A 72,089-nucleotide genomic window follows, 5' to 3' on the forward strand; every position below is an offset into this window, starting at 1 on the left:
GTATTTTGTTCAGATAACTGATTGTTTGGATAACGGATAACATTTTTATGGGACTTTGAGATCTTGGTTGGATAATCCGAAGTTCGGATAATCGATGTTTAGCTCATCGAAGTTGTTCTCTTTATTGCATCAGTTGTATGACACTGTGATCCTTTGCTATAAATGTTGTGACTTATGATCCTGCTGCACTAGCTACCTGACAGAAAAGCAATGCTCCGAAGGCTAGTACTTCCAAATAAACCTGTTGGAGTACAACCTGGTTTTGTGGGATTTTTAACTTTGACCACCCCAGTCCAACACCAGCACCTCCACATCATTATTTTCTGCTGGTTTTTCAGGCCAATGTTTCACCTCAGGATGTTTCTGAGATCTTGTGGGTTCAGTTGGATCAGTTGGTTTTTGGAATTTGTTGATTCTCTGATCTGCTGGTAGTGGCTGTTGCCGCTGGATCACCCTGGTTTGGAACAGGCCTGTGTCTAGTAGTTCTTGCTCAGAAGACCTCGGATTGTTCTTAGAATTACAATACTTCGGGTGAGATTGCAGCCTGCAATTATACTGATTGTGTACCTGTTATCTTTGTGCCAAACCTGTACTTCCCATTGTGTTTCTGGTACGCCTTCCGAAGTCAATTAGTTTCCCAATTGTTAAGAAAATGTGTGAATGGATTTTGATTGAAGTTGAATGTCTGATGTCTCTCAAGATTAGAGTGGTGCCGGAAAAGCACAACAGGTCAGGCAGCATCCGAGGAGCAGAGAAATCGATGTTTCCGACAAAAGGATTCCTGATGAAGGGCTTTTGCCCGAAATGTTGATTCTCCTGCTTCTCAGATGCTGCCTGACCTGCTGTGCTTTTCCAATACCACTCTAATCTTGACTCTAATCTCCAGCATCTGCAGTACCCACTTATGTCTGTCTGATATCTCTGTCGCCCCTGTATTGTCTGTGCTGGGTAACCCAAGATGTAAAAGCTGTCACGGGCAACAGACTGTTAGATTTGGTTGGTTGTTCTTTTAGAGAGGAGATGTAAATTGGAATTCCAGGCTGAACAATCGTCAGAGACATAAAGCCCCATTCTGCCAGCTCTGTTATGTATTTGCTGCAGCTTTTGTCCAGAGTTTTTGCCCAGAGTTTTAGATTTTTGGGAAAGTCCATGGTCTTATCCAGTATTTAGATGATGGGGATTTTTGCGCAATCCTACAGCACGTACCATTGATGGGTGTGTTTGACTCCGCAGAGCCAGTATCAAAACCAGCAAAGATATTCACAAAGCTATTATATCTGGATCATTGCTGAGGATGATTGGTTTCTGAATGTTATCCACAAAGTGATTTTGGGAGCTTCGAGTTATACATTGTTCCTGTGCTAGCGTTTTCCAATTAAACCCATTCTCCTGCTCTTTCCCTTCAATTATTTGTTCATGGGATATATGTGTTGCTGGCTACAATCAAAAGTGCACATCCATAATTACTCAAGAGTTAAGGATCGACCACATTTCTGCAGCTCTGGAGTCACTTGTAGGCTAGACCAGGTAAAAGTGGTAGATTTTCTTTCCCTAAAGAGCATTAGTGAACCAGATGGGGTTTTTGCAACAATTAACATGGATGCCTACAGCGCTACCTTTTGAGTCTGAATTTTACATAGAACATACAACATTACAGCGCAGTACAGGCCTTTCGGCCCTCAATGTTGTGCCGCCCTGTCATACTAATCTGAATCCTTCCTGATGAAGGGCTCTGGCCCGAAACGTTGAATTTCCTGTTCCTTGGATGCTGCCTGACCTGCTGTGCTTTAACCAGCAACACATTTTCAGCTCTGATCTCCAGCATCTGCAGACCTCACTTTTTACACATACTAATCTGAAGCCCATCCTACCTACACTATTCCATGTACGTCCATATGCCTGTCCAATGACAACTTAAATGTACTTAAACTTGGTGAATCTACTACCGATGCAGGCAAAGCATTCCATACCCTTACTACTCTCTGGGCAAAGAAACTACCTCTGACATCTGTCTTATACCTATCTCCCCTCACTTTAAAGTTGTGCCCCCTCGTGTTTGCTGTCCCCATACTTGGAAAAAGGCTCTCCTGTCTACCCTATCTACCCTCTGATTATCTGATTACCTCTCATATAAGGTCACCTCTCAACCTTCTTCTCTCTAACAAGAACAGCCTTAAGGCCCTCAGTCCTTCCTCATAAGACAGTCCTTCCATACCAGGCAACATCCTAGTAAATCTCCTCTGCACCCTTTCCAAAGCTTCCACATCCTTCTTATAATGCGGTGACCAGAACTGTACACAATACTCCAAGTGTGGCCGTACCAGAGCTTTGTACAGATGCAGCATAACTTCCTGGTTTCGGAACTCAATCCCTCTATTAATAAAGGCCAAAACACTGTATGCCTTCTTAACAACCCTGTCAATCTGGGTGGCAACTTTCAGGGATCTGTGTACATGGACACCAAGATCTCTGTGCTCATCTGCACTTCCAAGTATCCTACCATTAGCCCAGTACTTTGCATTCCGATTACTCCGGCCAAAGTGTATCACCTCACAGTTGTCCACATTAAACTCCATTTGCCACCTCTCAGCCCAGCTCTGCATTCTATCTATGTCTCTCTGCAAACTACTACATCCTTCGTCACTATCCACAACTCCACCGACCTTAGTGTCCTCCGCAAATTTTCCAGGTCATTTATAAAAATGCTGAAAATGTGTTGCTGGAAAAGCGCAGCAGGTCAGGCAGCATCCAAGGAACAGGAAATTCGACATTTCGGGCATAAGCCCTTCATCAGGAATGAAGGGCTTTATAAAAATGGCAAACAGCAGTGGACCCAACACCGAACCTTGTGATACGCCGCTAGTAACTGGACACCAAGATGAACATGTTGCATCAACCTCTGTTTTCTTTCAGCAAGCTAATTACTGATCCAAACTGCTATGTCTCCCACAATCCCATTCCTCCACATTTTGTATATTAGCCTACTGTGCGAACCTTATCGAATGCCTTGCTGAAATCCATATACACGACATCAACTGGGTTTACTCTCATCTACCTGTTTGGTCACTTTGTCAAAAAACTCAATAAGATTCGTTGGCACAACCTATCCTTCACAAAACTGTGCTGACTGTCCCTGATCAGATTATTAGACCATAAGACCATAAGACCATAAGACATAGGAGTGGAAGTAAGGCCATTCGGCCCATCGAGTCCACTCCGCCATTCAATCATGGCTGATGGGCATTTCAACTCCACTTACCAGCGTTCTCCCCGTAGCCCTTATAACCATCTTTTCTAGATGGTTATAAATCCTATCTCTTATAACCTTTTCCAACACTTTACCAACAACTGACGTGAGGCTCACTAGTCTGTAATTACCAGGGTTGTCTCTACTACCCTTTTTGAACAAGGGAACCACATTTACTATCCTCCAGTCCTCAGGCACTATTCCTGTAGACAATGATGATTTGAAAATCAATGCCAAAGGCTCAGCAATCTCTTCCCTTGCTTCCCAGAGGATTCTAAGATAGATCCCATCCGGCCCAGGGGACTTGTCTATTTTCACACTCTGCAGTATTTCTAATACCTCTTCCTTGTGAACCTCAATCTCTTCTAGTCTAGATGCAAGTATCTCTGTATCTTCCTCGCCAACATTTTCATTTTCTATAGTGAACACTGTAGAAAAATATTTATTTAGTGCTTTCCCTATCTCCTCTGACTCCACACAACTTACCACTATTTATTGAATTTAATGTTGCATTTGTCAGAGTGGCTTTTGAAGCCAGACCTCCATGATATTAGTTTGGATCTTTCAATTGTGAGCTTGGTGACATTGCCACTAAACCACCACCCTTTTGCTGTTTATTCAGTTGTCTTTTGAATCTGCTGTCACCAGCCTTTCAGATGGTGCATTTTAGAACATTCATAGAATCATTGGATCCCAAAATTGTGGAAGCAAGCCATTCAGCCCATCGAATCTATACCGACTGCCTGAAGAGCATTGCGCCAAGATCCACCTCCTTACCCTACCCACATAACCCCACATTTCCCATGGCTATCTCACCTAACCTGCACATCCCTGGACACCGTGGGCAATTTAGCACCTGGTGTCGTGTGCCCTGAAGCTCTTCAACCATGTCCTGAAACAAACTCGCTACCACAGCCACATTTGCTTCCTCAGTGCCTGCCTCCGTAACCAACTCATCCCACACGGACTCCGAACCACCTTTAAACCAGCAGAGTTCGGACCCAAACAGGACAAACAGTACAGACTACAGATTCAAAAACACCAGCAACAGTTCTCTTTCAGGATCCTCCGCTCCACGCTTGCAGCAATGCGCCGGCACCTAACCTCTCTACAGTCAGCCCTGCCTCAGCTGAGGGCCACACTCTCTCAGAATTGCAAAGGACCCATTCTGTACTACATCCTCAGGAGAATTCATACTCTCAACAAACAGTACTTCAACTCCATCTCAAACATCAAAAACTGTAAGTACAACAAACTTTTATCCACCCACCTCCATAACCAGCCCTCCTCAAACATTCCAGAAGATTCCCCCGGCCTCAGAAATGCCATTAGCCATGCGGCTGATGCAGCTTCCACCCCCACGCTGATTGATGATGTCACTTCCGCCTCCATCATGGCCACTCCCAAAGCCACTTCCGGCCCTCACATCATCGCTGATGCCACACGCTCAGTGGCTTCCGCCACCCCTACTGTCGTGTCTGCCACCACTTCTGCCCCCACCAGCACTACTCACCTGCAGTCTGCTGACACGCCCCCCACAGACCCCACTGTCACTATCCCCACCACCCAGAACCCTGAGGGGCACATTGCCCCTGCTCATGACTCCACCCCCATTCCCCCCACCATCACACCCACTCCAGTTACCCGCTCTGCCCCACTCCCAGCTCCACACCCACACCGGATCCCAGCTCCCAGCCCTGCCGGGTTTTCACCATCCCCCCAGACCTCCCCCTCACTAAGGACGAACGATCAGTCCTCAGCAAAGGACTCACCTTCATCCTCCTCCGCCCACGCATCAATGAATTTAATACACGCCGTGACGTCGAACAATTCTTCCGTCGCCTCTGCCTCCGAGCTTACTTTCACAATCAGGATTCCCGTCCACCTTCCGAGGACCCCTTCGCCCACCTCCAACACGCTGAATCCACCTGGACACCCTGCGCAGGCCTATTACCTGCCCTCGACCTCTTCATTTCCAACTGCCGCCGGGACATTAACCGCCTCAACCTGTCTACCCCCCCCACCCCCCCCACTCTAACCTCTCACCCTCAACATGCAGCCCTCCAATCCCTCTGCTCCAATCCCAACCTCACCATTAAGCCAGCAGATAAAGGGGGTGCAGTGGTAGTCTGGCGCACTGACCTCTACACCACTGAAGCTAAACGCCAACTCGAGGACACCTCTTCCTACTGGCTCCTAGACCATGACCCAACCCCCCATCACCAAACCATCATCTCCCAGACCATACAGAACCTCATCACCTCAGGAGATCTCCCACCCACAGCTTCCAACCTCATAGTCCGGGAACCCCGCACTGCCCGGTTCTACCTCCTTCCCAAGATCCACAAGCCTGACCACCCTGGTCGACCCATTGTCTCAGCATGCTCCTGCCCCACTGAACGCATCTCTACCTACCTCAACACTGTCCTATCCCCCCTAGTCCAGGAACTCCCAACATACGTTCGAGACACCACCCACGCCCCCCACTTCCTCCAAGACTTCCGTTTCCCCGGCCCACAATGACTCATCTTCACCATGGATATCCAATCCCTCTACACCTCCATCCGCCATGACCAGGGCCTCCAAGCCCTCCGTTTTTTCCTCTCCAGACGTCCCCAACAGTACCCTTCCACCGACACTCTCAATCGTTTGGCCGAACTTGTCCTCACCCTTAACAATTTCTCCTTCGAATCCTCCCACTTCCTCCAGACCAAAGGGGTAGCCATGGGCACACGTATGGGCCCCAGCTATGCCTGTCTCTTTGTTGGCTACGTAGAACAGTTGATCTTCCGTAATTACACCGGCACCACTCCCCACCTCTACCTCCGCTACATTGATGACTGCATTGGCACCACCTCGTGCTCCCGCGAAGAGGTTGAGCAATTCATCAACTTCACCAACACATTCCACCCTGACCTTAAATTTACCTGGACTATCTCTGACACCTCCCTCCCCTTCCTGGACCTCTCCATCTCCATTAATGATGACCGACTTGACACTGACATTTTTTACAAACCCACCGACTCCCACAGCTACCTGGATTACACCTCTTCCCACCCTATCTCTTGCAAAAATGCCATCCCGTATTCCCAATTCCTCCGCCTCCGCCGTATCTGCTCCCAGGAGGACCAGTTCCACCATAGAACACACCAGATGGCCTCCTTCTTTAGAGACCGCAATTTCCCTTCCCATGTGGTTAAAGATGCCCTCCAATGCATCTCGTCCACATCCCACACCTCCGCCCTCAGACCACACCCCTCCAACTGTAACAAGGACAGAACGCCCCTGGTACTCACCTTCCACCCTACCAACCTTCGCATAAACCAAATCATCCGCCGACATTTCCGCCACCTCCAAAAAGACCCCACCACCAGGGATATATTTCCCTCCCCACCCCTTTCCGCCTTCCGCAAAGACCGTTCCCTCCATGACTACCTGGTCAGGTCCTTCCCCCCCTACGACCCACCCTCCCATCCTGGCACTTTCCCCTGCCACCGCAGGAAGTGTAAAACCTGTGCCCACACCTCCTCCCTCACCTCTATCCAAGGCCCTAAAGGAGCCTTCCACATCCATCAAAGTTTTACTTGCACATCCACTAATATCATTTATTATATCCGTTGCTCCCGTTGTGGTCTCCTCTACATTGGGGAGACTTGGCGCCTCCTAGCAGAGCGCTTTAGGGAACATCTCCGAGACACCCGCACCAATCAACCACACCGCCCCGTGGCCTAACATTTCAACTCCCCCTCCCACTCTGCCGAGGACATGGAGGTCCTGGGCCTCCTTCACCGCCGTTCCCTCACCACCAGATGCCTGGAGGAAGAACGCCTCATCTTCCGCCTCGGAACACTTCAACCCCAGGGCATCAATGTGGACTTCAACAGCTTCCTCATTTCCCCTTCCCCCACCTCATCCTAGTTTCAAACTTCCAGCTCAGCACTGTCCCCATGACTTGTCCAGACTTGTCCAACCGGCTTATCTTCTTTTCCACCTATCCACTCCACCCTCTCCTCCCTGACCTATCACCTTCATCTCCTCCCCCACTCACCCATTGTACTCTATGCTACTCTCTCCCCCCCTCTAGCTTATCTCTCCATGCTTCCAGCTCACTGCCTTTATTCCTGATGAAGGGCTTTTGCCCGAAATGTCAATTTCGCTGCTCATTGGATGCTGCCTGAACTGCTGTGCTCTTCCAGCACCACTGATCCAGAATCTGGTTTCCAGCATCTGCAGTCATTGTTTTTACCTACCTGACTTTTAACTTTGTTCACCCCAGTCCAACAATGGCACCTCCAAGTCATCTTTAGACTGTGGGAGGAAACCTGAGCACCCGGAGGAAACCTACGCAGACACAGGGAGAATGTGCAAACACCACACAGTCAGTCACCTGAGGGTGGAATCGAAACTAGGTCCCTGCACTGTGCGGCAGCAGTGCTAATCACTGAGCCACTGTGCCATGTATTAAAAAAAGCTTCCTCATGTCACCTGTGGCTCTTTTTTCAATCACTGAAAATCAACGTTCTCTTGTCATTAATCTTCCTACTGCTGTAAACAGCTTCTCTTCTTTTTACTTACTTTACCAAAACTATAAAATATAAGCCACAGGCATGGAACTCTGGAATGTTACAGGTTTTGATTCATTAATGGTAGGGTCCTGGGGTGTGTTGTCGAACAGACAGACCTAGAGATTCAGGTCTTTGAAAGTTGTGTCATAGGTTGACGGGGTGGTTAAGAAGGCATTTAGCATGTTTGCTTTCATTGCTCAGATCACTGAGTATAGGAGTTGGGACGTCAGGTTGAGGTTATACAGGACGTTGGAGGACAGTGTACAGATCTGGTCGTCCTGCTATAGGAGGGATATTATTAAATTGGAGAATGTTCAGAAAAGATTTACCAGCACGTTGCTAAGACTGGAGGATTTGAGTTACAAGGAGAGGCTGGATAAGCTGTGACTTTTTTCATTGAAGCATAGGAGGTTAAGGGCTGGTCTTATAGAGATTTATAAAATCATAAGGGGCACAGATAAGGTGAATAGCAAAAGTCTTTTCCCAGGGTAGGGGAGTTCAAAATTAGAGGGCATAATTTTAAGGTGAGAGGAGAAAGATTCAAAGGAATCCGAAGGGTAACTTTTTCGCTCAGAGAGTGGCTCATATGTGGAATGAAATGCCAGAGGATGTGGTAGATGCAGGTACAGTTACACCATTTAAAAGACATTCGGTCAGGTATATGAATAGGAAAGGTTTAGAATACTTACAGTGTGGAAACAGGCCCTTCGGCCCAACAAGTCCACACCGACCCGCAACCCACCCATACCCCTTACCTAACACTACGGGCAATTTAGCAGGGCCAATTCACCTGATCCGCACATCTTTGGACTGTGGGAGGAAACCGGAGCACCCGGAGAAAACCCGCACAGACACGGGGAGAACATGCAAACTCCACACAGTCAGTCGCCTGAGTCAGGATTTGAACCCGGGTCTCAGGCGCTGTGAGGCAGCAGTGCTAACCACTGTGCCACCGTGCCGCTCACAGTAGAGGAATATAGGCCAAGTGTAGGTAGATGGGACTAATTTAGTTTGGAAAGCTTTGTTGACATGAACAAGTTGAACCAAAGTATTTGTCTCCATGCTGTATGACTCTATAAGACGAACCTTATAAGCTGGCTCAGCAATCCAGCCAGCACATACATCATCAAACTCATTCCCAGCTTCCCACAATCATTCAGAAGAAGATTTTAAAGCACCACTTTTCCAGTAAGGCAATTCATTCAGTACCAGGTCTATGTTTCTATTGAAAACTACTGCTAACTTACTGCAGAGAGATAAAGCAATGTGTCTTTTCTATCAAATCATGTTGTAGTGTTCTTATTTTGTAACAACATATAGCCATGTGACATTATTCTAGACTAGTTATCTAACCTGACGATACTTAACAGGAACTTTTCTAAGCAATAGTAGTATAATATATTCCTCACTGCAATTAGCTTGGTAATGTAGTATATAATAGTTTAGATTGCATTGTATCAGAGCATCTAACAGCATCTGCATTTCGTTTGAATTGCGATTGTAAATTGAAGTTTTTGGGGTTGAAATGTGGCAAGTTATTTAAATTGTGAACTGAATGGATGAAATAGAATGAAGATTTACAATCTTTTAGCGAATCAGATTGAAGGATAGAGAAATAAATAATGAGGAACAATTCCAAAAAAACAAGATAAAGAAAGGGGACGAAAGAATGGATGACACAGCTTAGAAAACAGAGACAGGAGTAAACCAAACTCAAAAATTATTTTGGTTTGGCCTTTCTGACATTTCAATTAAAACTTGAAATGAGACGTTGCACTTTCAGTTAGCTTTTCATTGAGGTTGGCTGTTGGCAGTCATTAGTTATCAGGTTGTTAAAAGGACTCTTGTGTTTGTAATGACAAGACTTAACTTTCTCTGGCAGGTCTGGTTTAAAAAATGCACAGATACATCAACTTCATGCCATTCAGTGTATTATAATAGTGATCCAACTACAAAATGTCATTTTCTTTTGCAAATTGCCACAATTAGGAAAGCAGCATTTCGGTTATTGGCATTTATGCAGATAATTTCTCCTACCTAAAACTTTTGTGCAGTTTACTCTTAAGTAATCGTGAGAACCATTAGCAACTCTGTTATTTTTCACAGCAAAATCTAGATCAATATCATTTGAAGTTTATGTCAATGCATTAACGTTCTTTCTGTTAGTATATTACAAAAATTATTCTTTTGACAAAATACTCTCATCAAATCAAGCTTTAGCTGATTATTTTTAGTAGTTAATGTTTCCATTTTGTTGTGCTACATCTCACATCAGTATGCCTTTAAAAGACATGTTCACAATATCATCACTATTTTAGATCATGTGACCTGAGGAGCAACGATTTCAAATTCAATCTGACCTCAGACTCTGCTTGAATGTCATAGTTTATTGTCAGCCCAGATGTTGGAGGAAATGCAATATTTGTGCATAATAGTTAGCAGTAATAAATATCTGATGAAATTTTTAATATCATGATATCCATGCCCAGCCTCTTAGGTTATTGAAGATAACACAAGCCTGGCCACATCATGTGAAAGATCCTGGTAAATACCACATATCCAAAGTTACATGTCAGTCACAAGCTGTGACTAAGTACTATGTTCAATAGTTTTCCAATTTACTCTATTCCCTGGCTTCTATTAATAACAGATTGATCATTTTCCTTCATGGTTGCTGGGTTAAAATGATGAAACTCCCTGCAAAACAGAACAGTGGGAATTCCTACACCACGTGGACTGCAAAAAAAGTCAGTAAAACAACTCATCATCATCTTCTCAAGGGCAGTTAGAGGTGGACGATAAATTCTGGTGATGTCCTCTGAATGGATTAAAACTAAACCATAAGGCTTTAGAATAGACTTCTGAGACAACGCAGTAGTTTGCACCATCTCACTGCACCTGCTCATCCAAATGATTTTCAGGACCGACTATTCTACCTCTTGAAGGGATTTTATGTTGACAATTTCTTTTCCTTTCTTGTGTTACACCTCACTGGGGTGGTATTGCTGGAAATCAAGCCTCACCATCCCCACTGGGCATCCTAATCTAAAGTAAAGGAGTAAGCCATTTAAGACTGAGATGAGGAGAAATTTCATGACTCAGAGAATAGTGAACCTGTGGAATTCTCAGTCTCAGAAGGTGATTGAGTCAAAACACTGAATATTTTCAAGAAGGAATTAGGTATAGTTGTTCAGGATAAAGGGTTGGGAGGGGTGGGGGGTGCACTGAATTGCTTGAAATGAAACAGCAGAGTCAGTGCTCTGCCTGGCAGATAGCTGTGTAGGTTCACTGCTTTCTTTTTCACTTCCCGTGTGATACCTACTCTCCCCTTTTTTAAAAGTACCTGTTGCTTTGATCTTCTTTTTCCAAAGTTCCAAAATGATGCAACAGGTTATAAAACAGGAATTATAGAGCCATAGTGATGTTCAGCACGGAAGCAGACAATCTGGGCTAACTCACCCATGCAGATATGATATCCTAACCTAATCTAGTCCCATTTGCTAGCACTTGGCCCATATCCCTCCAAATCCTTCCCATTCATATCCCCATCCAGATGCCTTTTAAATGTTCGAACTGTACCAGCCTCCATTACTTCCTCTGGCAGCTCATTCTATATATGCTCCACCCTTTGTGTGAAAACATTTCCCTTAAGGCCCTTTTATATCTTTCCCCTCTCACCCTAAACCTTTGCCCTCTAGTTCTGGACACCCCACCCTAGGGAAAATACCTTATCTATTTACTCTATCAATTTCCCTCATGATTTTATAAACCTCTTTAAGATCACCCTCAACCTCCAACACACTAGGGTAAACAGCCGCAGCTTATTCACCCTCTCCCAAAAGCTCAAGTCCTCCAACCGTGGCAACATCTTTGTAAATTAGTGAGTTTTGAGAAGATTTGTAGCTCAGTTTGAGGTTCTGGATGTAGGTTTGCTCGCTGAGCTGGAAGGTTCATTTCCACATGTTGCATCACCCTACTAGGTAACATCTTCAGTGAGCCTCAGGTGAAGCACTGTTCCTGTTTTCTATTTATATGTTAGGGTTTGTTTGGGTTGGTGATGTCATTTCCTGAGGTGATGTCATTTCCTGTTCTTTTTCTCAGGGGGTGGTAGATGGAGTCTAACTCTATCAACAAACACATCGGTTAGACCCCATCTACCACCCCCTCAGGAAAAAGAACCGGAAATGACATCACCACAGGAAATGACATCACCAACCCAAAGAAACCCAAACATAAAAATAGAAAGCAGGAACAGTGCTTCGCCTGGAGACCCACTGAAGATGTTACCTAGTAGGGTGACAAAACGTCTGGAAATGAACCTTCCAGCTCAGTGAAAAAACCTGCATCCAGAATCTTTGTAAATCTTCCCTCTCTAGATGGATATGGGAAGAAATTATCTTCTATCCTCACCTTCTGAGCAAGGAAAAACATATGAGCAAGCTGGGTATCTGAAAGAGCTCCAAGACTTTCGAACTGACATTGGATATATCCTTCTAGACCTCCTTACGAATATGGTGCACCAAACAACAGAATTATTTTATAGAACATGGCAGCGCTTCCTGAGCTACACCGATGCAGATGTATCGGCCATACTGACTAGGGCCTTTGTTTGACCATGAGAACTATGTTTGTCAGTTCGGGGGCCCCTGGGAGGAAGAATCCCGTATAAGTACAGGTTTTGTTATTACTTGACATAATTTTACTTTGAATGCTTATGTTTTTATTAATTTACTTATTCCTTTTTTTATTGTTAGTTATGTCTTATACTGTATAGTTTTTTTTGCTATTATATAGAGTTTTTCTTTTCCTATCTTATTTTGTGGCTTTGGTAGTCTGTAGAGTAGATTAGTAATTAGCTTTTTATATACTGATATTGTCATTATACTGTAAAGAGATTACACTATTTTGTATTAGTTTTGTAATTTTGTGAAAAACCTAAAAATTTTCTTGACTTTCAATAAAAATATTTATTAAACAAAGGAGTAGAAGGATTAATTGACTGGTTTAGTTTAAGAGGGATGGAAGTTGTTTCATGTGGAATAGAAAGTCCAGCATGGATCTAATGGGCTGAATGGCCTGCTTTTTAACGGTAAACTTAAATCCAAAACAAAGGACTTCATTGAGTTCCAAGACAGCAGAGGCTTCCACATAAAATCTTCTATCAAATGTGGCATTTCAGAGATGGAGTCTCAAAGAAATCTCATAGGATCCCAAATACTCTGAGCAGTACCAAATGCAATTGTTAACAAAAATCACCAGTATGTGAGCTTGAAGGCAGAATTACACATGCGCCTTCAGTTTGTTTTTCTTGTATTCCCAGCATGTTGGACTTTTATGATTGTTGATTTCTGGATCATGTAAGAACTGCCCATCACCTCCAGTCGCTCATTATTGCCCTTGGTTACAGCAATATCTTAATCCTATTTCCCAGAATGTACAGGCACTGGCTGTGGAATTATACAATCTGTGGACACTCCTTTGAAGTGCAGTCACTAGTGTCAGCTAATAAGGCAGACAATTACAATCCTTCCAATATTATGTAAGTAAACAAATGACCAGTTAATTTGTCATTTGAAATAAAATCTTGAGCCAACACTTGAAATATCACTTGAGTCCCAACAGACAGTCTCACACAGAGCAGCTCACACCTTCAATGCATTATCTGAGCCGAAATGACACCATTTAAAAGTTCACTTGAGAATGTAACTTTAAAAACTTTTGCGACGTACATATGAAAGAATTGAAACCAACATGGTCATTCCAAAAGATGAGAGACTTAACAAACAATTCAGGACATTTTCAATATATAATTTCAGTTACATCACACTGTAAACGTTTGCTATAAATTCTGTGTCGTACAATCTTATACTCCACAGCCACCCGATAAAGGAGCTGTGCTCCAAAAGCTAGTGCTTCCAAATAAACGTGTTGGACTATAACCTGGCGTTGTGTGATTTTTAATTTTGCACACTCCAGTCCAACACCGGCACCTCCAAATTATGACACCCCAATCCTTGAAAGTGTGAACCATGTTCAAATATTCTTGGGACATTAGGCTGCTTTATAAGTTTCACCATCTTCAACCAAAAATTGCCATTTATTTTCCAATGTTAGAAGTCATCAACAGTTTGTACCTGTATCATTGTTTTCATTTTTGGGAAATGCTGCACCCATCAAGGGAAGCGATGTTAACAATATAACAATTGCCCAAGAGGATCTAAAATCAAGGCTGACTTCCTTCAATCTCCCTTGAGGCTACTGCTTGTATTTATTATGTATGCAGACGGAATGTTGTGAGGCTTGACACATTGCCTTTTTAATTGGATAGGTAGCGCCAGACAGCAGATTCTTGTCTGAATTATGACAGCCCTCCTACTTTAGTGGTTTTTATTTTTAATTTGAGATCTCACTTCCTGAAGGCAATGCTCAAGTACCATAGCTATGTACCCGGTGAGTAATGACATGCTATTACATCCTGGAGGGTGTCGCATGATGTCCAGTCATGAACACCTCCCAACAGGAACCGTGGAAGAATCCTGGCTGGCTTTCCTGTTTGAAATCTGGGACACTGAACCTGTAGACATGGCTGTGGTCAGTAAACTCAGTGCAGGCCAGTATCTGCTTCTGTGATATTTCTCATTTACTGTGTTTTGTTTGTTTACTTATACAAGTTTACAGATGACGCAGTGCTTTATTTGACCACACAATTTGAATTTTGATGATATCGGGTTTCATTTCTTCCTGTACCTCCTTCCTGTTGTACAGTGTGTATGTTATTCGTCGAGTAACAGTTCCTGTTATTCATTAACTCTGTCCGAATGGATCCAGCTTTTGCACTACCTCAATAGCAACTCTGTATTCTTTCTGCCCATCTTTTACTTCTCTATTCCAAATAAACGTTTTCCGATCTAAGCGGTTCAGTCTATCAGGAGAGATAAAGGCCAAGGCTTTTTGTTTGGGGGACTTGAGTGTGATGCTGGTAGCAACCAGTCAGCAGGATTTAAACCTTTATATTGTTTGATGAGGAAGATGTAGATATGTTGTTTCCATTTGTCAGTGAGGTCAAAACCAGGGACATGGGATTTCCATTGTAAAACCTGAGTGGAATGCAGGAGAAATTCCTTCTCCCAGACAGTGTTTAGAATATGAAATGACAAATGAATGGTGCCAGGGTCAAGGGTGTCTCTGAGTAGGCACAGAAGATTCTGGAAGGGGAGGGTAAGCAGCCAGATGTTGTGGTCCATGTTGGTACCAATGACATAGGCAGAAAGAGAGATAAGGTCCTGGAAAGGGAGTTCAGGGAGTCAGATGAGAAGTATAAAAGCAGGATCGCTGTGGTTGCGATCTCAGGATTACTTCCCAGTGTTGTGTGATTTTCAACTTTGTCCACCCCAGTCCAACACCAGCATCATAGGAAGAGGAAGATAGTATAGTTAAATACATGGCCAAAAAGTTGGTGCAGAAGGGAGGGTTTCAGTTATTTGGATCATTGGAATGCCAACCAGGGCAGGTGAGACATGTACAAGATGGACGAGTTGCATCTAAACTGGAAGACTACCAATATCCTGACAGTAGTTTGGTAGTGCCACTTGCAAGGGTTTAACCCTAGTGATGCAGGGGAGCAAGTAAGAAGATCAAGGAGGAGTCAAAAGTTAAGGCCAGTAAGGCTAAGAGGAAGAACAGACAGGGAGATGTTACTGAACTTATGCCCATGTTCCAGATACCCTAGCCAGAGGGAAAGACTGCTCAGTATCTAATTTGCCAAGCCCTATCCATCTCTGGCATGTTCCAATGGGATTTGTCTGAATTCCGGAGAATATTTACTACAATTTACAACACTTCTTATCTGGAGGAAGCAGGAAGTTGTAACAGGACACAAACAGTTGAAGAGAGTGGAAAAAGCCAAGCTAGCACACATGAGGCCATCTGATTTGAGCCGACAAAAAGTGCTAAGTCTAATTCGAGAGTATTTCAACTTTGTGAGAAAGTAGATGTTGCAGTGGAGAATAGTGAGTCTAGGTATTTAAATTATTAAAGTCTGGTAGGTAGGTACAAAAACCAAAAACTGTGATGAAAGGTTATCCTTTACCTCAAGTGAGCAACATGTAAAGAGAAGAAATAATGCTTCAATTATTGACAGCCTTGGTCAGGAGGTGTGCTACACCTCATGGATCTATTGGCATTTGTGTGGCTGCAGCACATACTCATTAGCATGTTACTGGGGTTTTGAAAGGGTAAAATTATGAGAATTATGTATCAGTTTATCTTGCCATTCCTTGAGTAGGAAAGATTGAGGAGAGATCTGATCAAGATGGTAGAAATTTTCCAAGGATTTATCAGCTTCGATATAGAGAAACGATTTCCTCTATTGGGGAAATCAGGAACTAACTTCTAAATTCGAGCTAGGCCATTGAGAAGGGAAATTGGGATGTGTGTGTTTTGCTTTCCCATAAACAATAGCATAGAAATCTGAAATTCTCTGCTGAAATCTTTGGGACAGTATGGAGCTTTCCAGGCTGAGAAGAATATTTGCTTGTTCTGGAATGGTATCAAGGGATCAAATGCAGGCCAATGCATTAAACATTCAGATCAGCCATGACCTACAACTATGCCATTTCTAAATATTCCAAAGTTAATCATATCTAGAGAGTTAATAAAACATAAGTTCCTCTTCACAAAATAATTTTGACTTTCTGATCTATCTAGGCCTTTCAATGGTCATTGTTTAATTCAATTCTTTAATAATTTTCCTTATGAGTTGTCTTTCCTTTTGTTTCAGCAGTGTTGTAACATTCTTTGTCCTCCAGTCATTTTACACATTTCTAATCTTTAATAAACTTTCAAAGCTTACGGTCATAGCTTTTATTTCCTTCAGACTGAACAGCTTTGTGTATTCCAGGCAATGTAGCATTTATTCGGCACATCTATTTTTTAAATCCTTAGCCCCTTCACAGACATTTCCGAATTTAACACAGATCTATTTTTACTCATCTACTTTTGCATTTGCACGCCTTTAAAGATTTCCTTCATATTCTGTGTAAATAGCAAGCAAGTATTCATTAAGCAAAAATCATTTCCTTATCTGACATAGACTCGCGGCATCGTTTTTTTAAAAAGATTTTGTTTTTTTTCCCTGATGTTAGCTATGAGTTTTTTTGTTCATATTCTCATCTGCACTCCTTATCTTCTTTTATTACCATGTGCTGTTTCTGATATTTCTCATAGTTTGGGTGCCATATATGGTTTTAGCTTTGCTTAAATTCTATTTTTTGACTTTATTGTTAGAATAATCAGATTATCTGTCCGTGAAACCACAATCCCAGATGTAGGATCTTTTTCGCTTTGGCTGACTGTTCCTATGTGGCACCAAACTTGAACTTCAATATCTCTTATTCTTCCTCCATTATCATAACAGCTAATATAATCTCTAGTTTACTCAGCTTAAGTCATAGAGATGTACAGCACGGAAACAGACCCTTCGGTCCAACTCATCCCTGCCGATCAGATATCCTAAATTAATCTAGTCCCATTTGCCAGCACTTGGTCCATATCCCTTCCTATTCATATACCCATCCAGATGCTTTTTAAATGTTGGAATTGTACCATCCTCCACCACTTTCTTGGCAGCTCATTCCATACATGCACCACCCTCTGCATGAAAATGTTGTGCCTTAGATCCCTTTTAAATTATTCTCTTCTCATCCTAAACCTATGCCATCTAGTTCTGGGCTCCTCCACCCCAGGGAAAATACCTTGTCTATTTACCCTGTCCATGCCCCTCATGATTTTATAAACCTCTAGAAGGTCACCCCTCAGCCTCTAATGCTCTCGGGAAAATAGCCCCAGTCTAATCAGCCTCTCCCTGGAGCTCAAACCCTCCGACCCTAGCAACGTCCTTGTAAATCTTTTCTGAACCCTTCCAGGTTCTGCAGGGAGACCAGAATTGCACACAGTACTCTAAAAGTGGCCTGACCAATATCCTGTACAGCCGCAACATGACCTCCCAACTCCAGACTCCAAAGTCCTCTTCTATTTGTGCATACTTTGTATCAATAAACTTTATTTTTGTTAACAATTTGACAGCATCTATTCAAATACAAAAACTAATTGCATTATGATAATATATATTCCTTTTAGTATGCCACTTTATCTCATCCATTTAAACATTCCAGCATCAAAATTGACCTTAAACATGCAACATTCTTCCTTGAACTCATTCTCACTGCTGGGTGTGCCTTGACATTTGTTCTGTCCACCATTCTAAACTCTTCAAAAACCTGAGCCAACTCATTCCTTTTCTGTTCTCTTCATACATCTGAAAGTATTTTTGCAGGTGCAGTTTCCTTCTTTCGGTTTACATCTCTCCTGATTTATTTTAATTCCTCTTGACTTCCCATACTCTCATGATCATGCTCAAAATAGCAACTACTGATTTCCTAATGTTATCATTCAATTTAATTCCTGAGGCAGTCTTAGATGGAAACAGTTTTAAAAAGAGATCAAAACACTGCCTCAAAATAGTTGCACTCATCACTTGATTACACAGTTTGGTCAAATTTCATGATAACCAGTGTCAAATAAGCAAAAGACAGTCCGAACTGGGATTATTACTTTATGCAAAAGTAAGGAATCCAGTCATTTCTTGGCAGGGAAGTGTGAAAAGATATTTATCTCCTATTTTTATTCACACTTTAAAAATAATGTTGAAAATGAAAACATCATCTGTAATTATCAATCTGGAGACAATGAAATCTTGATGTTGAGGTGCTGGTGTTCGACTGGTGTGGACAAAGTTAAGAATCACACAACATCAGGTTATAGTCCAACAGGTTTATTTGGAAGCATTAGCTTTCGAGATGAATGTCCACCACCTGATGAAGAGACAGCGCCCTGAAAGCTCGTGCTTCCAAATAAACCTGTTGGGCTATAGCCTGGTGTTGTGTGTGCTTTTTAACAATGAAATCTGACAGAGAAATACATCAAAACCTTTTGTTTCAAGAAGCTTGTTTTTGGCAGAAGCAGAAGATTCAACACTGAACGTGAATTAGGAACTTGCCTTCTCTCTCTCTGTCCCTCAAAAAGGAAAAACACCCAATGATAATACAGATTAAAACATCAAAACCCCCAAGAAGACAAAGGATAGCTGCAATACTTGCTACAGCTGAAGGTCCGAGATACGAAGCAAGCAACCATAGTCCTAGGTTAACACCTTGTGTGTGCAAAATCTTGAGGTTGACTCCTTACTGCTACAGTAGAAATCAGTTTACTATAGTTTAATTTGAAAGAGATATAGCTTTGTGTTAAAAAGAATATTTGTTGTGGCTCAGAGGGGAAATTGAAATGAAGGAGCTGATGCACCCTCCCTCCCCTGCTTCTTCACTCAGAGAGGGCCTGAAAATGGAACCCACTGCCACATGGAAAGATTGAAGCAGATAGCATGGATGTACTCCAGGTGAAGCTGATTATGTACATGAGGGAGAAAGGAACAGAAGGGCAAACTGACAGCATGAAAGGAATTAAATAGAGTGGGAGTGGAATCATGCAGAGCACATACTCTGGCATAGATCAAGCTGCTTGACTCTGCACCAATAATTCTACATTATTCTATTCTATAACTTAGTAATGTACCTGTTGGGTGGAGGAATGGGGAGGACGTAGGTCTGCTGGGTCAGATGGCCGGTTTGTGGTACATTATTGGTTCAATTGCTGCACCAGCTGAGGTTACCATCAAGGACTTCCCTTCTCAAACTCTTCCCTCATCTGAGGCAGGGTGACCCTCAGGTTACACTGTCATCAATCTCTCTCTAAAGAGAGAGTAGCTTTATGGTTCAGTTGGTGACATCTTTACCTTTGCTGATTCCTTTGATTTGGGATCTTCTTGAAAATAGAAACTGTTTAGTTTAAGCTTCAATTATACTTAATATTTTGTGTTGAATGTTCTACAATCACCACATGACACTGCGAAGCCTTTAAGTTGTCAGGCTTTTTGATTTAATTGTGCCTATGGTTCTCAGTCACCTCACTGATTAGATTAGATTACTTACAGTGTGGAAACAGGCCCTTCAGCCCAACAAGTCCACACCAACCCGCTGAAGCGCAACCCACCCATACCCCTACATTTACCCCTTACCTAACACTACGGGCAATTTAGCATGGCCAATTCACCTGACCCGCACATCTTTGGACTGTGGGAGGAAACCGGAGCACCCGGAGGAAACCCACGCAGACACGGGGAGAACGTGCAAACTCCACACAGTCAGTCACCTGAGGCGGGAATCGAACCCAGGTCCCTGGCGCTGTGAGGCAGCAGTGCTAACCACTGTGCCACCGTGCCACCCCACTGGAATTTCATTTTCTAATGGAGTAATATTTGTAACCCAGTGGAGCAAGGTAAGAGGTAGGATGAAAGACAGGATGCCTGTCCTTCTCAATTATATAAAAAAAAATTAAAGGATTGTACAAAAAGGAATAAAAGAGCCAAAACAGTAGAACGGATTGAACTCATGGAAAACTTGCATGCCATTCTGAAAAATAAGAATACAATTCCAGAAATAAAGTTATTTCTCTTGCAGTAAACATCAGAAGTGAAGAAAACATTTGCACCAATAATTCATACATTATTAATAATGGAAATATAACCAAGAAAGCAACTTGCCTCTTTACCTCCTAATCCTTCCCCCACAACCCCTCCAATGCTTAAAGACCAACTCTCACTGCAGTACCATTTCAAAATCCCAGCAACTCCCTTGTACATCATGTGATGCCCATTCATAATTTAATGATGAATTAAAGGCGACAGGCTGATAATCACAGATAAGGATCACAGGATATTAGTGTGGGGATGTTACAGAGGTGGAGGGGAACAAAATTGGAAACATGAACAATAGTTGATGAATTGCCCTATTCAGCCCCCATCCCTGCAGCCCCTCCTGGTTTACTGAGGCTAATGCTATTTACTTTGGGTGTAACTTATCATGTTGACTGGCAGACAGTGAACTTTCTGTTTTCCTTTCAGTTAAGGTTGAATGAAGTCACACCCAGATTATTAACCCATCTTTCTCTTTCAGAAACTAATCTCTTTGCACTGCTTTTGTTGACATTTCGGTTATGCAGTATTTGCATTTGTAATTTTAACCTCCTCTGTGTCTGTTAGCTAAACACGCTTTGAGTGAAATTTAGCATGTTATGTTGCGCTATCATTGTGTCCAGAATTTGTAAATTAGAATCACTATAGTGCAGATAGAGGACATTCAGCCCATGCAGTCTGCACTGACCCTCTGGAGACCATGCTATCCAGGCCCACACTCCACCCTTTCCACATGATCCCCTCATTTACCATTCCACCTAGTCTGCACATCCATGGACACTTAGGGCAATTTATCTTGGCCAATCCATCTAATCTGCACACCTTTGGACTGTGGGAGGAAACCAGACCCACTAGTTATAGGGTGAATGTGCAAACTCCACACAGACAGTCACTGAGGCTGGAATTGAACCTGGGTTCCTGGTGTCATGAGGCAGTGTTGCTAACCACTGTACCACCAATTCTTTCAATAAGTCAAGCTAATAGATAGTTTCATTCAATTCATGAGCAATAATCTTTCTTTCACTGAGCTTGCCATTTGAGGGTTGCAAAAGTATGGTGGACAACATTTGAAACATCTATTTTAGGACAGGAGGGGTTAATAAGTTGTACCACTCTTCCAGACTCCCTGGGGGTCTATTGGTTTGCTGTTTAATTAACTGTGCGTTGCTGAACATAATGCAGTCATTTATGGGAGGGCTAACAAAGTCACAGCTACTACAGACTGAAGTTTCTGCACCTGACATAACTGTGAATAGATTCTTATTGTTCTCTTTCATTCACATTTATTTCCACAGTTAAAAAAAATTAGCCTTTATCAAAAACATAACTGCACTGCTGAATTGAGCCCATGGCATTGTTGAACTCTCATTGTTGGGGGCTGTTGGTTTTAAGGTGTATATTCACCCACCACACAGTGACAATATTCTACTTTGTATTGTACCCTGAGTTCTGAGTCTTAGAGGATTCTGCTGACCATCTCAACTTCACATTTGGAGGGTGATGGTGGCATAGTGGTGTCATTGGGTTAACAAAGTAAAGAACCAGCTGAGGTTATCATGAATGTCTCACCTCCTTAACCTCATCCCTCACCTGGGATATAGGTGACCTCCAGGATATCCTCACCACCAGTCGTCCCTCACCAATGAGTGAGTGGCCCTTTGGTCCTCTGGGACTAACCTAGAAGCCCAGACTGATGCTCAGGGAATGTGGTTCAACACCTATTGTGATAGCTTGTAGAATTTAAATTCATCGAGTAAAAAATGAGGTCTGCAGATGCTGGAGATCACAGCTGCAAATGTGTTGCTGGTCAAAGCACAGCAGGTTAGGCAGCATCTCAGGAATAGAGAATTCGACGTTTCGAGCATAAGCCCTTCATCAGGAATAAGAGAGAGAGAGCCAAGCAGGCTGAGATAAAAGGTAGGGAGGAGGGACTAGGGGGAGGGGCGATGGAGGTGGGATAGGTGGAAGGAGGTCAAGGTGAGGGTGATAGGCCGGAGTGGGGTGGGGGCGGAGAGGTCAGGAAGAGGATTGCAGGTTAGGAGGGCGGTGCTGAGTTGAGGGAACCGACTGAGACAAGGTGGGGGGAGGGGAAATGAGGAAGCTGGAGAAATCTGAATTCATACCTTGTGGTTGGAGGGTTCCCAGGCGGAAGATGAGGCGCTCCTCCTCCAGCCGTCGTGTAGTTGTGTTCTGCCGGTGGAGGAGTCCAAGGACCTGCATGTCCTCGGTGGAGTGGGAGGGGGAGTTAAAGTGTTGAGCCACGGGGTGATTGGGTTGGTTGGTTCGGGCGGCCCAGAGGTGTTCTCTGAAGCGTTCCGCAAGTAAGCGGCCTGTCTCACCAATATAGAGGAGGCCACATCGGGTGCAGCGGATGCAATAGATGATGTGTGTGGAGGTACAGGTGAACTTGTGGCGGATATGGAAGGATCCCTTGGGGCCTTGGAGGGAAGTGAGTGTGGAGGTGTGGGCGCAAGTTTTACATTTCCTGCGGTTGCAGGGGAAGGTGCCGGGGGTGGAGGTTGGGTTGGTGGGGGGTGTGGATCTGACAAGGGAGTCACGAAGGGAGTGGTCCTTGCGGAACGCTGATAGGGGAGGGGAGGGAAATATATCCTTGGTGGTGGGGTCCGTTTGGAGGTGGCGGAAATGGCGGCGGATAATACGTTGTATGCGCAGGTTGGTGGGGTGGTAGGTGAGAACCAGTGGGGTTCTGTCTTGGTGGCGGTTGGAGGAGCGGGGCTCAAGGGCGGAGGAGCGGGAAGTGGAGGAGATGCGGTGGAGGGCATCGTCGATCACGTCTGGGGGGAATCTGCGGTCCTTGAAGAAGGAGGCCATCTGGGTTGTGCGGTGTTGGAATTGGTCCTCCTGGGAGCAGATGCGGCGGAGACGAAGGAATTGGGAATATGGGATGGCGTTTTTACAGGGGGCAGGGTGGGAGGAGGTGTAGTCCAGGTAGCTGTGGGAGTCAGTCGGTTTATAATAGATGTCTGTGTTGAGTCGGTCGCCCGAGATAGAAATGGAAAGGTCTAGGAAGGGGAGGGAGGAGTCTGAGACAGTCCAGGTGAATTTCAGGTCGGGATGGAAGGTGTTAGTAAAGTTGATGAACTGTTCAACCTCCTCGTGGGAGCACGAGGCAGCGCCGATACAGTCATCGATGTAGCGGAGGAAAAGGTGGGGGGTGGTGCCAGTGTAGTTGCGGAAGATGGACTGTTCCACATATCCTACGAAGAGGCAGGCATAGCTGGGGCCCATGCGGGTGCCCATGGCAACTCCTTTAGTTTGGAGGAAGTGGGAGGATTGAAAAGAGAAGTTATTCAGGGTGAGGACCAGTTCAGTCAGTCGAAGGAGGGTGTCAGTGGAAGGGTACTGGTTAGTGCGGCGGGAAAGGAAGAAGCGGAGGGCTTTGAGTCCTTCGTGATGGGGGATGGAGGTGTACAGGGACTGGATGTCCATAGTGAAAATAAGGCGTTGGGGACCGGGGAAGCGAAAATCCTGGAGGAGGTGGAGGGCGTGGGTGGTGTCCCGAACGTAGGTGGGGAGTTCTTGGACTAAAGGGGACAGGACCGTGTCGAGGTATTGGGAGATGAGTTCGGTGGGGCAGGAGCAGGCTGAGACAATGGGTCGGCCGGGGCATTTAAAGCTCACCTCATAATAGTGAACAGCAGTTATTCTAAAAACCCATCTGGTCACCAATACCTAGTTTAAGGCAGGAAATCTGCTGCATCTACCTGATTTGTTCTCCATGTGACTCCAAATTCATAATAATAATAATAATATTGACGCTGAAATGCCTCAGTAAAGTAATTGGGGATAAGCAACAAACACTGGCCTTGCCAGTGAAGCCCAAGAAATAAAAATAATCCTCAACATTTCATGGGGATATATGATTCACAACACTCCAAAATAGATCGCCCCACTCTCCTTAATCTCCTCTTACTCCTGATAATATTTGAACATTGAAATTAAATTTTTTTTTCCCCCGATCACTACACACAAAATTCCCAGGCGTGCCACCTCTCGTTTGATGCATTCCTGCAGGTTTAATTAGATGCTTGCCACCTTCAATCAACCTGTCACCACACTCCCAGCATTGGTCACCCACCATGACCATCCTCGGAATTCAACACTTCATTATCTGATAACTGATAGGGTGATTTTCTGCAACTGAAGTCAGTCATTTCTCATGCCTCCAATAAATAAATGAAAAGGTTGTAAGGAAAACGCAGATGCTCACAAGTGTTATTAATGTTCTGCAATTATTTTTTTCTCCCAGGTGGTTTGTAATTTCAGGACAATCCAAGAGAGAAGATAAGCCACAGTAATTGACAATTATTCTCTGAATGTTTCTCCACAACTGATGTTAAACTGATTGCATGTATCCTTTCATTCATTCATGGGATGAGGGTGTCACTGGCTAGACCAGCATTTATTGCCCATCTCTAATTACCCAGAGGGCAGTTCAGCATCAACCACATTGCCGTGGGTCTAAAGTCACGTATATGCCAGGCCATGTAAAAATGGCAGTTTCCTTTCAGGAATGACATTAGTGAATCAGATGTTCTTTTTCTGACAATCAACAGTGGATTCATCGTTATCATTAGACTCATTTTTTTATTGATTTCAAATTTCCCCCATCTGCCATGGTGGGATTTGAACCCAGCTCCCAGAATATTGGAATCATAGAGTCAGAGATGCACAGCACAGAAACGGACACTTCAGTCCAATTTGCCCATGCCTATCAGATATCCTAAATTAATCTAGTCCGTTTTGTCAGCACTTGACCCATATTCCACTAAACTCTTCCCATTCATATACCCATCCAGATGCCATTTAAATGTTGGAATTGTACCAGCCTCCACCACTTCTTCTGGCAGCTCTTTCCATACACTCACCATCTTCTGTATGAATAGTTGCCCTTACATGCCTTTCAAATCATTTCCCTCTCACCTTCAACCTATGCCCTCGAGTTCCCCCACCACAGGGAAAAGACCTTGTCTATTTACCCTATCCATGCGCCTCATGATTTTATAAACCTCTATAAGGTCACCCACTCAATCCCAGCCTATGCAGCCTCTCCTTGCAGCTCAAACTCTCCAACCTTGGCATCATCTTTTTTGAACCCTGTCAAGATTCACAGTTACCTGGGTCTCTGAATTAGCAGTCCAGCAATAATACCACAATGGTCACTGCCTCCTTTGTTAGAGTGCAGGGTAATATTTGTAAACATCCAATCTTCTGTCACAACTCCATATCTAAGGCAGATTGGAAAAACACAACCAGAATCCTTGTATCCTTCAATCCTTATTCTCCTCAAGCAACCGCGAATGCTTCTCCATCCAAGCTAGATAAATTTTCTACTTCTGTGTACCAATGTTTTATGATCTGCGGAGCATAGTTGAATGTCTGATACTCCATAAATAATTCCTGTTTGTGGCAGCCAAATATGGAGGATGGTGTCTGATTTGTTTCAATCAAGTGAAAGGGGCTACTCCATTTGGAAAAAAAATGCTCATGATGAAGAAAGATTGTCACTGCTGTTCTAGATTTTAAAATTGAAACAATTTTCTTTATAAATTTCAAATCATGGAAAATGTTAAGATTAATTTATTATTATGATGTCATTATGAAGAGGAAATGATCTGTTTCTTTCCCCAGCCAAGCCATTAGATTTCAATTGTTGGTCCATCTGTTATTTCATATTGCCAACATTGCTGGACACGTATTTTCTCTTGTAAATTTAATCGTCGTTTTCAGCTGAACTTTCAATCAAAAGCTGACATATAAAAATTTACAAGATAACTTCCATGTTTTCAGGCTGACTGCAATACTGTCAAGGTCACGTTTATTGCCAATTACTTGTTGCCCTGGGAAAGGGGTGGTGAATGTTTTTTCTTAAAACAGTGTCAGTCATGTGGTGCTAATGTTCCCATAAAGTCAAGAATTCCTGCGGATTGGCCCACTAATGGCAAAAGGAACAGAGATACACGTCCAAGTCATGATGGTGCGTGGTAGGAAGAGGAACCAGGAAGTGATGACTATCCCTGCAAGAATGCTGTTCCTTTTTATTGCTGATTGGCTGAAATCAGACAGAAGTGACTTCTAAGGTGAGTTATCATTGGTGTTTATGGTGGATCATGTATACTGCAGCCTCAGCGTGCGGGTGATGGAGAGAATGTATGTTGTGTCCAGTGACAGAGGTGTCAATCAATTGTAAACAAAAATAGAAATTGCTGGAAAAACTCAGCAAGTCTGGCAGCATCTGTGGAGAGAAGTCAGAGTTAATGTTTTGGGTCCAGTGACCCTTCTTCAGAACAGGTGGTAGCTAAGAAAATGTTTTTATGTTTGTTGATTGTAAGAAAGAAGCTGCTAGGAAAAAGTTGGTTTTTATGTCAATCAATCGGTTAAGCTAATTTTGGAATTCTGCGCTCAATTCAGGTCTGCCTGTTAAAGGAAAGATGCTGTGAAACTTGTAAAAGGTGCAGAAAAGATTTACGAGGATGTTGCCACGGTTAGAAGGTTTGAACTATAGGGAAAGACTGAATAGTCTGGGGCTATTTTCCCTTTAGTATTGGAAGCTGAGGGGTGACTTTATAAACATTTATAAAATTATGAGGGACATATGTAGGGTGAATTGCTAAAGTCTTTTTCCCAGGGTAGAGGAGTCCAGAACTAGGAGGCATAGGTTTAAGGTGAGAGGGGAAAAATTTCAAAGGGACCTAAGGTGCAACCTTTTCACGCAGAGTGATGGGTGTACGGAATGAGCTGCCAGAGGAAGTGATAAAGGCTGGTACAATTACAGCATTAAAAAGGTATGATGTGGAGGTGCCGGTGTTGGACTGCAGTGTACAAAGTTAAAAATAACACAACACCAGGTTATAATCCAACAGGCTTATTTGGAAGCACTAGCTTTCAGAGCACCACTCCTACATCAGGTCAGGCAGCATCAAAGGAGCAGGAGAATCGACGTTTCAGGCATAAGCCCTTCTTCAGGAATGAGGAGGGTGGAGGAAGAGAGCTTCTTCAAGGAAGGCATCCTTGCAAGAGGATTCACAGTAGGTTAAAATCAACTAGGAGAAAGTGAGGACTGCAGATGCTGGAGATCAGAGCTGAAAAATGTGTTGCTGGAAAAGCGCAGCAGGTCAGGCAGCATCAAAAGAGCAGGAGAATTGACGTTTCGGGCTTATGCATAAGCCCGAAATGTCGATTCTCCTGCTCCTTTGATGCTGCCTGACCTACTGCGCTTTTCCAGCAACACATTTTTCAGCTCTGATCTCCAGCATCTGCAGTCCTCACTTTCTCCTCCTTCATCAGGTGGTTATATTACTTTTGCTGTAAATTCTGGGTCTTATGATCTTATATTCCACAGGCACCTGATGAAGGAGCAGTGCTCTGAAAGCTAGTGCTTCTGAATAACCCTGTTGGACTTTAACCTGGTGTTGTGTGATTTTTAATATTTAAAAGGCATCTGGATGGATACATGAATAGGAAGGAAAAAAACTATGTAAAAACAAGGACAGCAGATGCTGGAAATCAGAGTCTAGATTTAAGTGGTGCTGGAAAAGCACAGCAGGTCAGGCAGCATCCGAAGATCAGGAAAATCGATGTTTTGGGCCAAAGCCCTTCATCAGGAATAGAGACAGCGTGCTTTGCAGATTGGAGAGATAAATGAGACGGGGATGGGGGTGGGGAGAAAGTAGCATAGAGTACAATAGGTGAATAGGGGTGGGGATGGAGTGATAGGTCAGAGAGGAGAGTGGGGGAAAGTAGCAAGGACTACAAAACCAAGATTGCAAAGTCCGTGCCCACACCTCCTCCCTCACCTTCATCCAAGGTCCCAAAGGAGCCTCCCACATCCATCAAAGTTTTACCTGCACATCCACCAATATCATTTATTGTGTCCATTGCTCCTCTACATTGGGGAGACTGGACGCCTCCTAGCAGAGTGCTTCAGGGAACATCTCTGGGACACTCGCACCAATAAACCCCACCGCCCTCTGGCCCAAAATTTCAACTCACCCTCCCACTCTGCCGAGGACATGCAGGTCCTGGGCCTCCTTCACCGCCGCTCCCTCACCACCCGATACCTGGAGGAAGAACGCCTCATCTTCCACCTCGGAACACTTCAACCCCAGGGCATCAAAGTGGATTTTACCAGTTTCCTCATTTCCCTTTCCCCCACCTCACCCTAGCTCCAGCCTTCCAGCTCAGCACTGCCCTCATGACCTGTCCTACCTGCTTAACTTCCTTTCCACCTATCCACTCCACCCTTTTCTCTGACCTATCACCTCCATCCCCACCCCCATTCACCCATTGTACTCTTTGCTACCTTCCCCCACCCTCCTCTCTGACCTATCACCTCCATCCCCACCCCCATTCACCTAATGTACTCTATGCTACTTTCTCCCCACTCCCACTCCCCTCTCATTTATCTATCCACTCTGCATCACCCTGCCTATATTCCTGATGAAGGACGTTTGCCTGAAACGTCGATTTTCCTGTTCCTCGGATGCTGCCTGACCTGCTGTGCTTTTCCAGCACCACTCTAATCTGGACATATGAATAGGAAGGGTTTGGAGGGATACAGGCCAAATGGTGGCAAATAGACTAGATTAATTTGGGATATCTGCTCGGCATGGATGAGTTGGACTAAAGGCTCTGTTTCCATGCTATACAGCTCAATAACCCCATGACTGTAATTGAACAGCTCCACACTGGAAAGCATTGAGTACTGAGTGTGTTGTTACCCCATCCAGGTAAGTATTGAATGTTCCGTCACATTGCTATGTTGAGCTTGTAGGTGTTGAAGAAGTTTTGAGGATTCAGCAGTAACTGAGTCTTTGCCCTACTTTAGTTGCTGTAGTGGGTTGAGCTTCTGGTGTACAGTAAACACCATGGATACAGGTTATAATTAGTTCATATGTAAGTCTATCCCTCACCACCCAGATACAGTTTAATTCCTTTAAGGTCTCAGGCTGTTGCCTACTTTCCACGGGCCCTGTAAGGCGAGAACGGTATCATATACCTTTTCTTCTCAGTGGAAGAAAATGTCATGCTAACCTGGTTATTATAATTACGTAAGCACCTATGATTGGAAATCATCTCATCGCTTCCTCTCCATCTCACTGTCATTTTGAGATTGCTAAGTACTCCTCATGTCCCTCTGTGTTTTGCTCACATATTGATTCATGAATAAAACAATTAAGTTCATGTATCGAGCTACTTTACAAAGAATTCCCTTTGGCTACAGCTTCACTTCATTCAAAATGTTAGTGTTCTTTTGTTTGGATTGGCTTTGAATTCTTCAATTGCTCGAAAAGTTACAATTAAGACACTGACGGAATTTGCATTTATATTAATCAGCACCTGTGTAGGTTCAGGACCTGCTGTTCAGAGCAATAATCAATAGGGCAAATTGTCAGCTTTCCTGTGGTGTGGTTGTAGTGTTTCTACCCTTGGACTGGGAGGACCAGGTTCAGATCCCACCTACACCATTGGTGTGTGATAACATCTTTGAACAGGTTGGTTAGAAAAAAAAGGTAAAATTATGCATGTCACAGAATGTACACTTGTTGGGAAACTCTAGTGACCATCACTAAGAGGGGTTTGATAGCACCCACTGATTACTGTCTAGACCTGAAGAGCCTCTGCTGGACTGGCTTGCAGCAAGTGGTGAGAGCAACACGGTAAAGTAAAAACCTATTTGTCCTCATCCTCATCAATCTAGCTGTTGAGTCAGTATTGATAAGAAAGACCACTGTACAGTGTTTGTGAAGCTAAAATCCCACGTTTACACTAAAGGTATAGAAACTAATAGCACAACTTAGCTGTTTGGCCTCCAAGCCTACTCTGCCAGTCAATACGATTGTGGCTGTTTCTCTATCTCGTGCCCCATATTCTTTGATGCTTCAACATCTAAAAAAATCTCTTGCTTGAATATATGTGACACTAAGGCAGGCAGAGTTTTGGATAGTGCCGAAGGATGTTGTGGGTTACAGAGGGACATAAATAAGATGCAGAGCTGGGCTGAGAAGTGGCAAATGGAGTTTAATGCGGAAAAGTGTGAGGTAGTTCACTTCGGAAGAAGTAACAGGAATGCAGAGTACTGGGCTAATGGTAAAATTCTTGGCAGTATAGATGAACAGAGAGATCTTGGTGTCCAGGTGCATAAATCCCTGAAAGTTGACACCCAGGTTAATAGGATTGTTAAGAAGACATATGGTGTGTTCATGTTTATTGATAGGGGGATTGAGTTTCAGAGCCACGAGGTCACGTTTCAGCTGTACAGGACACTGGTAAGGCCGCACTTGGAGTATTGCATACATTTCTGGTCACTGCATTATAGGAAGGATATGGAAGCTTTGGAGAGGGTTCAGAGGATATTTACTAGGATGCTGCCTGGTATGTAAGGAAGGTCTTATGAGGAAAGGCTGAAGGAAGTGCGGCTGTTTTTGTTGGAGAAAAGGGAGTTGAGAGGTGACTTAATCGAGACATATAAGATAACCAGAGGTTAGATAGAGTGGACAGTGAGAGCTATTTCCCTCAGATGCTGAAGGCTAACATGATGGGACACAGCTTTAGATTGACGGGTGATAGATTTAGGACAGATATTAGGGGTAGTTTCTTTACTCAGAGAGTACTAGGGGTGTGGAATGGCCTGCCTGCAACAGTAGTAGACTCGCCAATGTTAAGGGCATTTAAATGGTAATTGGACATTCATGTGGACAATAATGGAATGGTGTAGGTTAGATGGACATCATATTAATTTCGCAGGTTGGCACAACTTCGAGGGCCGAATGGCCTATACTGTGCTGTAACGTTCTATATTCTATGTTCTATATTTAACACTTGGTCTTCATAGCCTTCGACGGAAGAGAATTTCAAGGGTTCACTAACCTTTGAGTGAAGAAATCTTTTCCTTGCCTCAGTCTTAAATGGTCTCCTCTCTTGTGTTGTATGGGACTGCCGATTTGCTAATTGGATGACGGATTCACTGCAGATCTTGCAGGTCAAAATTGGGCATCCAGGAGGTGCTAAAAATGTGTTGCTGGAAAGGCGCAGCTCCTACTCCTTGGATGCTGCCTGACCTGCTGCGCTTTTCCAGCAACGCATTTTCAGCTCTGATCTCCAGCATCTGCAGTCCTCACTTTCTCCATCCAGGAGGTGCTGTCAGGAGAATTCTACTCCACCGTTGCCTATGGTTTTCATGGCCTGGCATGCTCCTCATGATACTACTATCAAAAAGCAAAGAAAATAACCTTGGTTCATTCAAGACTCTTAGGAGGGCATTCCTTGAGTATCTGTCAACTCAGAAAAGCTGAACCATTAACACATGCAGGACTATGTGCACGATGAACAGCTGAAGCAATATACTACAGAAGTGACCAGGTGATTCCAACAGCCAATGGACCAGATCAATGGACAATTAAACAGTGGCTTAATGAAATCATTCTCAACAGTGGCAGAAGCCAACGTAAGTGTAAAGGCACTGTCAAAGCAGTTACAGCCATCTTCTGTCAGATTTGCCAAGTGAATGATTTAACTTGGCCTTCTATGGGGCCCTCACCATCACGGATACAAGTCTTCTGCCAATTTGGTGCAATCCATCTCATATCGAGAATTAGTCTGATGCAGTAGAGGCTGCCTTTCTCAATAGCATCCCAGCTACTGTGCTGAAGGTTTCTGTTCCAGAATGAGTTGTACCTCAGCCAATCTGCTTCCAATAGCTACAAGATTGGCAGCTACCCAATAGTGACAACTACTCAACATGGCATTAACCTAACAAAGTGGAAAACAGCCCAGGAATATTCTATCCACAAAAAAGGGCTAATACAATTAGGTTAAGAACAACTCCATTAATCTCCTCTCAAACAACAAGTTTGAGAGGCCAGGACAGAAGTGAAGCTGACTAATTGATAATGAGAGTAGGAGCGAATGCATAGGCTGTGCTGAAAACAATCAATGTCATAACAGGACTGGGTGTGGGAATTGGTAAACCGTGGAAGCATGGAATCAAACTCTAAAGTTATTGAACTCGATGTTGAGTCCTAGAGGCCACAGTGTTGTTCAAGTGGAAAATGAGATGCTGTTCTTTGAACTTGAGCTGAGGCTCATTGGGATATTGCAGTGGGCCTGTGACAGAGATGTTGGGGTGGGAACACAGTGGTCTGTTGAAATGGCAGTCAATGGGAAGCTTGGGCTCAGAATGTAGGTTCTCTGGAGAAATTTCTGTCTTTGTTTCAGATCTCCACCAACTTGTTTTATTAACAAGTTAATGGTAGCTGTCATTGTCAGTGCAATCAAGAGGCATTTATTCAACAATAACTTCCTGTTTGATGCTTCTTTTGGTTTCTGCCATGTAATCAGCTCCTGATCTCATTATTCCAAGTAAGAACAGAAGAGTTGAATTCCAGAGGCAAGCTGCAATTGACTGCCCATGACACCTTGGCAGCATTTGACAAAATGTGGCACCATAGAGTCAGAATAAAACTGATGTAAATTGAAAACTCTTTGCAGGTTGGTGTCATATTTAACACAAATGAATAAGGTTATAGTTGTTAGAAGAATATCATTTCAGCTGCTGGATACACTGAAGGAGCTCTTTAGGTCAAGTCTCTTGGGCCTAACTTTAGTTGCTCAATTAATGGCATTTTTCCATCACAATGTTGATACTAAGGATTGCATATTCACAACTCCTGAGATAATGAAAGCGTCTGTGCTCACATGAATCAAGACCCCAGCAAACTGACCAGTCACACTGATGTCCCATAAGTACCACTTCCAACTAGAGAGAGTTTAATGACTCTCCTAGACATTCAATGATATTTATCAATATCAAATCCCTCATCAGCATCCCAGAGAGGTAGGTGCAGGTGGGAATAGAGAATGAAGAGTGGGGCTTACCACTGAGCAGAAACATCTCAGCGAGTGAAAGTGAGGACTGCAGATGCTGGAGATCAAAGTCAAGATTAGAGTATTGCTGGAAAAGCACAGCAGGTCAGGCAGCATCTGAGGAGTGGGAAAATCAACGTTTCAGGCAAAGGCCCTTCATCAGGAATGAAGCAGGGAGCCTCTCTGACCTATTACCTTCACCTCCACCTCCATCCACCCATTGCACTCTTCTGGGAAGGTTTAGAACACTTACCTCAGGAGCTTCCATTTGCTGAGAGGTGGGAGGGAGGAGCAAAGGACTTCTGGGAAGTTTTTAAGATCTAAACCCAAGACCCTTCACTATAGGGCCTCCCTCCCACCAACCTCCTCTAACCTTACTAAGACTCTGTAAATTCGGTAAGTTTTCAGGTTTCTCACATTCTTTCTTCCCTTCCTTTGTTTAGTCCTGTGTGGGCTTTCAGAGTAGTGGGATATTGATGTTAGGACAGTTGCATGTTCCTAATGCAGGATGTGGCGAGTAAGAGACACTTCACATGTCTCTGCCGACTACATCTGCGTGATGTAGTCCAGCTCCAGCTCCTCAAAAACCAAGTTAGGGAACTGGAGCTGGAGCTGGATGAACTTCAGATCATCCAGGAGGCTGAGGGAGAAATTGAGAGGATGTACAGGATGGTGGTCACTTCCAGACACAGGATAAGGACAGCCGGATTACTGTCAGGCAGAGGAAAGGGAACCGACGGTCAGAGCAGGGATCACCTGTGGCCGTTCCTCTCAGTAATAAGTATACCATTTTGGAATCTGCTGGTGGGGATGGACTACCAGGGGAAAGCCATAGTTGTCAGGTCTCTGGCACTGAGCCTGGCACTGTGGCTCAGAAGGGAAGGGAGGAGAATAGAAAATCACTGGTGTTAGGGGACTCAATAGTTAGACGGATTGACAAGAGATTTTGTGGTCATGAACGGGACTCCTGGAAAATATGTTGCCTCCCTGGTGCCAGGGTCTGATTTGTTGCTGATTGGGTTTACAGGATTCTGAAGGGAGACGATGAACAGCCAGAAATTGTGGTATATATAGACACTAATGATATAGCCAGGAAAGGGATTGAGGATCTGAAAAGTGACCACAGAGAGTTAGGTTGGAAGCTGAAGAGCAGGACGAGTAGAGTAGTATCTCAGGTTTGCTACCGGTGCCACGAGATAGTGAGGTGAGGAACAGTCAGCAAATGCAGCTTAACAACTGGCTGCAAGGCTGGTGCAAGAGGGAGTGCTTCAGATACCTAAACCATTGGGATACCTTTTGGGGAAGGTGGGACCTGTACACGAAGGATGGGTTGCACCCTGAACTGGAGGGGCACAAATGTCCTGGGTGGGAGATTTGCTCATGTGATTTGGGAGGGTTTAAATTGGATTGGCAGGGGGTTGGGAATCAGACCCACATATCTGAGAGGGGGACACTTGCAGATGGGGTAGTGACTGGATGGAATGAATCTATCGGGAAGGTTTCTCATGTGATGAAACACAGGGATTGGTTGAAGCGTGTCTGCTCCAATGCAAGGAGTGTCAGAAGTAAGAGTGACAAACTTAGAGTTTGGATCAGTACTTGGAGATACGATGTTGTGACCATAACGGAGATGGGGGTTTCACGGGGGCAGGAATGGTTGTTTAATGTTTCAGGGTTTAGAACATTTAAAAACAACAGGGAGGGTGGAAAACGAGGTGGGGGTGTAGCATTGCTAATCAGAGAGTGCAACACAGCTCCAGAAATGAAGGTTGTTGAGGAAGGTCTGTCTGCTGAGTCAGTATGGGTGGAAGTCAGGAACAGCAAGGGAACAGCCATTTCATTGGGGTTTTCTACAGACCACCTAATAACAGTAGGGAGGTTGAAGAACGCATAAGCGAGCAGATTCTGGAAAAATGCAGAGCTGGCAGGGTTATAGTTATGGGTGATTTCAACTTTCCCAATATTGACTGGAACCTCCTAAGTGCAGATGGTTTGGATGGAAATGTTTTTGTTAGATGCGTTCAGGAGGGTTTCCTTACTCAGTATGTAAACAGACTGACGAGAGGAGAGGCCGTTTTGGATTTGGTGCTCGGCAATGAGCCAGGACAGGTGTCAGATTTCACAGTGGGAGAACACATTAGTGACAGTGATCACAACTGCCTAACATTTAACATAGCCTTAGAGAGGGAAAGGAGCAGTTACTGAGGGAAGATATTTATTTGGGGAAAAGGAAATTATGACGTTATCAGACAGGAGTTGGGAAGTACAGACTGGGAGCAATTGTTCCACAGAAAGGGCACAGCAGATATGTGCAGACTATTTAAGGAGCAGTTGTTGCGAGTGATGCACGGATTTGTTCCTCTGAGACAGGTAAGAAGGGGTAAGATTAAGGAACCTTGGATGACGAGAACAGAAGAGCTTCTCGTCAAAACGAAGAGGACAACTTACATAAGGTGGAGGAAGCAAGGATCTAGTACAGCTTTAGAGGATTACAGGCTTGCTAGAAAGGAGCTCAGAATTGGACTGAGGAGAGGCAGGAGGGGGCACGAAAAAGATTTGGCAAATAGGATTAGGGAGAACCCAAAGGCATTTTACTCACACGTGAGGAATAAGAGAATGATCAGGGAGAAGGTAGGACCGGTCTGGGATAGCATAGGGAACTTGTGCATGAAATCTGAGCAGATAGGGGAAGCCCTAAATGAATATCTTGCTTCAGTTTTCTCTAAGGAAAGGGATCTTGTTGTGAATGAGAACTTTGAGGAGCTGGGATACAGGCTTGACCAGATCAAGATTGATGAAGTTGATGTGCTGGAAATTTTGGAAAACATTAAGATTGATAAGTCCCCACGGCCAGACCAGATTGATCCTAGGCTGTTCCGGGAAGCGAGAAAAAAGGTTGCTAAGCCGCTGGCAAAGATCTTTGCCCCCTCACTCTCTATGGGAGTCGTACTGAGGATTGGAAAGAGGCGACTGCTGTTCCTCTTTTCAAGAAGAGTAATACAGATCAGTCAGTCTTACATCTGTGGTCAGTAAGGTTTTGGAAAGAATTCTGAGGGATAGGATCTGTAACTATTTGGCAAAGCATAGCATGATTAAAGGCAGTCAGCATGGCTTTGTGAGGAGCAGGTCATGCCTCACAAATCTTATTGAGTTCTTCGAGGAGGTGACAAGACAGGTCGACGAAGATCGAGTAGTGGATATGATGCATATGGACTTCAGCAAGGCATTTGATAAGGTTCCTCATGGTAGGCTCATTCATAAAATAAGGGAGTATGGGATACAATGGGATTTGGCTGTCTGGATTCAGAATTGGCTGGCTGACAGAAGACAGAGTGCTTGTGGATGGAAAGTATTCTGCCTGGAGGTCAGTGTTGAGTGGGGTCCCGCAGGGCTCTGTTCTTGGGACTCTGCTCTTTGTAGTTTTTATAAATGACTTGGATGAGGAGATTGAGGGGTGGGTTAATGAATTTGCAGATGACACAAATATTGGAGGTAACGTCGATAGTATAGAGAGCTACTGCAGGCTCCAGCGCGACATAGGCAGGATGCAGGGCTGAGCTGAGAAATGCAGATGGAGTTCAACCTGGATAAAGATGAAGTGATGCATTTTGGAAGGTCGAACTTGAATGCTGAATATAGGATTAAAGACAGGATTTTTGGCAGTGTGGAGGAACAGAGGGATCTTGGTGTGCAAGTACATAGATCCCTCAAAGTTGCCACCCAAGTGGATAGGGTTGTTAAGAAAGCATATGGTGTTTTGGCTTTCATTAACAGGGGGATCGAGTTTAAGAGCCGCGAGGTTTTGCTCCAGCTCTACAAGTCCCTGGTGAGACCACACTTGGAATATTGTGTTCAGTTCTGGTCGCCCTACTATAGGAAAGATACAGAGGCTTTGGAGAGGGCGCAAAGAAGGTTTACCAGGATGCTGCCTGGACTGGAGGGCTTGCCTTATGGAGAATGGTTGAAAAAGCTCGGACTTTTCTCTCTGGAGAGAAGGAGGAAGAGAGGAGACCTGATCGAGGTATACAAGATAATGAGAGGAATAGATAGAGTCAATAGCCAGATACTTTTCCCCAAGGCAGGATTGACGGGTATGAGGGGTCATAGTTTTAAGATATTAGGGGAAAGGTGTACAGGAGACGTCAGAGGTAGGTTCTTTACGCAGAGAGTTGTGTATGCATGGAATGGGTTGCCAGCGGTTTTTGATTAGATTAGATTACTTACAGTGTGGAAACAGGCCCTTCGGCCCAACAAGTCCACACCGACCCGCCGAAGCGCAACCCACCCATACCCCTACATTTACCCCTTACCTACAGGCAATTTAGCATGGCCAATTCACCTGACCCGCACATCTTTGGACTGTGGGTGGAAACCGGAGCACCCGGAGGAAACCCACGCAGACACGGGGAGAATGTGCAAACTCCACACAGTCAGTCGCCTGAGGCGGGAATTGAACCCAGGTCTCTGGAGCTGTGAGGCAGCAGTGCTAACCACTGTGCCACCGTGTTGCCCCTCGATCAGGTCTCCTCTCTTCCTCCTTCTCTCCAGAGAGAAAAGTCCGAGCTTTTTCAACCATTCTCCATAAGGTGGTGGTGGAAGCAGAGTCATTAGGGACATTTGAGCGACTGCTGGACAGGCACATGGAGAGCAGTGAGTTGAGGGGTGCGTAAGTTAAGTTATTATATTTTACATTAGGATTAAACCTTGGCACAGCTCCCTTCTCCCCAGCCCCATCCTCCCTCCCAGTTATCTCTCTACCCCGGAGGCTCCCTGCCTCATTCCTGATGAAGGGCTTTTGCCCGAAATGTCGATTTTCCTGCACCACAGATGCTGCCTGACCTACTGTGCTTTTCCAGCACCACTCTAATCTTGAAACATCACAGCGCCCAAACAGATAAAGAGCAGTCAGGGTGAATAATGAATTCTGACCTTGCCAGAAATATGACCTAATATCCTGGAAGATGAAGTACTTGACACAAAAAGTTTACAGTATTCTTAAGGGTATTCCAAATGTTAAACAATAAACCAGTGGCATCCCAAAGCGAATCAAATTTCAATCAGATAAGCCTCCTGTATCTTTGCTTTTGATATGCACCATCTGATAAGGACGTTTGTGGCTTTCTCATGCACATTAGACACTTGCAAACAGCTTGAGGCCTACCACTGGTTTCTAGGTCAAATCTCAAAATGTTGGAATTAACAGCAACTCTCTTCTCCAGATCAGAGCTGAAATATTTATATATTTTTTGAATCTTATAAATGGGCACTGCTGAAGCTGCTGTACATTTTCCATATTTAGTATTTTTATTTCGGATTTCCAGCATTTGCTTTTTCACTCTAACTTTGCTTTATGTGAATGCAGAAGTTTTGACAAAGTCGAGTAGCCTTTGTGCAGTACTGATAATGTTAGTGTTAACATGCTACCTTAAGCCCATGTGTTGGGATATGATAGTGTTAGAGCTTCAAATGTTTGATTACTAATCTAAACCTTTGCTCTTAAGCTTCCAATGTTTGCATAAAACATCAATGGAATATATTTATGATTTGATAATTGCACATGCTAATGAGGGTAGCTGGCTATCATGTTCCATGGGTAAACAACCACGGGCTGATGATATGAACAATCTGACAGATATAATTAAGGAAACAGAACTACATCAAACCTCAAAGGCAAACACGATCAAAGAAGGCAGAGCTAATTTTCTGTAAAGATTCTTTTAGTTGAAGATATTGTCTGTGTCGCTTGTGGAAATAATTACCTTTCTCATGGTCAAATTGGTTCAATTTTACATTTTTTTGGCTAAATGTCAGTCGTATTAAGTTTGTTGGAGTGAAACATGAGGACAAGGAAGCTTATCTTGCTGAATCTTGCTAAACAGACCACTGTAATTGCCACTGTTGTCCCAATGGCGAGTCTCATGTCGTACCTATGGCACATCTTACCACATGCCAGCAGAATGTTCCATCACCAGGCTTCCATTGTATGACCAGCATGCCTTGTGGTCACGTTATCTTGAAGAGCTTGCTGTACACCTGGAGGAACACTGGCATCTGCCCTGCTCATGACTGGTGACTGGACAAAGAATGCAAGGCAGAAGGGCATTTCCAAGATGAAAAAAAGTCCGTTCAGACTTTGGGTGGCATGGTGGCTCAGTGGTTAACACTGCAGCCTCACAGCGCCAGGGACCAGTGTCCGATTCCAGCCTCGGGTGACTCCGTGTGGAGTTTGCACATTCTCCCATGTCTGCATGGGTTTCCTCTGGGTGGTCCAATTTCCTCCCACTGTCCAAAGATGTGTAGGTCAGGTGAATTGGCCATGCTTAATTACCCATAGTATTCAGGGATATGTAGCTTAGGTGCGTTAGTCAGGGTAAATGTAGAATAATAGGGTCGGGAAAGGGTGTGGGTGGGGTATTCTTCGGATGCTCAGTGTGGACTAGTTGGGCCAAATGACCTGTTTCCACGTTGTAGGAATTCTATGACTATGGACCTCTTCCACTTGGTCCTTTGCAGATTCAGTTGAATAGCATAGACCTGATATTCAGATCCCACTCAATAGAACTAAATTGTACATGGGCCAGAAGACTTGATGCTATTTAGTCTTTGCTATTGTCCAAAAGGGCCTTCTTCCCTATGTAATTTAGATCAAAACTAATAGTTTGCACCAACTGCTACTATAGATCTGAGAGCTTACTGGGGTCACAATAATCCCCGTAAGGAATTTGTATACATAATGTTTATTGAAACATATGCTGATCAGAGCTATCTATCTTTAACTGTCAGATATGGGATCAGACACAAGGGTCACCCTTCTAAGGTTCAAACAAAATTGGCTTTGTATTGCACACAGTCAGAAGGCACACAGTCAGAATTCACGATCAGATCTTTAGTCAAATATGAATCAAATTATCTGTAGTCATAAGACTGAGGCAAATCAAGACAAAATATTTTGATTTGTTACTATTGTGATGATCCAGTCAAGTTGAGATAAGGCTGATTGCATTGTATGCTGTAGCAATTTGCTGCATCTTCTCAATTCAGGATGTCCTTTATATTGAATCGAAGGTTATGCACTTTTTCATTGTTGGAAGTATTGCTATGGTACAGCTGATGATAGTATGAAAAATCATATCTCAGAGCAAATCCTGGCTTAATGGACCATACGTTTTATTTTTATACTTTGTTTACTGTAGTGGTCAGTCACTGAACATATTCACAAGAGGCTGTCCCATGTAAGGAGAAGTGGTGGCTTAGGGGTATTGTCGCTTGACCATTAATCTGGAGACTTAATTTTCCTTTAATAAGACAATCTGCTCATTCCAAGTATCAAGTCTAATTTCTGATCATAATCATATTATTTCAAATCACAGTAGGAACCGCAAGTGTTTGTCCAAGTTTCCTGATCAAAGAAGTGAAAATATACTAACAAGTAAGAATAATCAGGCAGATATTTTGTCCATCTATTCAGGATTTTTGGATCACCCGAATCCAAAAGAATAGAGGAGTTTCAGGTAGGAAGGAACCTGTAATTTAAAACTTGTCCAATTTTCCAGAAGTTCACACCAGATCAATATAAATCCATTGGTGGCATGATGGAATTTTATTAGTGGTAATGATTCACAGTCAAGAGTGTGCTGCAGCAGGAGAATCAACGTTTTGGCCTAAGCCCTTCATCAGGAATGAGGCTTGCGGGCCAGGGGGGCGCTGAGAGATAAATGGGAGAGGGGTGGGGTTAGTGGGAAGGTAGCTGAGATTGCAATAGTAGATGAAGATGGGGGAGAAGCTGATAGGTCAGAGAGGACAGTGGAGTGGATGGATGGGATAAGGTGGGCGGGAGGGGGAAATGAGGAAACTGGTGAAATCCACATTGATCCCATGTGGTTGGAGGGTCCCAAGGTGGAAGATGAGGTGTCCTTCCTCCAGGCGTCAGGTGGTTAGGATTTGGCAGTGGAGGAGGCCCAGGACCTGCATTCCCTTGGCAGAGTGGGAAGGGGAGGGGGGTTGAAGTGTTCAGCCACAGGGCAATGGGTATGGCTGGTGTGGGTGTCCCAGAGATGTTCTCTGAAACAATCCGCAAGGTGATGTCCTGTCTCCCCGATGAAGAGAAGACCACATTGGGTGCAATGGACACAGTAAATGACATTGGTGGAAGTACAGGTAAGTTTATGTTGGATGTGGAAGGATCCATTGGGGCCTTGGATGGAGGTGAGGGGGGAGGCATGGGCACAGGGTTTGCACTTCCTGGGGTGGCAGGAACTTTCCCTCTGCTGCATCAATGATGTAAAGGCATTACCTTGTGCTCCCCTGCTCCACACTCCTCTCCGACCTATCACCTTCTCCCCCACCTTCATCTACCTATCGCATTCCCAGCTGCCTTCCCCCCAGACGCATCCCCTGCCATTTATCTCTCAGCCCCTTTGGCCCACAAGCCTCATTCCTGATGAAGAGTTTAGGCCCGAAACATCGATTTTCCTGCTCCTCTGATGCTGGCTGGCCTGCAGTGCTTCTCCAGCACCACACTCTCAACTCTGATCTCCAGCACCTGCAGTCCTCACTTTCTCCATAATGATTCCAAACCAGTAATGACAATAATCCCATCCTTGACCATTTGAATCCATTGAATCTGACACTATGACAAGTATATGACCAATAAATTGGCCAGATTGCACAAATATATGACTAATTCACTATTACCTTATAAACAGGGATGCTCAGTTGGCTGGATAGCTGGTATACAATGCAGAGTGATGCCAACAGTGTGGGTTCAATTCCCATGAGGTTACCGTGAAGGATTCTCCTTCTCAACTTCTCCCCTTGCCTGAGGCGTGGTGACCCTCACGATTAACTCATCATCAGTCATCTCTCTCCAATGACAGAGTGGCTTCTGGGACAGTAACAACGTCATCTTTATAAAAAGGGAATATGGCCCAAATACCCATAACATTCTAGTCCTACGGTATGTTTTTAACTCTTACCTCTGAGATAGCCTAATTCTCCCAGCCCCATCTCCGCCCCTCTCAATCCCTTTGCCCTCCCCCCCTCCACATTCATGACAAAGGGCTAATGCCAGAAATATTGATTCTCCTGCTCCTCAGATGCTGCCTGACCTGCTGTGCTTTTTCCAGTGCCACGCTTTTCGATTCTGACTCTCCAGTATCTGCAATCCTCACTTTCTCCTAAAATCTGACTAAGTACTTAATGTAGCATCAACGAAGTTCTCTGAACCCATCTGGAGACTCAGATCAGGCACGATCACATTCAATGGCATGTCAAGCTCAAAGGGCCGAATGGCCTCACTCATGATCCTATTTTCTGTGTTTCTATGACTCATATCAAGATTTGTCCAACTAATATACTAACCAAATACCATCCTAGTCAAATCTACCCTGCCAGAACATCTCACCAGAAGTAAAGATACCTTAGTTACTAACCAATTTTATCTATTTCATGTAGATTGCCTGAATTTTTCAGCTGATCACCACAGCCAGCTTAAGTCAGGAGTTAAAAGGTGTTTAATTCTTTGTAAATCTCTAAAATTTAAAGTCTTTTTTTTCCAAGATCGCAGTAACTTCATAAAACTTTATAGCTTCAGATTTAATAAAAGGTTAAGGGAGCTTCAACTCATTCCTATTCTTCACTGACGAATCTTCATATACTCTCCAGATTGAACATGATATGGAGGAAGCTCAATTTTAGTTTAATGCTACCAAAGATATACAGTTGCGTGAAAGTTGCCCTGGGAGCCCTCAGCATTAAATTTGGATTTAGTCGTGACCAAGTGACAAGGGGTCATTGCTCCTCTCTCTTTTCAACATCTATGTTGGTCAGTCACAACAAATATTTTTAGTTTTAATTTCAGCAGGTCGCTATCACATTTCTGAAATAACTCCATGAAGGTTGGTATCGCGTCACTAAATCACCCTTTATTTACACATGCACTGTACAAGACCCTGACCCAGAAAGCTCAGAGCCAGCTCCTAGCGTGAGCAGGATGTCCTATTTATTTTTTCTTTTTTTTTACCCATGTTGTGTGTGTGCAGGTGTGAGACACGACACTCCTGTTCTTTTTTTTCTGACACTCCTGTTTATTTTATTATATTTTATTTTAAAATTTTTTGTCCCCACACTCCTGCCTAACTGCGGTAGTGCTTATTTTTTCCCCAGTACCCATGGTGTGTGTGTGTGTGCAGGTGATGTCCTGTTTATTTTATTTTATTTTTTTCTTTCTTTTCTTTTTTTATAGCCAGTTCTCAGAGTGAGTGTAACCTCTGACAGTCCTGTTTTTTTTAAATTAACCCCCACACTACCGCCTAACTGTGATAGTGCTTATTTTTTCCCCAGCAACCATGGTATGTGTGTGCAGCTGATGTCTTGTTTATTCTTTTTTAACAGGGACATGAGGACAAACCTCAAATCCCAGTTCCCCCACTCCTTATTAATTTTTTTAACTCCCACACTATCGCCTAACTGCGGTATGTCCTGTTTATATCTGTCAGCCAGGAATCACTGATTGGACCAGATAAACAGCCCCAGTTAGGGAACTCATTTCTATGAAGACCATCTGGCTGTTCACCTCATCATTATGACAACAACTTCAATTAAACTGAATTTACCAGGTCAAAAGGTGAAGGTGAATCAATTCCAAAGTTTTTTTGAATGAAAGTTTCATTGCCTATTACAACCAAGAAAAATAAGAAAACATGACAACAAATGCAGAACAACCTCAGTTATCGGAACATTGATTATCCAAATTTCGGATTATCCAAACAAGATCTCAGAGTCCCGATGCATGGGTAAACTATGTTATCCGAACATTCAATTACGCGAACATTTGATTATCTAAACAAAATAGTCCCCGCCCGTGTCATTCGGATAATCGAGGTTCACCTGTACATGCATTTCACAAAGAGAGGCCATCTACACAGTCTTGAAGATAAAAACCATTGCAGTTCAAAGAACTTGGAGTTCTTAAGTTGTGAAAGTAGAATATTGGAAGCATCTGTCGAGTTGATGCCCTGTTGATGAATTTTGCAGATATTCTTGATATTTCAATAAACAATGCTATTTCCAAATGTTATTTTTTTCACTATCCTTATTTTTGATATTAAGAGAGAGGGAGAACATTTTTCAGTATCCTTGCAGTCATTAGTCCATGTTCTCCACTCTCCTTTGTTGTCCAACGGTTGCTGTTCATATAGAGTTCCTTTATGAATTCTGTTGTCCATGTCACTTTTTCTGGATATTTATAGACAACTCTTTGTCTTTATTATGTGTAGTTATCATGCAATTATAAGCAAAACATTTGATGCAAATTTCTTGACACCCCACTGGGTTTTGGTGCCTGTTGATTAAAATAGTAATTGTAAGTAATTACTGATCAATTTTGTATATTTAATGTAGATTACCTGAGCTTGTCAGGTAATCACCACAGCCAGCTTAAGTCAGTAGTGTCCTTTTTTAAAAGATGTTTAGTCCATGGAAATCTCCAATAATTAAAGTAATTTTTTTTCTATGATAGCAACAACTCCATAAAATCTTATGGCTTCAGGTTTAACAAAAGGGTAAGGGAGCGTCAGCTCAACACTATTTTTCACTGATGAATCTTCACATACTCTCCAGGTTGAATATGACATGGAGGAAGCCCATTGGGAAGCAAGTATTAAGAAGGGAAGAGTCTTCAGTGTCCATGACTAAGGTAATGTCATCACTGACCATATTCATTATAAGGGAATGTTAAGTATAATAAACTATCAATTTGACGTAGGGAAAGAACATCATGGGATAGTTGACATGTGTGAATAATTGTAAAGCTTACAAAATGGTTAGAAGTTGTATTAGAATAATTCAGCAGTAGTAGAGTTAAAACAAATATGTCATGCTTGTAAGTTTGCTCGCTGAGCTGGAAGGTTTGTTTTCAGATGTTTCGTCACTATACTAGGTAACATCATCAGTGAGCCTGCGGTGAAGTGTTGGTTCTGTCCCACTTTCTATTTATGTGTCTTGGGTTTCTTAAAGTGGGTGATATCATGTCCGCTTCTTTTTATCAGAGAATGGTAGATGGGGTCCAAATTGATGTGTTTATTGCTGGAGTTCCAGTTAGAATGCCAGGCCTCTAGGAAATCTCATGCGTGTCTTTGTTTCGCCCGACCTCAGATGGATGTGTTGTCCTAGTCAAAGTGGTGTCCTTCTTTGTCTGTATGTAAGGATACTAGTGAGAGATGGTCATGTCCTTTTGTGACTAGTTGATGTTCATGGATCCTTGTGGCTAGTTTTCTGCCTGCTTGTCCAATGTCGTATCTGTTACAGTCATTGCAAGGTATTTTGTAAATGATATTCGTTTTACTGGTTGTTTGTATTGGATCCTTTAGGTTCATTAGTTGCTGTTTAAGTGTGTTGATAGGTTTATGGGCTACCATGATGTCCAGGAGTCTGAATAGACTGGAACTCATTTCACAGATGTCTTTGATATAAGGTAATGTGGCGAGAGTTTCTGGGACCTTTGTATCTGCTTGTTTGGGCTTGTTGTTGAGAAATCGTCAGACTGTGTTTATTGGGTACCTGTTCTCCTTGAATATGCTTTATAGGTATTTTCCTTCTGCTGTTCATAGCTCCTGGATGTTGCAATGTGTTGTGGCTCATTGAAATAATATCCTGATGCAGCTTCGTTTGTGGGTGTTGGATGATTGCTTCTGTAGCTAAGCAATTAGTCTGTGTGTTGTTTTCCTGTAGACGCTGGTTTGAAGTTCTCCATTAACTGTTCGTTCTACTGTGACATCTAGGAATGGGAGTCTATTGACACTCTCCTCCTCTTTTGTGAATTTTATGCCAGTAAGGATACTGTTAATAATTTTGTAGGTTTCCTTTAATTTGTTCTGTTTTGTGAAAACTTGCCACCAGGAAACATGAAAACCAATTAGCCACCAAAAGACATGACCTACTATCACTAGTATCCTTAAATACAGATGAAGAAGGACACCACTGTGACTGGGACAACACATCCATCCTAGGACAAGCCAAAAAGAGACACACACGAGAATTCCTAGAAGCATGGCAATCCAACCAGAACTCTATCAACAAACACATTGATTTGGATCCCATTTACCACCCCCTGAGAAAAATAACAGGATATGACATCACCATAGGAAATGATGTCACCACATGAAATGACATCACCAACCCAAGAAAACCTAAACACACAAAGGCGGCCATGCCACCAGTGCTTCATCTGGAGGCTTACTCAAGATGTCATCTAGTATGGTGATGAAATGTCTGAAAATGAACCTTCCAGCTCAGTGAGCAAACCTACATTCACAACCTTAACCTGAGCCACAAATCTTCTCAAAACTTGCTAACCAGAAATGATATCACCCACCTTAAAAAAAAACCCAAGGCACATAAATAGGAAGCGGGACATAACACCAGCACGTCACCGGAAGCTCAATGATGATGTTGCCCAGTATGGTACGAAACATCTGAAAACAAACCTTCCAGCTCAGTGAGCAAACTTACAACCTGAACCTCAACCTGAGCTACAAATCTTCTCATAAAACACAAATAAATATGTCATAGCAAAGTCGTGGAAGAATTGGAGAGTATCTCATCAGTTAGCAGCTTTGAGTTCCAGAATGTGATGTACCATACTGGTGAAAGTCAGAAGAATATAAGTGATGGCTGGTGCTTTACAAAACCTTTGAACAAAGTAAATGTGTTCTAATAAAAGCAAGAAAAGTTGACAAAAGTCATGCAAAATGTAATGAACTACCCAGGAATGTAGTAGATTTTGATTAGATTCCCTACAGTGGGGTAACAGGCCCTTCGGCCCAACAAGTCCATACCGACCCTCTGAGGAGCAACCCACCCAGACCCATTCCCCTAACTAATCCACCTAACACTACGGGCAATTTAGCATGGCCAATTCATCTAACCTGCACATTTTTGGACTGTGGGAGGAAACCAGAGCACCCGGAGGAATCCCATGCAGACACGGGGAGAATGTACCAGCTCCACACAGACAGTTGCCTGAGTGGGAATTGAACGCAGGTCCCTGGCACTGTGAGGCAAGCAGTGCTAACCACTGAGCCACTGTGCCACCCTTAAATCTCAGTAGTTATCCTACTTATTGAGTCAAAGAGTTATACAGAAACAAAAAACAAAAGTTGCTGGAAAAGTTAAGAAGGTGGGGCAGCATCTGTGAAGAGAAAAAATGAGGTAAAAACAATGACTGCAGATGCTGGAAACCAGATTCTGGATTAGTGGTGCTAGAAGAGCACAGCGGTTCAGGCAGCATCCAAAGTGCCGCGAAATCGATGTTTTGGGCAAAAGCCTTCATCAGGAATAAAGGCAGTGAGCCTGAAACGTGGAGAGATAAGCTAGGGGAGGGTGAGGGGTGGGGAGAAAGTAGCATAGAGTACAATGGGTGAGTGGGGGAGGGGATGAAGGTGATAAGTCAGGGAGGAGAGGGTGCAGTGGATAGGTGGAAAAGAAGATAGGCAGGTAGGACAAGTCCGGACAAGTTATGGGGACAGTGCTGAGCTGGAAGTTTGGAACTAGGGTGAAGTGGGGGAAGGGGAAATGAGGAAGCTGTTGAAGTCCACATTGATGCCCTGGGGTTGAAGTGTTCCGAGGCGGTCCTGGAGTTGAAGTGTTCCGCCCAGGGCATCAATGTGGACTTCAACAGTTTTCTCATTTCCCCTTCCCCCACCTCACCCTAGTTCCAAACTTCCAGCTCAGCACTGTCCCCATGACTTGTCCGGATTTGTCCTACCTGCCTATCTTCTTTTCCACCTATCCACTGCACCCTCTCCTCCCTGACTTATCACCTTCATCCCCTCCCCCACTCACCCATTGTACTCTATGCTACTTCCTCCCCACACCCACCCTCCTTTAGCTTATCTCTCCATGCCTCAGGCTCACTGCCTTTATTCCTGATGAAGGGCTTTTGCCTGAAACGTCGATTTTGCTGCACTTTGGATGCTGCCTGAACTGCTGTGCTCTTCCAGCACCACTAATCCAGAATCTGTGAAGAGAAGTCACAGTTAATGTTTCGGGGTCGGTGACCGTTCCTCAGAACTGGGAACATAGTCCGGTGGAAGGGTCACCAGACCCGAAGCACTAACGCTGATTTCTCTTTACAGATGCTCCAGACCTGAGCTTTTCCAGAAACTTCTGTTTTTGTTTCTGATTTACAGCATCCACAGTTCTTTTGGTTTTTATAGTTATACAGCACAGGCCCTTCAGTCAAACTCATCCATACCGATCAGATATCCTGAACTGGCCTAGTCCTATTTGCCAGCATTTGGTCCATATCCCTCTCAACCCTTTCTATTCACATACCCATCCAGATGCCTTTTAAATGTTGTAATTGTACCAGCCTTCACTACTTCCTCTGGCAGCTCATTCCATACACGCACCACCCTCTCTGTGAAAAAGATCCCCCTCAGGTCCCTTTTGAATCTTTCCCCTTTCACATTAAACCCTATGCCATTTAATTTTAGACTCCCCTAATTTGGCTATTCATCCTATCCAGGCTCCTCATGATTTTGTAAACTTCTATAAAGTCACCCCCTCAGCCTCCAACGATCCAGGGAAAACAGCCCCAGCTTATTTGGTCAATGTCTGCGGCTCAAACCCTCCCAGTCCAGCAACATCCTTGTAAATCTTTTCCGAACTTATTCAAGTCTAACAACATATTTTCTTAGGAGAATATAGAAACCTTTTTATGCTTGGGTTAATCTCCTTATCTTCAATAAATCCCTGCAGATAATCTATCTCTTGTTTTTTTTTGTGAAGAACAATGTTGGTTTTGGTATAAGTCTCTCTCCCATTTTTGATGAGGCCCCATTGTTTTGTCAATGACATTTTATAAATCAGTCCTGGGTATTAACCTTATTGATTTAAGATTGAACAAGAATGTGATGTGGGAATATTAACAACTTCGTCGCATAACTGTTTTCAACCAAGAACTGTATACAAATTCTGGGACTCAATTTGCCAAATCACAACAGATTGAAGTACAATTTTTTTTAAAAATCAGGCTGTTTATTGCTTTCAGGAGACAGGCTTGTTTTTGTCAAATGCCTACCAACATTGAACAAACACAATGAAATATTGTTTGAAATTCATTTCAAATCAGAATGTTGATGTAAGAAGTCTGTATTAGGAAAGTTGTGAGAAAGAGATTTAATCTGTAATCTTTAAGGGAATTTATGGATATAAAAAAAATAATTATTTCCAAAGGTATAATTGTCTTTGATGACACAGTGGTTAATGCAGTCAGGTAAAATTCCATTATATAGAATTTTAAATCAGTCATTAACTTGTTTAAAATGGAGTCATGATAGTATTAGTAAAGGCAAGGGTGAGTAAAGGCCATGTGGTCCATTGAAGCCTATCATTTTAAAATGTTAAATTTCCCATTATAGTGTTCAACTGCAATTTGAAACTCCCAAATGTTTTCGACTCCACTATTTAAACACCTTTAAAGCAACTTGAGTGAAGGAATTCTTCCAATATTACTTTGACATTTGCCATGCAAATGTATAGCCTTTGATTATAATACTTTGTCTTAGTGTGAATCTGCTGACCTTTATCTTTAAGCAAATTGTATTTGTTTCTGTTTTTATCAAATTATACCATATATAAACATGTCTTGGTCATTCTGTAAACTACAGGCTGTCCACAGTTTGAGAATAGGTTCTGTTCTGGAGTCTGTTCACAAGTTGATTTCTACGCAGGTCTGAGCACAATGCTCAGGACATGTTCGTAAATCAGGGCTTTAAATTTTAAAAGCATGCATGGGACTGGATTTGTATTTACAAGCTTTCATAAGTCAGATGTTCATAAACTGGGAATCCCCTGCAGCGAACTGGTCTACTTTAGTTCCTTCAAAATCTAAAGCTTGAAATTTGCTTGATGATTCTCAAAAACTGTACTGTCTACAGATGATCAATGGAAACCCCCAAGCATGTGTCTGTCTGTCTGGGAGGGGGAGTTTATGCAGACCTCCAGTTAGAATTACAGAATTGTTATGGTGCATAAGAAAACCATTCAGTCCATCACATCTGCACCAGCTCTCCGAGCATTAACCCTGCGCCGATCTCCTGCTTGTTTGGATTGGAGTATTACACAAGTCTGCGTGATGTGAGCTTTGGTGGGATTTGTTGCAGAAATGGACAAGAAATTGGTAACTTCTCACTCCATCTTTTACGCAGTTACCGAATGGTGAGGTGACTGTCTTGCTAGGCAGAAGCACATTGTGCATTAAAGGGGATTATTGCTTTTTAAATGTCTCAGTATTCAGCTTTGTATCTTACCATACTTGCCAAACAAATTGGATGTCAAGGAATTTCGACAAGCAGCTTCAGCTCACTGCTGTTGCAAAGTGCCCCCATGTTGTTTGGCACAAAACAGGATCTCAGGCATGATCCATGGGCGCTAGATGTATGCACCCCTTGAAAATAGACATGGGCATCTTACATTTTGCCAACTCATCATGATCCTCAAGGCAACTTTCCAATCCACTGGCAGGTCATTCACAAAATATTCACATTGCAGGACACACTGGCAGCTACCTGCTACTGCAGCAGAGACACTATGTGCACCAGACACATGTACCCAGTTAATGAACTGGACCAGACTATATCTCAAAACACTCGCTCGCTCTCTTCGTGCTCACTTACTCAGCGCCTACCTGCACAATTGTACCATCAGTATCTTACTTCAGCCAGAGCCAAAGGTTATCAGTACTGATGTGGTCTTTCACATGGGCACACAGACTGACTGTTTGTCACTATTGTCAGTAGGGACTGGGTCCAGGGGGTCGTAGACACGTCTTATGTGCAGCCACATTGAGACCCCAATTTACCACCTACCATATGTGCCAGCTGCCTGCACGGCAAACAAACTGCACATTTATTCAACCAAATGGCCATGTCAAAAAGTGAGTGCAGGCTAGTCCCAGTCAAGGAGGTGGGGAGGGGACCATTGTCAATATGGGGGTTCTGGGACTATCAGTCAGGCACAGTCTGCACATAGTCTGAGATCTTGGCCACCATCAGTCATCTGCTTGGGATGATAATGCCATAGGATGGACCTGATTACAATCCAGGGAGTGGTCACTGTCCAGTAAAAAGTGAGGTCTGCAGATGCTGGAGATCAGAGCTGAAAATGTGTTGCTGGTTAAAGCACAGCAGGTCAGGCAGCATCCAAGGAACAGGAAATTCGACGTTTCGGGCCAGAGCCCTTCATCAGGACAGTGGTCACTGTCCATCATTTAAGGCCAGCTGCAGCATTCAGGGGAATTGTGTATCATCATTCAGGGAGCTGCAAAGACAGTGGTCAGAGATCTGGTCAGTCAAGTCTAGCTGCTGCCTGTCAAATTTGGTCAGAGAGCTTGGACATGTTGTGTCAGCTGAAATAGGACTTTTTTCATGGAAATTCCCAGCATTTTAACTTCTTTCTTTCTTCATACAACACGTGCTGATTAACAACTTTGATTTCTAAGGAATACTCATTTGAAGAGGAAATACATTGAAGAGCGTGGAGCAAAAGTGGTTCCACTGGGGAAGTTAGGGTTGGCATGTTACTAAATGGCCTCTTTCTGTACAAAATATCTGTATTGTTGATATTAATAGAGGGAGATTTTGTCTCATAGCGTTGTTTCTTGATCCAAAAGTGCCATAAAGGATTATTTTATTAATTTATTGATTTTTTTTCAATCATACTTTGTTTCTGAATTTTGTATGCTAGGTTAGAGGCATTCACTTTGAAAGATAAAAGGTCCCTACTCACATTCATAAATAACTTCATAAATAACTCAATATACTCTCTCAAATCATGATAATACTTTATTCTATTAAATCAGGGAGAATATCAACACAGCATGCCTCCACCTGAGTGCGTCAAACCAGCAGTACTAAAGTCCAGTTTAAAAAATTGCAGAGAAACAGAAAGATACCTACTGGCAAGGAGATGACAAGTTGCACTCATGCAGCACCTTTCGCAGTATCAGCATGTTCCAGTCAGCTTTACAGACCAACTAGTACTTCTAAAGTATACAGTCAGTTCTTCTATAAAGCGATAGTTGCGTTCTTGTACAAACCCACTTTAAATCCAGCACTTAAAGTTTTGGCAATGTAATCGTGTTACAGCCAATACACGTTTTAAAAGTTTGAGCTTTTGAAACTGCACCCCTAGTTCGTCAATCGCTTTACAGAGAATTCGTGTTAACAAAATGCTCTTTATAGTAGAATGATCTGTAATTACTAAAGCCATCAAAGTCTTATCAAACCATTAGATTGCTCCATCATGACCGAGAGTTGGCTGGTGGTGGTTTAACCTGAGGTCATCATACCTCAGGTAAGCTGAGAAGTTGAAAATGTTATAACTTCACAGTAGTCCTGACTAATGCAGAAAGTGAACCCACAGTATTAGGTACCACTGCCAGTTGTGGACAAGCCACCCAACCAGCTGAGTTAACCAGTCACAAGCAGTATGCAAGGCAACACAATTGCTCATTTGTACATGCTGAAGTCCCACAAACAGCCGTGAGATAAAGGCCAGGTGAGTGAAAGAAATTGACACAAAATTTCACATTTTTCAATAAAACAAAACTTCCTGTATATAAAAATATAAACAAAGCAAACACTGCTATATACAGTGATAACTAATGTATAAATACACTTCCTCTTTTACATCCTAACTCCAGCCAAAATTCCCTGATGCACTATAAGATCTTAATTGTTTATTCAATTTCTGAAATCACGCTAAGTATTCCACAGATCTTCAAACAGAAATGGATGGCCCAAAGCGTGCTTTGCCTTTGGAGGTCACATGGCAACTAACTTAGAATCTCAGAATTTTATGTTCAAGCATTCAACCAGCTCCAAATTTAGACTAATAACAATATTAGGCATTTCAGGTGTTGATGGCCTATTTCAGTGCAGTAATTAAAAGCTCGTTAAACCGTCAATACAGCTGTACCTCCTCTGTTCGAGTTTCTATTATGAGGTACCAATAGAAAAGATGTGAAACTTGGAAGGGTTCAGAAATGATTTGTAAGGATGTTGCAGGGTTAGACCATTTGAACTGGGAGAGGCTGAATAGGCTGGGGCTGTTTTCCTTACAATATCAGAGGCTGAGGGCTGACTTTATGGAAGTTTATAAAATCATGAGAGCCATGGATCAGGTGAACAGCCAAGGCCTTTTCCCCAGGGGAGGGAAGTGCAAGACTCGAGGCATAGGTTTAAGGTGAGAGGGAGGGATTTAAAAGAGACCTAAGGGGTAATATTTTCATATGGAGGATGATGCGATTACAGAATGAGCTGTCAGAGGAAGTGGTGGAGTCTGATAATAATTACAACACTTAAAAGGCATCTGGAGAGGTATATGAATAGGAAGGATTTAGAGGGATATGGGCTAAATGCTAGCAAATGGGACTGGATTAATTTAAGATTTCTAGTTGGTATAGATGAGTTAGACTAAAGGACTTGTTTCCATGCTGTACATCTCTATGACTCTATTAACATAAAGAAATTTGTGTTCATTTTGGTACAATGGTTTTTAATGTTTTTCTTTGTCCAGAGCTGGCTGGGAGAATACAGCTCATCTCTACGTCCTTTGTGTAAGCTTTAACTTGGTTGTGAATGTAATGACAAGGTTCAGGAGCTTCAGGAAATGCAACCATTGGCTATTTCGTCAATCCAATGAGATTGACCATTTTAAGACACAAAGATACGAATAATGTCCTTTATAGCTGCAACATGACTTCCCAACTCCTAAACTCAATACACAGCTTTGATGCCCTTAGTTCATTTGCTAGGTTTTTGCCAATAGAATTTGAACACAAAAGTATGTAGATTTCTCTTTATGCTCTTTGGCTGATGAATCTTTTTATTTCCATTAAACCCATTTTCTAATCAACCTGCTCAGTGATATTATTACACAAATCTTGAACCCAGACCTCCTGGTCCAAAGATAGGGACCTTACCACTATGGCACAATAGCTTTTTGGTCATAACATTATTTTTTGTTTTAACCTATTTTTCTAATCAAACTGTTCAGAGATGTTATTACACACCTCTGGAGCAGATAGGACTTGAACCCAAACTGCTCAGTCCAGGGGTAAGGATGCTACCACTGCATCACAAGAGCATCCTGGTGATGATAGGTTGCAGGAATATTTAAATTACTTGTAGCTGCAGCTTGCTTTCCCATTCAATGTGTTGAATTATACAGTCAGGTCAATTGTATCCAATATTGTCTCCCTCAGCAAGTCTTCCATCAAATATTGCAATTAGGTCTTAATTACTGGATAATGAAAATGTGTTTCTGCTAAAGCTTTATCATTAAGAAGCTTGGTTGTTCAAATGAATACTTTAAACTGCGTTCTTATTTTCTTTTCAAGACATTTTCTTTAATTTCCATTAACTGACATTGAAAAGATATCCATAAGTTTCAAAATTATGTCCCTTGCTAAACAAAAATGTAATCATTTAAAGACAGTTTTAAAAATCTAATATGGGGAATCAAGGAAAACACTAAGAATTAATGCCATTTCCATTTGTTCACAATTTTCATGGCCTTTCTAACAATATCGGTCATTGTGCCTTTTTGCTTCTTCCTTGTTATTCTTGATTTAAAATAAGGGTATTGGGATGCAATCATATCTTTAAGAAAAGTTTCCTGTAAATGTAAGAATTTTTCCGTTCCTCAAAGGAACATAACTTGCTTCAAGTGTTTGACATCAACCACTGTACCACAAATTTATGAGTTGGGCTTTTCCCTTTGCAGTTTGGTGAGAGACTCTACATAAAACTCATGATTTGGAGATCCTGGAGTTTACAAAGTTAAAAATCACACAACACCAGGTTATAGTCCAACAGGTTTGTTTGGAAGCTCTAGCTTTTGGAGCGCTGCTCCTTCATCAGGTGGTTGTGGAGTACACGATTGTAAGACACAGAATTTTTAGCAAACGTTTACAGTGTGATGTAACTGAAATTATACATTGATTGTTTAAAAGTTTATAAGTTAAAATGTAACTTTTTAAAAAAGTTTTGTGATATACATATGAAAGAAGTGAAACTAACATGGTCACTCTAACAGATGAGAGATTTAACAAACAATCAAGATATTTTTCAATGTATAATTTCAGTTGCATCACACTGTAAACGTTTGCTAAAAATTCTGTGTCTTACAATCGTGTACTGCACATCCACCTGATGAAGGAGCAGTGCTCCAAAAGCTAGTGCTTCCAAATTAACCTGTTGGAGACTATAACCTGGTGTTGTGTGATTATTAACTTTGTACATAAAAGTCAGATGCTTTTCTTTTCACTATTTTGCACTATTTCTTGCTGTTTTAAGGTACTGGAGACATGCTTACTATTACTAACAGCGTATCTTTCTTCTTCTTAGAGCTGTGGCTTTTGTGGAGATGAAGATTTATTCAGGAGAACTGTTAGCATAATATATGATACAGTGATGCCTGCCTGCTGTTACCATGGTATAAAGGTGCAGCTGAATAAAATTGTCATCTACTCCTGCCACTATTATACATTTACAGGTAACAGCCAATTACAATGGTGTAGCTGAGAAACCTCAACGAAATTGACTGCCACTAATCCTTCTTATTAACATTTATCCAAGTTACTGACGTCATATGGGGAAAATAGCCCAAAAGAAGCCTTTGTCAGAAGACTGGCTTATCATGACAAACTGTACAGTTTCATTTCATTGTACTTATTAGTAATTTACATTACATCTGGGATACATGACAGACTTATAAGAAACTATAAGGTTCACCTTAAGAATAAATACATGTTATCATTAGCTATTTTGTTCTTTGTATTAGAACATCTGGAACACTCAAACATACAATAAACTGATTAGACACAGGTTAGCACTTCCAGGAATAGATCTTTATATCCTGATAGTTGGCAATTATCTCATGATATCAGTTAACCTTTTCAGCTTTATACAACACAATTCTCTGAAGACTCATGGAGATTTGGATTCCAATTCTCCCTTTTGACTGTAGAAACAAGCTGAGCAAAGATTGTTTCCAGTTTGCAAGCGTATATAAAATTCCATGTAAATCAGATTCAAAATACAAGGCATGGCTTCAAGGATTGCAAATTATGGATTTCAAGATAAATGTGAATTACTGGGTGGACAAATGCCAAAGGAAAACTTTGGAACAGCCAAGGAAATGTTGAGGAAAGTAATGTTTTGCTATTAGTGGAAAAAATCATCTACTGGCACCAAATTTGTGAAACATCATGGAACTCATGCAAGCAGGAGAAAAATGTTGAACAGACGAATATGGCATGTGTCACAAATGTGTTAAATACCACCACCGAAGTGAAGACAACTCTGGAGCAGTGCAGGGGAAAACTATTTTGTTGTGAACTTGGAGATGGAGGTGGGCCAGTTTCCTGGGAGTGCACGATGCCAACTTTCCCCACCCTTTTCCACTTGCAATGGATGTTACAAAAATAGACAGCTGGAGGTGGAATCTAAAGGCGTAGCTTCAAAAATCAAAGGTAAGTCTCTCATCCATCTCATTTTGGTCATTTATTTTGCACCTGCTGAATTTGCCTACATTTCTTTGAGGAACAGGACAGCATGGAACGCAATGTACACAATGAAAGGATAACGTAATCCTATGTACACAACAGAGAAAGTAAGAATAATTTGCCATAGCAAAAGAAGATATAAGTTTGAAATGAGATATTGTTTATTTTGGCAAGAGGGTTTGTTCATTAGAAGGCAAGAAAATCGAACAAGCAAAGAAACAAACTGATCTGTCTTTACAGACATATAATTTAACAAGAGTAGCAATTCAAATTGATAGGGCCAAAAAAACCAAGAAAATAAAATATTGGAGTGCATTTTAAAGTCTCTACGTAAGGTTGAGGAAAACAGGGTTCAGACAGAGCAGTGGAGGGATACAGGATAGCCAGAAGGGACCTGAAGAAAGGGATCAGGAAAGCTAAGAGAGGGCATGAAAAATCCTTGGCGGATAGGATCAAGGGTAACCCCAAGGCAATTTTATGCGTATGTGAGAAACATGAGAATGACGAGAACGAGGGTAGGTCCGATCAAGGACAGTAGTGGGAGATTGTGTATTGAGTCGGAAGAGATAGGAGAGGTCTTGAATGAGTACTTTTCTTCAGTATTTACGAACGAGAGGGACCGTATTGTTGAAGAGGAGAGTATGAAACGGACTGATAAGCTAGAAGAGATACTTTTTAGGAAGGAAGATGTGTTGGACATTTTGAACAACTTGAGGATAGACAAGTCCCCCGGACCTGACGGGATATATCCTAGGATTATGTGGGAAGCAAGAGAGGAAATTGCAGTACCGTTGGCAATGATCTTTTCGTCTTCACTGTCAACGGGGGTGGTACCAGGGGACTGGAGAGTAACGAATGTTGTGCCCCTGTTCAAAAAAGGGAATAGGGATAACCCCGGGAATTACAGGCCAGTTAGTCTTACTTCTGTGATAGGCAAAGTAATGGAAAGGGTACTGAGGGATAGGATTTATGAGTATCTGGAAAGACCCAGCTTGATTAGGGACAGCCAGCACGGATTTGTGAAGGGTAGGTCTTGCCTTACAAGTCTTATTGAATTCTTTGAGGAGGTGACCAAGCATGTGGATAAGGGTAGAGCAGTGGATGTAGTGTACATGGATTTTAGTAAGGCATTTGATAAGGTTCCCCATGGTAGGCTTATGCGGAAAGTCAGGAGGCATGGGATAGAGGGAAATTTGGCCAACTGGATAGAAAACTGGCTAACCGGTCGAAGTCAGAGAGTGGTGGTAGATAGTAAATATTCAGCCTGGAGCCCAGTTACAAGTGGAGTTCCGCAGGGATCAGTGCTGGGTCCTCTGCTGTTTGTAATTTTTATTAATGACTTGGATGAGGGAGTCGAAGGGTGGGTCAGTAAATTTGCAGATGATACGAAGATTGGTGGAGTTGTGGACAGTGAGGAGGGCTGTTGTTGGCTGCAAAGGGACTTAGATATGATGCAGAGCTGGGCTGAGGAGTGGCAGATGGAGTTCAACCCTGCCAAGTGTGAGGTTGTCCATTTTGGAAGAACAAATAAAAATGCGGAATACAGGGTTAACGGTAGGGTTCTTAGTCAGGTGGAGGAACAGAGGGATCTTGGGGTCTATGTACATAGATCTTTGAAAGTTGCCACTCAGGTGGATAGAGCTTGTAAGAAGGCCTATGGTGTATTAGCGTTCATTAGCAGAGGGATTGAATTCAAGAGTCGTGAAGTGATGTTGCAGCTGTACAGGACTTTGGTTAGGCCACATTTGGAGTACTGTGTGCAGTTCTGGTCGCCTCACTTTAGGAAAGATGTGGAAGCTTTGGAGAGGGTGCAGAGAAGATTTACCAGGATGTTGCCTGGAATGGAGAATAGGTCGTACGAGGATAGGTTGAGAGTTCTCAGCCTTTTCTCGTTGGAACGGCGAAGGATGAGGGGTGACTTGATAGAGGTTTATAAGATGATCAGAGGAATATATAGAGTAGACAGTCAGAAACTTTTTCCCCAGGTACAACAGAGTGTTACAAGGGGACATAAATTTAAGGTGAAGGGTGGAAGGTATAGGGGAGATGTCAGGGGTGGGTTCTTTACCCAGAGAGTGGTGGGGGCATGGAATGCGCTGCCCGTGGGAGTGGTAGAGTCAGAATCATTGGTGACCTTTAAGCAGCAATTGGATAGGTACATGGATGGGTGCTTAATCTAGGATAGATGTTCGGCACAACATCGTGGGCCGAAGGGCACGTTCTGTGCTGTATTGTTCTGTGTTCTCTGTTGAACTTAGGAAACACCTTAGTTAGACCACGCTTGAAGTAATGTGGTGTATGTACCACTAAAAGGATGTTCAATAAAAGGGAAAAAATATAATAAACTTGTTGCCAAAATGGAGACAATGCAATGACCAGGAGGGTTGAGCAGTCTAGGACGATTCTACCTTAGAAAGAGAAACCCTGGGGAAGCCAGACAGCGGCTGCTACATGTCTGAAGGGGTTTGAAAGGTGGAGAAATTGTTACTTCATGTGACTAATCCCCAAATGCAGTGAAATCACTGTAATATAGCCTTGGAGATGCAAATAAAAATTTAAGGAGAATTTCTAAGCTGAGCAGTGAGAAATTGAAACTTTCTGCCACCCAAAACAGTACATTTAGAATCAGAGAGTCATAGACCTACAACACAGAAAAAAAACCCTTTGATCCAACTCATCCATGCTGACCAGATATCCTAAATTAATTCAGTCCCCATTTGTCAGCGTTTGGCCCACATCCCTTTAAACCTTTCCTAGTCAAATACCCATCCCAATGATTTTTAAATGTTGTGATTGTACCAGCCTCCATCACCACCACCTCTGGCAGGTCATGCCACCCTCTGCATGAAATAGTTGGCTTTTAGATCCCTTTTAAATGTTTCCCCTCTCACCTTAAACCTATGCCTTCTACTTGTAGACACCCCTGTCCTGGGGAAAAGACCTTGACTATTTACCACATCCACGCCCTTCATGATTTTATAAATTCCTGTCAGGTCACCCCTCAGCCACTGATGCTACAGGAATAATAACCCCAGCCTATTCAGCCTCTCCCTATAGCTCAAACTTTACTTGAATACTTAATACACACACGAGCAGAGAAGTAATAGAGGGTAACAGCAAGGAATTGGGAAGAGACAGTTAGAGTGGGACAAGGCTCATAAAATCACAGAACCATAGAATAGTTACAACACAGTGGTAGAGATGGCCATTCAGTCTGTCAAGTCCATGTTGGTTCTCTGGAAAAGTAATTCTCTCGGTCCCACTCTCTATCCTTTCCTTATAATCCTGCAACTTTTGACCCTTCACATTTTTAGCTTCCTTTTCAATGTGACTATTGAATCTGCCCCCACCATCATTTCAGTCAATAAATTCCAAGTTGCTACCAATTACTAATTAAAAATTTTCTTCTTATCACCTTAGATTATATTTTGCCAATCATCTTAATTCTGGGTCTCAATCCTATTGCTAAAGGAAACACTTTCTGTTTATCTATTTTAATCTAGAACGCTGATGTTCTGAGCATGATTTGATCTCTGTCAAATCTCCTCCCAGCTCTCTGCTCAAAGGTGAACAGCCAGCTTTACCACATTCCTGAAATATTTCCTGTAGAACATTCCTGCACATACTTCCTTCACATTCTTCAGAATGGATGGTGTGGGATTTATTTATTAATTGATTATTAATTCCTGGGGCATTGGCATATTGCCTAGCCCTAATTGCCTTGGATAGGATGATGGTGAGCTGCCCTCTTGGACCATTGAAGCCCTTGGGAGGCAAGGACAACTACAATGCTGTGAGGGAGAGAGTTCAGCATCTCAACCCAGTGACTGTAAAAGAACAGCAATATATTTCCAAGTTAGGATGGTAATTGACTTGAGGGGATTAGCAGATGTTGGTGTTTCCATATATCGACTGCCCATGCCCTTCGAGGTGGTAGAGGCTAGTAAGTGCAAAAGTAAACTCTTGCCGTGTGTCTTGATACATCTTGTAGATGGTACCCAGTATATTATTAAAGTTCGTCATAACTTCCTGATTTTCTCCATTCCTATATTTATAAAGTCCAGGTATTTTTCAACAGCTTTCACAAAACCTTCCTGATAATTTCAAATGGTTTGTGCAAATGCACCCTAACTCTCTCTATCCCTATTCTCGACACAGAACTGTGTGATTTATTTTATGTTGCCACTTCTCTGATTTTTAACGTGCCAAAATATATCACTTCATATTTTTCTGAATGATATTTCATTAGCCATGGGACTGACTGGTCCATCAGTTCCTGTCTATATCCACCTGAATTCAATCAGCATCCTCCTCACTTTTCAATATATTTCAGGATTTGTGTCACTGGCATATTTTGAAATTGTGACCTGCACACTCAAGTGTTTGCCATTGTCATTTCCGACGCCTAGGTTGATGCCATGTGTTCCATCTGTTTTCATTTTGGACTGCAGTGATTCAAGAAAATAGCTCACCACCTTCACCAGAGCAAATAGAGACAAGCAATAAATATTGGCCCAGCTGGTGATGCCAACATCCCGTGAGTAAATAAAAGAACATCAAAGTCCAAGCAGTGGTCCCTGTACAGACTCTGGAGTCCTTTACAATTTACCTTTTTAATCAGTAAGAGGATCAAGAGTTATGGGGAAAGAGACAGAAGAGTGGAGCTGAGAATTATCAAATCACTGTGATCTCATTAAATGATGGAGCAGACTGGCCTACTTCTGCTGCTACATATTATGATCTTCAGTCTGAAGAATCACCATTACTCGGTTTCCTGTCCTTTAATCAATCAGTTATCAATACAGCCTCTGATCCATCGGGTTCACCATTGCTGAGAAAGGGGTATTTTAGCAAATATCTTACGGATATCTAGGTACACCCCAATAATATATTGTCCTCATCAACCTTCTCTGTTAGCTCATCAAAGAATGACAATAAGGTTAGTAAAACATCATTTGCCTTCAACAAACCAGTGCTGCTTTTCCTTAAATAGTCCAACTATGTCCTGATTAATCAATTCTCAAAGCTTTCCCATCACTGGGATTAAACTGATTTGACTTATAGCTGTTGGAGCTATCTTTTGAACAGCAGTATAACATTTGCAATTCTCTAATCCTCCGATACAACCTTTGTATCCAAGGAGAATTGGAAGATTATGTCCAGATTGTACCTTAGTAGTTTCCATCTTGATTGCTTCAGCAACCTAGACCACATTCCATCTGGGCCTGATGGCTTATCAATTTTGAGTATTCCCAGCTTTCCCAGTGCTTTTCCTATGACTTTGGCAATGTCTCCTTCCTTGGTAAAGACAGATGGAAATTATTAATTTAGTACCCTAACTTTGACCTGTGTCTCCACACTGGGATTTCCTTTTAAAGTTTCTCATTACTACAGTGCTTCCTCTTTCTATCTGTCTACTATTTATATGCTCATGGGAGACTTTCAGATTTCCTTTTTTGTTAGTGTCAGCAATATTATCACAATAAGCGTGTCCTCAGAGTGGTCGATGAACTGTGCATTTGTATAATTATCAAGAGATTCAATATCAAAATAAAGTTAAAAATTACACAACACCAGGTTATGGTTTATTTGGAAGCACTTGATTTCAGACCGCTGCTCCTTCATCAGGTGGTTGTGGAGTATTAGATCATAGGACACAGAATGTATATCAAAAGTTTACAGTGTGATGTAACTGAAATTATATATTGTTGAGAGACCTAACAAAGAATACAGGTCTTTTTCAATATATAATTTCACACTATAAACTTTTGCTGCAAATTCTGTGTCCTATGATCTTATACTCCACAACCATCTGATGAAGGAGCAGCACTCCGAAAGCTAGAGCTTCCAAATAAACCTGTTGGATTATAACCTGGTGTTGTGTAATTTTTAACTTTGCACACCCCAGTCCAACACTGGCATCTCCAAATCAATTTCAAAATAACCAGCAGCACACCTTTACGCTTCAAACAAGATCAAAGGTTAGTTTATTACAGAACTACGTTAAAATTATTTAAAGGACAATTGAAAATGTTATTAATTAAAATACACACGATGGTTTAACATAAGCAAGGATAATTGCTACTTGTGAAGATAGAAAATGAGATCAGTCTTCACAATTCCATTATTTCCTAAAGTTTCACTTTCTGAAGTGAAAGGGTTAAAAATTGAAGGTATATTCCTCAGTTACAATGGTGTCTGTGCTTGTATAGTTAGAATATGCATTTGTCAATGGACTCAGTAAGTTAAGCAGCTTCAGGGAATGAATGGGCTCTGTTCTTGCCCCACTGAAGTCTGCTCACCACCAACTGATTGCTTTCATTCTGGATTGTTGCAGGTCATTCTCCACCATCATCCTAAAACTTAAATAATCACTATCTCCTAAATTTCCTCCAACTGACACCTGAGTTCAAGAAAAGTTAGAGGGATAAGTCTAACAATTACAGACTGGTGAGTTTAATTTCACTGGTGGGGAAGGTCTACAGACCTCTTGGTGGATTGGGTGGATATGTGACAGTTGAATTTCAATGCGGAGAAGTGTGAAGTGGTGCATTAGGTTAGGAAGAACATTGAAAGACAATATAAAATAAGGGGTACAATACTATGGGTGCAGGAGCAGAAGGACCTGGGTGTGTATGTGCATAGATAATAGAAAGTGACAGAACAGGCACAGAAGTAAAACATACAGCATCCTCAGTTTTATTCATAGGGGCATAGAGTACAAGAGATGATGTTGAACTTGTACAATACATTTGTTAGACTTCTCCTGGGGCATTGTGTACAATTGTGGGTGCCATATTATAAGAAGGATATGAACAAATCTGAGAGTGCAGATGTGGTTTAACAGAATGGTTCCAGGGGTGAGGAACTTCAGTTATGAGGACAGATTGAGAAAGTTGGGACTGATCACCTTGAACAGAAGAAAGCTGACAGAAGATTTAATAGTGTTTCCAAAATATTGCAGGCTGGATAGGTTAGACAGGGAGAGACTGTTTCCACTCGGGAAAGGAACAAAAAACAAATGGGCACAGATCTTAAGAAATCTGCAAAAGGAGCAAGTGTGAAGTCGGGGAAATCTGTTCCACTCAGGAAGTAGTTAAGGTATAGAATGCATTGTCTGGAATCGTGGTGAAGGGAGGTTCAACTGAGGCATTGAAAAGGGCACTGTATTGTTATTTGGATAACAGGTAATGTGTAAGGGTATGGGGAAAGAGCAGAAAATTGGCATTAGGTAATGATGCTCATTTAACAAGTCGTACAGGCACAATGAACTAAATGGTCTCTTTCTGCATTGTAACAATTCTGTATTTCTGAGACTTTTGTGGCTTCTCTTTACTAGTTCCACTAGCACAGCACTAACTGCTTCAAATCCTTTACTAAGAACAGAGAGGCTTTCAGGTCATCTATTCTCTGGTGTCAGAGAGAAAACCCAACCCTGCTGTTCTCAGTTAGTTCAGCTGGATCCGGTGACTGGAGCTGTCTGCATGTGGTCCCCTGAGATCTCTGTACACAATATGGCTTTTTCCAGATGTTTGAGAACCAAAGGATAATAATTTAAAACAATCAACCAAAGAACCGGAGGTATCATGAGGATAAACTGTTCATGGTTCTACTATGTTTATCCTATTGTCAATTTAAACTTTTCCTTTGAATTTGTTACCAGATTAAATCTCAATTAAGAGTCATTTCATATCAGCAAAGTTATCTCAGGACTGACCATATTTACAGGCTATTGAAGGGGTGGTGCTCGAAAGCTAGTGCTTCCAAATAAACCTGCTGGATTATAACCTGGTGCTGTGTGATTTTTAACTTATAGCAGAAACAACTGTCAAAGCTAACCAGTATTCATACATAGAATCCCACCTCAAGAATTCTAGGATATTGTTATCAGTGAATTATTGAGGAACTACAACTTCTTAATAATTGTTAAAAGTATTCATTATAAGAATCAATTCTGTTTGAGGAATGAATAAAAGTAGAGGACACAATTCCACTCTCTCATTAAAAACAGAGACAACTGGTGGTTCTTTAACCTGAGGACCATCACATCACAGACAAGGGGAAAGGTTCAGAAGGAAAATCCTTTATGGTCCCCTCAGCCGGTGTAGGAACTGAGCCCAGATTGTTAGCATTACTCTGCATAGCTAACCAGCCACCCAGCCAACTGATGGCATTCAACATCAATTATTTAAATGTGGACTTGAAAGTGAGCCCCAGTGCTACACTAGTGACTGCTGAAGTATCAGTTTTGGAAAAACCCTATCCGTTTGACAAATATCCAGCCTGAGTTCATCCATCCTATCTGCATCATAGGTTGGTATGGCAACTGCTCTGTTCAAGGTCGCAAGAAATTACAGAGAGCTGTGAACGTAGCCCAGTCCATCATATAAACAAACCTTCCTTCCATTGACTCCACCTACACTTCCTGCTGCCACAGGAAAGCAGCCGACATAATCAAAGACCCCTCCCAACCCATTTTATAGTCTCTTCCACCCTCGTCCATTGAGCAAAACATACAAAAATTTGAGAACACATACCAACAGATTCAAGAATAGCTTCTTCCCTGCTGTTGTCAGATTTATGAATGGATTTCTCATATGTTAGAGTTGATCTTTCTCTGCATATCTCTGTAGCTGCAGCATTATATTCTGCATTCTCTTCTATTACCCTGATGTACTTATATAAGGTATGATTTGTCTGGTTAGCACACAAAATAGTGTTCTTTACGGTGCTTCGATGCATGCGACAATCATAATTCACATCAAATCAAATCAAATAGAGAAGGAAATCTGTCATCCTCATCTGGTCTGGCCTCCATATAACTCCTGATCCCCAGCAATTTGGTTGACTGCCTTCTGACATGGTCTGAAAAGCCACTCAGTAAGAAGACAATTAGGAATGGGCAACAATGCCACTGCCCATGAAAGAATACAAATGGTTAGGATCTGGGATGCCTTGTTTACTGTCTGAAAGTGAGATGGAACCGATTCAATCATGTCTTTTGGAAGGTAAATACTGTACCTTGCTATGACCAGGTGAGAGGTGACAAAATGGTCCCATCTCTCTTCCTGCCTCTTGCTTGACCACATGAGCTGTTTTAAAATAATTTGCTTTTCAAGTTAGAGAGCATTTAACTGTTCTGTGTTAACAGCTTGTGAGTGTAAACCACACACACACACTCAGACACACGCACACACACAAGTAGACTTTCTGGTAAGTTTGATAAGAAAATTGTGTTCATTGTTCTGACCACATGATAGATAACATTGATTTTAAAAACTGACCCAACTTATACCTAAAAGATGGTAATTTCTGGATTTGTTTCAAACGCACCTGTAAGTAGGTTAAAGAGAGGGAGATTAGATTAAATCCTTTAAGAAAGCCTAAAAGTGAATCAGTTACGTCCACAATCCTGTCAGTTGATGCATCGGATATTTTCAGGCCATGTTTGGTAATTCCTTTTTTTGGATACACCACAGAGACAATTCAAAGTCATTTCAGACAATGTCTGTGTTTTCCTCTGAAATCAACAGCTGAAGACAATACCTGCAATGTTTGGAATGAGCAAGGTACACAAATGAGAAACAGCTAGAGGGAGAGAGTATGAGAGAGGGAGAGAGAGAGAGTGGGAGGGAGAGAGAGAGAGAGAGAGTGACAGAGTGCATAGTAGAGAGGGAATGAGAGAGAGAGAGAAGGAATGAGAGAGAGGGAGAGAGAGGGGGAATAAGAGGGGGAGAGAGAGAAAGAGAGAGAGAGGGAGAGAACAAATCTTCTTGTACTACTAACTCATGATCTGTCTGATTTTGACTTTGGAAGAGCAGTTTTAGCATAAAGTGTTAGCATGCTATCACATAACCTCCATCACAAACATGTCAGGTACTAATTATGCTGAAGAGCCCTCACTCAGGTCTCATGTTTACAGTGATTAAATTAAATAGCTCTCTTCTCAGCCAGGTTCCATTGTACAAAAGTAATTGAGTTTAATCACTCATACCACACCCATTTGGATCCATAGAATATGTATGTCAGGAGTTCAAGGGACGTGTTGTTCACACTTGTTCAAATGAATTGTCCTAGTGGACCATGGGTAATGTTGGGGTTGGGTAGCTCAGTTGACTAGTCAGCTAGTTTGTGGTGTAGAATGATATCAACAGTGTGGGTTCAATTCCTGTACTAGCTGAAGTTACGATGAAGGATTCTCCCTCTCAACCCTTCCCCTCCCCTGAGGTGTGGTGGCCCTCAGGTGAAGCCACCACCAGTTGTCTCTCAGTAGAATTATGGAGATTTTACCGTACCCTTGGGGGCTACTTCCTGAGAGCTTGATAGTTTTCAAGGTGAAATTGTGTAAATGTGATCAGCAATGTTAGGGATGATGCAACCTCACTAATTGATCCTCCAGGGAAGTATAACATACACATTCAGGAGAAGCTTCAAGCAGAACTGACTGACATTGAATAAAATGGTGTCACAAATTAGTGGAGCTCCTTCACATTTCTTAAGGAAAAATGACAGTACAATAGTGTGCCTAAATCCAAGGTACCTCAACCATGTACTCAAAACATACCAGCACAAAAAGCCAGTGTTAGAAGAACTAAATCCTAAATTTTTCAGAGCAGGATTCCATTCAAAGTTAGATGCAAAATTTGGATACTTATCTGTCTAACAGAAGAATTTACGATATTTAAGGTATCATTTGGGACACTGTTTCCACTGGTTGACATTTGATGTCTCAATTAGTGAAGCCCTACACGATGAATGTAGCTGACTATGTTTGTATAGCAGATGATATTGCAGTAATGAGTAAGACAAGACTGAGCGTGGCCACAATCTTCACCTACTGATAGCAGCTTCACAATAACAAGGATTAATATTTTACAACAGGAAGTGCCAGCGCAATGTCAGCTAAATAAATTCCCCTTGGGTCTATTTACTCCCTCTGTGGAGGTCTGTCCTGAATCCGGGAAAGATGTTAAGCAAGTGCTGACTCTGCAGGATAAAGAGGATTCACATTGTTGCCTCAGACTTTTAAATCTCTCACTGTACATTTCAAAATAAGGTATCTCTGTTGCAAGGAAGTTCTGATTTCTCTGATCAGATGCTGCCAGACCAGATGAGGTTTTTCAGCAATTTCTCTGCTGAGAGAATATGCATATAAGGAATTCAGGGGGTCAGGCTGGTCATACTTGTTTAAACAAATTGTCCCAGTGGGTCATGGCTCAAGAAGATGTGGCAAGACGACCAAGAATACGACTTTGATTCTCTTGAACAAGTTCTGTCAGAAAAATCTTGTTTGTTAGAATATACAACATGATTTTCAAAGAAGGTATATAATGAAAAGGCCCAGGGGTTTGTCTTTTGTGATGAGAGATCTAGTGCTTTTGATTCAAATTCTCCATCATCTGCTCAAGCCAACTATTCCAATACACAAGACATTAGATGTGGCACATAGTATTATACAGTTTATTTGGCAAGAAATTCACCATTGAAACAGATCATATGGAACTAGAAATGATATGCTGCAAAAGGTGGCTCAGTGGTCAGCACTGCTGCCTCACAGCACCAGGGACCCAGGTTTGATTCCAGCCTCGGGTGACTGTCTGTGTGGAGTTTTCACAGTCTCCCCGTGTCTGTGGGGATTTCCTCTGAGTGCTCTGGTTTCCTCCCACAATCCAAAGATATGCAAGTCAGGTGAATTGGCCATGCTAAAGTGCCCATAGTGTTAGGTGCATTAGTCAGAGGGAAATGGGTCTGGGTGGGTTACGCTTCGGAGGGTCGGTGTGAACTTGTTGGGTCGAAAGGCCTGTTTTCACACTCTGGGTAATCTAATCTAATCATCTACTAAGAATTGCACCCCCAGGTTTGCAGCACCTACTTGGCAAGGTGCCAGGATATGGCTTTGAAGTGACATATAAGCCAGGAACCAGGCTAATTACACCTGACACGCTGAGCAGATTACCCAACCCAGACAAAGATGTTTCTCTTGATCTGCACATTGATGCTCTACACTATGATGTTGATTCCCAAGGTCGATCTGTTCCACCTTGGCCAGAACATTTGTGATTGTCCACTGCCTGAAGATGAGCAACTACAAGAGTTACGAAAGATCACTATCCTGGGCTGGTCGGATTGTTTTAAAGAAATGCCTGAGAAGGTTTGCTCATTTGGCCATACAGAAAAGAACTTGGCATATCATAACAAGTCATGTTCAAGGGTGTACAATTCCTATTACTACAGGCATTGGACCAAAATTATCATGTCTGTGTTACACCGGGGACTCGTGAGTATTGAATCCACAAATATGTACTGGCTTGAGATGAATCAGGATATTCAATGACTCATGAATGCAGGTGAGGCATGACAATATATCAACCCAAGCAGCGGATGGAGCTTCTAATCCAGACAATGTTTCAGCCAGACCTTGAATGAAAGTAGCAATAGATCTATTCACAGTGCATGAGGAATATTACATCCTTGTGACAGGCAACTTCTCTAAGTTTCCCATTGTTTAATGAATTAACTACACAACAAGACAACTGTCGCAGACACGATGAGAGCTATTTACAGTTTATTCAGCAGCCTGGATCACATAATGTCTGATCAAGGACAGTAACTCCCTGGCAAAACATTTCTAAACATGAGTATTAATGAAAAGTGAGCCATATCACAACATCATCACACTAACAATGCTCAAATGATCCAGCAAAATGCATTTTATATACTAAAATGATCATAAAGTGTTGAGCAACAAAACAGGGTTTTTGCATTGCATTATTGCATTTTCATGCAACAGCAATTGGAGACGAGATTACAATTCCCAGTACAATTTCAGTGAAATAAACTTTACTCAGCAATTAACTGTCTAACCATTCTGAGACACAGGAAATTCCTCTTCAAAAACAGAGGCGAATGATAGAGATACATAACAAGCGAGCAGGTAAAAAATTACCAAAACTGTGCACTGGGCAGAAACTGCAATTTAGAAATACAAATATAAATATTTGGATACCAGCAAAGTTTATTAAATATACAGTCAAACCCTGATCATATTATTGATCACGGTGCTGCATTGAATTGGTACAGATGCCAGTTCGGAACAATATATGACACACCATACAAAAGAATAAGATTTATCTTTGGGAAAGGGAGATGTTGTATGATGTCTCACCATCAGTATACCTTTAAAGGTCACAGAATGTCAATGTGCCTTTAAGAAACATGTTGATGATATCATCATTTCATCAAAGGCATGTGACCTGAGGATATAAAGATGTCATACTCCATCCTAACTCGCATCACTTGAAGCATATTGGTTTATTGAAAGCATGATGCCCTGATGTAATTTATTAACCGGATATTAGTTCAGACACTGGTGCCATTCTGAATTTAATGTTTGTACTTAATAGCCAGCTGTAATAAATATCTGTTGTGTTTTTGAATAAGACTATGTTCAGGCCTGGATTCTCACGTAATGTGGGGTAAAATAAGCATTGCTACATCAGGGAAAATATCCTGCTGGAGGTAAAAACCCACATTAGTTACAACACCAGACAAAAGTAGGTTAGATTGGAGCAAATTACTACAGATGCTGGAATCCACTGAAAATAAAAAATGCTGGAACTCAGAGTGGGTCAGGCAGCATCCATGGAGGGAGAGCTCTGTCCATGAATACTGCCTGACCAAATGTAAGCTAGATGGCAGATTCTATACACAATTAACAAGACTACATACCAACAGATCAAAGCTCTGCAGACATGCCATATGCAGCTGTGAATGGTAGTGGACAATTCCACATATAAAACTGGAAGAAATGGCTCCATGAATATTTGTTATCCTCAATGGAGGCAGAGCCCAGCATGTATGAAAATGCCGTGGCTAAATTCAGGTTTAGCCAGATGTACTGAGTAGCTGATCCTTCTTGACCTCTTCCTGAGATCTCCAGCATTTCAAAAGTGATTTTTGTTTTGCCAAGTCAATTCACTCTACACAATATCAAGGAATGGCTGAAGGCATTTGATACAGCACAGGTTACTGGTCCTGACAATGAACTGTAAATGCTGAATATTTGTGCCCCTATCCAAATTACTCTGATATAACTGTAACATTGGCTTCTTCCTGACAAAGTGTGCAATTGATCAATGCTGTCGGATTAAGTTTGCTTGCTGAGCTTGAAGGTTCATTTCCAGACATTTCATCATCCTACTAGGTAACATCTTCAGTGGGCCTCAGGTGAAGCACTGCTGAAAATTTCTGTTTTCTTTTTATGTGTTCGAGTTTCTTCAGGTTGGTGATGTCATTTGCCATGGCAATGTTATTTCCTGTGATGAAGTCACTTCTTGTTCCTTTTCTCAGGAGGTAGTAGATGGGTCTAACTTGATGTGTTTCTATCAATAAACACATTGAGTTAGACCCCATCTAATGGTGTCTTGCTCAGGGAACACGGATCAAATCCAATCTGGACAACTAATGTTCCAGCCATCTACTCTCAATATTGAGCAAAGTGATGGAAGGCATTGTTGACAGGAGTATCAAGCAGTACTCATCTACCAATAAGCTGCTCATTGATGTTTTGTATGGGTTTACCAGGACAACTCAAATTCAGATCTCATTACAGCCTTGGCCCAAACATGACAAAAGAAATGAAATCTGGAAGTGAGATAGGGATGATTGGCTTTGACACTAAGCCAGCGTTTGACTGGTTATGCTGTGCAGAGGCCCTCGAAAAACTGTGGGCATTCAGAGGAAAATTCTCCATTGGTTGGAGTCAAAGTAAGATGGTTGTGGTTGTTGAAACCTAATTATCTCAGCTCCAGGATTTCACTGCGGGACTCCTTCAGATCAGTGGCCCAGTCATTATTAGCAGCTTCATCAAAGACATTTGAAGGCATTTGATACAGCACAGGTTACTGGTCCTGACAATGAACTGTAAATGCTGAATATTTGTGCCCCTATCCAAATTACTCTGATATAACTGTAACATTGGCTTCTTCCTGACAAAGTGTGCAATTGATCAATGCTGTCGGATTAAGTTTGCTTGCTGAGCTTGAAGGTTCATTTCCAGACATTTCATCATCCTACTAGGTAACATCTTCAGTGGGCCTCAGGTGAAGCACTGCTGAAAATTTCTGTTTTCTTTTTATATGTTCGAGTTTCTTCAGGTTGGTGATGTCATTTGCCATGGCAATGTTATTTCCTGTGATGAAGTCACTTCTTGTTCCTTTTCTCAGGAGGTAGTAG

At 42.4% G+C, this 72,089-nt stretch overlaps 1 long non-coding RNA gene across 1 annotated transcript; it reads left to right on the forward strand.

Annotated features, from left to right (window-relative positions):
* The first annotated feature begins 24,697 nt into the window (after positions 1 to 24,697).
* LOC132823643 (uncharacterized) lies at positions 24,698 to 44,978 on the forward strand. The gene is made up of 3 exons (XR_009645571.1): positions 24,698 to 24,770; positions 26,303 to 26,499; positions 44,903 to 44,978. It is a non-coding gene; the product is annotated as an uncharacterized LOC132823643 (long non-coding RNA).
* The last annotated feature ends 27,111 nt before the right edge of the window (positions 44,979 to 72,089 follow it).

The sequence above is a fragment of the Hemiscyllium ocellatum genome, chromosome 17 (genome assembly GCF_020745735.1).
Source record: "Hemiscyllium ocellatum isolate sHemOce1 chromosome 17, sHemOce1.pat.X.cur, whole genome shotgun sequence".
Classification (NCBI taxonomy): Eukaryota; Metazoa; Chordata; class Chondrichthyes; order Orectolobiformes; family Hemiscylliidae; genus Hemiscyllium; species Hemiscyllium ocellatum.